At 40.0% G+C, this 60,948-nt stretch overlaps 3 protein-coding genes across 5 annotated transcripts; 1 reads left to right on the forward strand and 2 right to left on the reverse strand.

The window, feature by feature from the left end:
- The first annotated feature begins 6,183 nt into the window (after positions 1 to 6,183).
- Positions 6,184 to 23,618, forward strand: LOC108677645 (protein mothers against dpp). The gene is made up of 8 exons (XM_018165897.2): positions 6,184 to 7,008; positions 17,722 to 17,893; positions 18,270 to 18,440; positions 18,897 to 19,028; positions 19,652 to 19,788; positions 20,259 to 20,457; positions 20,818 to 21,058; positions 21,471 to 23,618. The coding sequence occupies exons 1-8, from the start codon at positions 6,778 to 6,780 to the stop codon at positions 21,628 to 21,630; spliced, it is 1,443 nt and encodes a 480-aa protein (XP_018021386.1). The 5' UTR covers positions 6,184 to 6,777; the 3' UTR covers positions 21,631 to 23,618.
- Positions 23,619 to 27,116: 3,498 nt separating this feature from the next.
- Positions 27,117 to 33,846, reverse strand: LOC108677646 (2-(3-amino-3-carboxypropyl)histidine synthase subunit 1). 3 transcript variants are annotated; one of them, XM_018165899.2, is made up of 4 exons: positions 33,735 to 33,846; positions 29,238 to 30,011; positions 28,700 to 28,865; positions 27,117 to 28,342 (listed from the first exon to the last, which is right to left on the reverse strand). In XM_018165899.2, the coding sequence occupies exons 2-4, from the start codon at positions 29,987 to 29,989 to the stop codon at positions 27,992 to 27,994; spliced, it is 1,269 nt and encodes a 422-aa protein (XP_018021388.1). In that variant the 5' UTR covers positions 29,990 to 30,011; positions 33,735 to 33,846; the 3' UTR covers positions 27,117 to 27,991. The 3 variants fall into 3 exon arrangements, with proteins under 3 accessions (XP_018021388.1, XP_018021387.1, XP_018021390.1); XM_018165898.2 differs by lacking the exon at positions 33,735 to 33,846 and adding an exon at positions 33,582 to 33,607; XM_018165901.2 differs by lacking the exon at positions 33,735 to 33,846 and adding an exon at positions 31,651 to 31,673.
- Positions 33,847 to 37,429: 3,583 nt separating this feature from the next.
- LOC108677640 (integrin alpha-PS1) lies at positions 37,430 to 60,441 on the reverse strand. Its single transcript, XM_018165892.2, has 25 exons — positions 60,370 to 60,441; positions 57,828 to 57,992; positions 56,771 to 56,898; positions 54,676 to 54,776; positions 53,355 to 53,475; positions 52,941 to 53,023; positions 52,335 to 52,380; positions 50,630 to 50,799; positions 49,891 to 50,115; positions 49,128 to 49,230; positions 48,847 to 48,935; positions 48,238 to 48,386; positions 47,572 to 47,756; positions 45,304 to 45,379; positions 45,023 to 45,095; positions 44,539 to 44,729; positions 43,150 to 43,378; positions 41,869 to 42,059; positions 41,229 to 41,400; positions 40,462 to 40,611; positions 39,634 to 39,727; positions 39,343 to 39,382; positions 38,883 to 38,966; positions 38,472 to 38,553; positions 37,430 to 37,552 (listed from the first exon to the last, which is right to left on the reverse strand). The coding sequence occupies exons 1-25, from the start codon at positions 60,414 to 60,416 to the stop codon at positions 37,430 to 37,432; spliced, it is 3,117 nt and encodes a 1,038-aa protein (XP_018021381.2). The 5' UTR covers positions 60,417 to 60,441.
- Positions 60,442 to 60,948: the final 507 nt, after the last annotated feature.

The following is a 60,948-nucleotide window of genomic DNA, read 5'->3' on the forward strand; positions in this document are numbered from 1 at the left end:
GAATCATAGAACTACTTTACTAAGTTTTTTAATAAAAAAATTAAAATTTTAACAGAAGAATATGAAGGGGTCGTTTTTGTATACAGACAGCGAATTGATTTGACGCAAGCGAGTTTTAAATGTTTTAATTTTGAATCGTGTAGAGTTGCTTTTAAAAGGTGAACTTTCCTCTAGATGTGTCTGAATTTTGTCTGAATTTCTTTTGCCTCCTGCTTTGAGTCATTAAGATCTTAGTTCTGGACGAACGTCTTTGTCGAATATTGCTGCAGATGATCCAAAATTTATGGTTTAAAAAGATTTACTCGTCAAATCATAGCGTATAGATCCAATTAAAAGAGCTTGACTCATTAATTTGGATTGAGTTGAATGAATGCTAGCACAATTCAGAATTCAATCGGAGTCAGGAATACCTATTTACTGAGTATTGACTGAACAGAGAGCCTCATATTCACCTTCCTAGCTCCTCAGTTGTGAACACTCAGCCTTTAGTAGTTACGCATAGGCTCTCCTGGAGTGAAAAAGCTTAACGAAACTTCGTTATCCCAAACTCAAGCTGAACAGGTTTCACACTGTAATATTCGATGCAATTGAGAAATACCAATAGAGATAATTGATAATGTCGGTTTAATTATTTAAGGTTATGGCGATGAAATATTGTAGAACTCTGTAAACATGGTTCTCAGTCGTAGCGCACTACAGGGCGTACAGGCTGGCGGTGAAGGGAATTTATTATTATTTTTTTTTATTCAATTTTTAATCCAATTTATATCTGTAGATAAAAGAACCTGGCAGTTACAGAATTTTCATTAGAACTGAATATGATTTTAGGTAGTCATTTTATTTCCCATGGTTAGTACACAGATTCGTTCCTAAGCTTTCATTTGTTGCCTGCAAAGCAATCAATTTATGAAAATTTTTAAGAATTGTGCTGTGCTCAGTTCTAGGAATGTTTACATATTGCACGTAGCACAAGTTCAATGCGGGCGTGACTATGTCTCTGCAATTAGATTAAGCAGGATGTGGTGTTGTTAAAATGATGTGTAATATATGGAGAAATTCAATGCCTACTGATTTAATAGCCCACGCAGCAGGCAATCAATGCTGTTTCTTCAATCATAAGTGAATTCCCAGTGACGCAAACTCAGAGTTATGTTGGGAAATCCAAGTGATCAACTTGTCTTTAGGAGATTTTCGTCTCAGTCTATTATACCATATGCTGGAAAGAACGTAAACGTGCGTGTTCGATCAAGGATGATTATAGGTTCTGAGTACACACCGTTTGAATTATTCTTTATTACTATTGCAATATTAATATATTATTAGCTGCTTTATAATAAGAGCTTCTCATGAGCAGCCGTTCAGGCTGTGACAGCGAGAGCATTTGCCTCAGCTGTGAACGGCTGACTGGCTGAAGTAGAGGCGCGTTGGCTGACCGCTGACGGCTGAAGAGCCATTGTTCAGTCTTCAGTGAGTCATTGGCAGTGTAGCCGTGAGGGTGACGTCCTAGCTTGCGTTTTTGGGCATCAAATCTTCGCGTATATTTATGTGACTTCATGAGACTTGGTACCACGTAGAGTATTTTTTTCAATAATGTCACAACATTAAAAGCAAGATTTTTTACGGACAAATATCTGGGTTAAGTTCTAAGTGTCAGAAGACCAAATATAGTGGATGCCCTTTACTTTAGAGTTTAGACGGTAGACCTGAATGATGCTTGACAATTCATCATGTGAGCATTGTGTGCTGTAATTTTTTCCTGCAAACAAAAAAAAAACAGAATCGATTTCTATGTCCTCCTGAGTCCTGACCTAGCCAAAACATTATAACCGTTCGCATTCTTTCCATTCTTCTCGAATCTCGATCTTTGTGGCACGGCGCTTGCAACACAACTGATGTACCACATTGAGTCCTCGAACGTGATCTAAAAAATCTCTGCAAGCTCTTTTAATGCTGATAATTTCCCCCTATATTTCTTGAACTGTATTTTTGTATGAAGTATGTTGAATAAAGAGCCTAGAAACTATGTAGGCTCTCGCAAACCGAGTGCGATAGGACTGTACGTTATAAATTAAATTAGTAAGCCGACAACTGACGCTGTAATTTATTTAGTCTTCTTCATACTGTGGACTGTTGTTTATTGATATTTATTTTATTCTAAAGTATCATCATTATTTTACTATCCCTTATTTACGAGACGATATTTTCATCGCTATTTAGTACGATAATGAAAAATTTTGTCCTCATGAGAAGGCTCAACGCTGAAGGTCGTTGATCCGATCTTGTCTGAACATTTCGTAGTTTCCTTTCATCTGCCTGATTCCTTGTTGCAAGTAGGCTGAGCTTCGCGTGGGTTGCTTGCGTTGTACCAGTATATTAATATATGCAGTAGCTGTTTAAACCTCATTTGCAAATATTCCTTCAATAATATGGTGATGAAACCCATTCTACCTAATGTGTAGGGCCAAGTTAATTCTCACCAATCTTATTGTGTCACGCATGCGCAACACAAGACTCGACTTTTCACTAAGCTTTTTGTTAGCTGGCTTAATGTAAGCTGCATTTTTGACAGCTTGTCGAATTTTCCATTCTTTTGTAGTCTCGTAATCATCAAAAAGTTATTTTGTAGCCGGAACTTGAAATTGGTCACAATATTAATTCACGATAAGTCCACAAGCTTGCCAGGTTTTAAACATTTTAGCATTCAGCCCCAGGCCTCGTTAAGACGCCACAACACTGCGGTATGAATCAGACCTTCTCATTCCCAGTGCCATGTACTAAAAGGCATTCATCAGACCTCCAGGCAAGGTTGGTGCCTTCACAGCCTAGCTAGCCTGCTAGGTAGGGTACAGCGTATAGTTCGCTGCTGCTTGCTGCTGTTAAATCTCGCTTTGCTAGTCGTCAATGTGCTTCATATTGACTACGTCTTAGAAACTGTGCGGGACATTTTTTATCTTAATATAAATAAAAGTTCTGAGCCTAAAAATGTCTTTTCTGGTAAATTGTGTAGTATTTTATTGTCTTCATTTTAGAGAATAATGAATAGTGTGATAAGATAAAGATGATCGACCAGAGTTCGATCCCCGATAAGGAGACGATTTGTATGCAGCGAATGTCAAGCAGCCGCTCAAGCAGTGACAGCAATGAGAGCGAGCTCTGCCGTGAGGGTGGATGGTCTCACTGCAGAGTGACATTCAGCCTCGGTGACTGTGAGCTGCGCTTGCCGCTTGTGAGATATCGAAAGTAAATTGTTGTGTGTATGAAAAATAGTTCATTTGTAACACAGTTGATATAACGGAACGGAAAGAAAGTTACTGCCACCAAGCATTTATATCGCTTACTCTTCTCAACGAAGAAATTGAATGCATTGTTGCGTTTCCAGACATTTTTATTGTAACTTTTATTAAAACGGACTAATCAAATTGGAAAAATTTATGATAGTTCCTTGATGATAGCTGATGCTCTTTACTAGGAAAGTGCTTATAAATGCAGTACCGTATGTGCTATGGTACATGTGCTATTACGTCTAGTTCATTTAGAAGAAAAGGACGCCTCTAGAGCTTCATAATCAGCGCAGGTCGATAAAAATTTAAAGATATAAATAGAATTTGCCGATGTTTAAAATTTTCATTTTTGAAAATTTCTCTTATCGTAAATATAAGAATTAGATACTCATGAACTACGATGCGTTGTAATTTTAGTGACAAAGGCTGGTGATATGTGCGCTGTAATGCATGAGACTCGGCGAGTACTGCGTCGGTGTATTGCATTTGGCAGTGCTTTGACTGCTGCGCGGTACAGAGCGCAGTATTAGTGCATGTAGGCACACTAGGCAGTCAGCCGCTGTGCGTATGTTCGTACGCTTACTGCCGTGCTGCTGCTGCTGCTGCTGCTGCTCATACCATTCACAAGTTGAGCTTGGCAGGTGATGCTCATGCAGGCACTCTCGATGTCATCTTACTGCTGTTGCTCTTCAATTTCACGTTGCTCTCTTTGCTTGTGCCATTCATGAGTTTTGCAGAGCAGCAGGTGAGTTTCTTCCTGCCTCTATTCATGCCCTGATCCAGCTGCTGCTCTTCACTCCCATGATTTCGTTCATTGTTGTATTAATTCTTTTACTTTTGGCCGCTCGTTATTTTACACGCTAGCCATTGATGTTATACTCGCTGCAAATGCGGTAGCGGCTTCTTGTTAATCCAGTTCCTATTGGTACTTTTGTCTTGTACTCGCGTGATAGTTGTGCTCTGAAGAAGGCAATGGAGTGCAATAACAACAGGCCATGGGCCTATTTCTTCAGTGCCGACATTTCTATTCTATTCTATTTCATTCTAATTGTGAATGAGGCAAGGTTCTATGGCCACCGCTTTGTTTGATACTCCGGTACGTGGACGATATGATGATAGCATATGGTTTTGCATAATTACTACTTCTCACGAAATGTTTGTGACAGTGAGATTTAAAATACTTCTACTATACAATTATAAATTCTCAGGGTCTCTGCACACAAGTACTAAAATATTCTGCACTTTTGTTGAGGTTGATAAGAGTCTTGGTTAAGAGGTCGCACCAGATATTATTTTTTGGCTGGTTGGCGATCATCGGACAACCTACGCTTGACGATCATCAAAGTGCTATAATCTTGAATAATAATAAGCGTGGTAGTGCTTGATATCATTTACTGAAATTACCTGCCAACAAAACCTCACTATGCGGTGTGCCGCAAGCAATTTTGAATGGTTTTGTTTTAAAGCGATTTTTTAGATTTACCTCCCACTACCGGCGCTTTCGATTTAGTTAGTTAAGTAATTCTTGTAAATATTTAAAATGATTCCTTACCTGAATTTCGGTAACATTTCATATCCGCTTGAAAGTGTTAACCGATTAATCGTTTTCGTCGCTATGCCGTTGATCATAAGAATGTGGAATATGGAAGGAATGTAAAGTTGCTCTACCTTAGATCTTTCATTAAAAGCTTTTAGTATAAGCCATGCGCAAGTGATGGCTCCGAGACTCTCGGCTAATTCCACTGCCATTTTTGTCGAGCATGGCTTATGTATTTAACTCTCATTTGTTGATAATTTGTCAATATAAATGCATTGTATGTGAATTAAATGCTTATATTTTCTCTACAAGTTTCACTATCGCATTGCGTTCTGTGTGTGACGCGGTGTGTGGTCTGTCTACTGCTCTACTTCATCTACAACCCTGTCGCAAATGTGAGTATTTTTCAAAACCATTTTCTACAGAAGAGAGAATGTTCCAAGAGTGAGTAAGTTTGTGCGGATGAACTCGCCCGGAGCTCAAGAGATCTGAGTTCAAATGAGTAGCACTTCGCTAAGATTAAAGTGCTTGGCTGAGATATTACCCTCTTATCGAATGAGCGGCGTCTTTGGCTTAGATATAGAGCTTTGTGCTGATACCGAGACTGATAACTAGTGCCTTGCGATGGTGCTGGCGGTGTAGTTGCTTTTGCCACTCTCAGTTTAGCGGGTGATATCACCTAAGAATTACGGATACTCGTATTATTAGAACATTCATCTTCATATCTTAACTGTCTCCTGGCCTGACCTGTGTTTTAAGCGTTCCTGTCCTGATCATGGACGCGGTGTTTTGTTTTTTGTTTCTTTGTCGCATGACAATAAATCATAAAACATGATTTATTCTCGCCCTAGATTTGAGTGCAATTTTTGAATTGTACTGCTGCTTTTGCGGTAGATTTATTTAACTAGTAATTGCGCCAGAACGTAGCAAATGACGATTCTTGTGATTGTTGTTGAACGGGTACATTGAGGTTAATCGAAATGGCCACTCCTTAATTTTCTGTCTTGACGAGCAGCTGTTGCGGCGACCTGATGGTCTATACTTTGCTTTTTATCTGGTGATGTCACAGCTGACCTGAACACTGATATGTTGATAGAAAAATTTTCGAAGCAATTGATTAGCTGATTGGAAAAAACGTTGAACTCTAGTTTCAGTGATGGTCTATAATGCCGTCATTCATGTCGCTTGTTTTCACAATTTATTCACGAGATAAGCTGCATCGACTGGACAACCAAGACTCCTGGTTGTGACTCATGTTCTGCATGCTATAGGTTCGGAATCAATTTCATATCTGCATCATGATCGTAATTCGTATGGGCGTCGACAAGAACGTTATATTTATTTCTTAATCTCGACATTTTTTCCAGGTGACTCGTAACTGCTACTCTCAATTCATGCCTACTTTTTGAATGAATTAAATTTAAGCTTTTCGTGGTGCTTCTCATTATCTCGTTAATGCAACGATTCCCAAACCCCCTCGTAATGGTTATTATTTATTAATATAAGTTCTGAATACTTTTGATCAAAGTTCTCACATGAAAATTATTTTGGTCTATTAGAAACGTTGCTGAATAATAAGAAAAGTAAGCAAGATAAAGTAGAAAACCACAGCATTCAAGTTGAATCAAAGAAAGCGATGAATTATTAGTGTCAAAGATTGAAGTAAAGTGAAGATAGGAGAAAAGTGAAGATTGAAGTACAGTGAAGACTGAAGTAAAGTGAAGGTTGAAGTAAAGTGAAGATTGAAGTAAAGTGAAGATTGAAGTAAAGTGAAGATTGAAGTAACGTGAAAATTGAAGTAAAGTTAAAATTGAAGTAAGGTGAAGATTGAAGTAAAGTGAAGATTGAAGTAAGGTGAAGATTGAAGTAAAGTGAAGATTGAAGTAACGTGAAGGTTGAAGTAAAGTAAAGTTCCAAGTGTTTCTTGAGCAAGTAATGCGCTGAAGCTGCAGTCGCACGATGGCCACGCTGAACTCTCTGTTCTCGTTCACGTCGCCGGCGGTGAAGAAACTCTTGGGCTGGAAACAAGGCGACGAGGAGGAGAAGTGGGCCGAGAAGGCTGTCGAGAGTCTCGTCAAGAAGTTGAAGAAGTCCAAGGGCGCCGTTGAGGAGCTGGAAAGGGCTTTATCCAACCCGGGCCAGCCTTCCAAATGCGTCACTATCCCCAGGAGCCTGGATGGGCGTCTGCAGGTGAGTCGTGTGATTATTTTATTTGCGATGTCGAGGATGCAAACTTGTGGTCAAGTTATCACGGAAGAAAGCTTAATAAAGTATCAGTACTATTTTGGGCTCAATTCGTAAAAAAATTTGTTGTGAATAATTGGTGCTTTCACTTAAATTTATACTTGATCATTTGGGTCGTCTTGATTGCGCTGATGGATTCTGAGAGTCGCCGTGAACAAGCGTGATAGCGAATTTTGTTTGAATTTTGAATTAATGAACTGATTGGCTATTTAGATGTCGTGCAAGTGTTGTGTATCTTCACTTGAGTGTTGACTTACCAAACTTGGTCTTACTGCGTTCAATGTTCAAAATTCACAAGGCAACCATCATCCGTTTTACATGAAATTTCCAGAACTTAACAACCGAGTTACTGATGGTAGCAGTGCGACATTAGGTGACGTACGCAGTAACCACACATATAGTCAGATGGGGTAAGACAGGACCGAAATCACTAACAAGCCCGTAGCATCTATACCATGAATAATTAAAAAATCCTAAACATATCACAAGGTAATTTTGACCAAAATACTCCATGTACTGACTACACAATAATATATTCATTTAAAAACTATTTTTGATAAACTGTAGGGTAATAGAGGACCATTTGTGGGGTAAGACAGGACCATTTGTGGGGTAAGACAGGACCATTTGTGGGGTAAGACAGGACCATTTGTGGGGTAAGACAGGACCATTTGTGGGGTAAGATAGGACCACTTGTGGAGTAAAACAGGATCATTTAGTGGTCCTGTCTTACCCCATGTCCGGTCCTTTTTTACCCCATTTTATAATGCATGTCAGGCAGTGATGGTAGCAGGTAGGAATGTCTAGTATGTCTCAAAAGTTGCTTATTACTTGAGGTTACCACTTACCACTTACTAGACTTCTCTTTCAGTGGACTGTCTCTTCTAATAATTTGTCTTATAATTTAAACGCGATTATATACTGGGGATATTTTTGTGCACAGCGTTGGGTGGCGGGGGTGATGCGCAGTATAATTTTAATTGCTGAAGTGCGAATGCTATCGTATTATGCACGTCCTAATTGAAGCTTATGCTAGCTTGGCTTATTGAAGCTTATACTTGTAAGCTTATGCTTGGCAACAGTTGAAGTCGTAAGCGCACAAGTGATGGACCGCAACAAGTGGCAATTCGTACCGTGGAAGCGCTTGATGATCCGACTGCCTGGTTCAAGACATCCTACGATGAATGCCACAATTAAGTTAGAATCGATTAACAAGACGATTATCAGGGTAATTATTTGATGGGGGAAAGGCAGTGAAGATGACGTAACGTCATAAAAATGTCAGTTCAAGCTATCTTGCAAATAATCTGACGAGTTAGGTAAGTATTCTGGTGAATTTTTTTTTAAATGTGGCAGAAATAAGTTAATTAATTAAATTACTAACATATGCTCGTTCTATATGCAACTATCTTTTTTTGACATTTCAGAGAATAGGCGTATATTTCGTTGATGTGTTGCTGTGCTGCCATATCTTTTATGTGAACATGAGCTCCCATGAATCTTGTTACACTCAAGCAGTTGGAACATCAGGCAAGTGGGGCTGCTCACACTCTTTTTTTTTCTGCGTGTGGACGTTGGAATTTATCTTTCAATTTGCACTAACTTGTATTTCTGTGCGACTTGAATGGTTCTGTGTAGTGGACCGGATATGCTCTAAAGGTGAGATAAGCTCGCCGCAGTGAAGCCTTAACCTCGTATCGAGTCATGCCATACTTGGCATCAATGGCGCCGTGTGGCGTCTCATGTCCGTTGTGGCGCAACATATCTCTGAAGGTAATGTTTTCCGAGGGGGAATGTTATTGAGTTTGCTCTTGACAAGCAGAGGATGCGTGACATTTGATGCGTGTCACGGATGCATGGCGATAACTGCGCCGACGCTAGCAGACTACTAACTTTTAGCCGTGGCCAGCTGTTTTCCTGCTTGCATGTAACTCTTTAAGACGCAGTCACTTCATCTCAAGAATGCTATTCGAATTATTTTCACATTTCGAGACTTATTCGGCATATTAAATTGCATTCTGAATATTTTCTGTACGGAGAAAACCATTTTTCCCTGTTTCAGTTATAATTAACGATCCGTTTCAATGTTGAAATCGAAAAAAAACAGTATTAATTAAGAACACTGGCATGCATTCTGAAGTTTCGCGGCTATGTGTATACACATTTGGGATCTTTATCAACATTGAAATATTTGATCAATTTACCTATGATCGACTCAATTTTTGAGGGGATCTGATTTTACACAAATGAAATCACTACGCCAGGTTTGGGCCAGGTTAGTAATAATTGAGTTCCTGCCTTAATTTGAGTTGAAGTAAACCCCATTGACGTGTCGGATCGAGAAGAATATTGCCTTGTCAACCCGAGCATATTGACTTGTCAACCCGAGCATATTGCCTTGAGCAACCCAAGCATATTGCCTTGAGCAACTCGAGCATTTTGCCTTGTCAACCCGAGCATATTGCCTTGTGCAACCCGAGCATATTGCCTTGTGCAACCCTAGCATATTGCCTTGTGCAACCCGAGCATATTGCCTTGTCAACCCACGAGCATATTGCCTTGAGCAACCCGAGCATATTGCCTTGAGCAACCCGAGCATATTGCCTTGTGCAACCCGAGCATATTGCCTTGAGCAACCCTCACACCGCTACTCATGAATGACTGGCATGCATGACTGGGGGCTACACAAGTTCTAACGTGTCTCGCTGCTCTGTGTGGTGTCCACTTCTTCGTTCACGCGTACCCTGTGTGATAAGACACACGAGTGGCTCGCATAGTCTGCAATATGGCTCGCATAGTCTGCAATATGTTTATTCCTCAATTTTATTTGCTGCACTGAAACGGGTACTGTTCAACTCACAATGCCTTTAAGTGAAATAGGTACATTTGTATCTGAAAGATTTCACAAAGACACAAGAGCTCGTTGCGGATCTCTACAGTGGTGTTGTGATTACAGTTTTATTTTGACTAAATTTTGAAGTGTTCACCAAAGGAAATAAGACTAGACTCATTATATTTTGCTCCATTGCTTTCAAGTTCACACGTGACAGTCGTCGGCTGTTGATGATTTAGCGACTTTTAGCGTTAGGGCTTTGATCTCAATTTGTTCTTGTTTTTCGGTCACCCAAACAAGGGTCTTTTTTCTCCGAGTTTTTTCTGGGAATGTAGAGCCTGCGTTGCTGTAATTGAGCGCGTGGTCCTGACAGCGCTGCTCGTAGCGCAGCTTTTACTGGCACTAAACAAGGACACGATACTGCATCTCTTCCTCCTCGAGACCCAAATACAAGCAAGCTATTAACGCTCGCTTCCAACTCGTACTTATACCCGTCATTCCTCAGTCCAACCAACATTTTTCTCCGCACGGCATCCGGAATTCCAGAAGCGTCCTGTCATGAATTTTATTCAAAACAAACCGCTGGCATTAATTCCCCCAGCATTTTTATCTAGCAATTCCACTACAGAATATTAATATATTTGAACTCATGATAGCTTATGTAAATAAAAAGCAATTATTGCTTGATTTGTTTACTGATGGGTGTACTTAGTCTCCATCGCAGCTATATGAATTCATGTAGTTATGCGAAATGACGCAATCGGCATCAACTTACGGAAGACCTCATCGCATTGCATCACTCTTTCTCGTTGCTATAAATTACAGCTGGCTTTGGTAGCTGGTTTCTAGTACTGCTAGCATAGTATATAATAATTGACCTGGCGTTTATTGAATGTTCATTTAAAGTTGGAAATGTAGTGTTCATTTTTAATTGTTTTTCCTATTCTCATTTGTTCAGAGTTCTACGTTAGCCACCACATTTTGACATTGCGAAGGTATCCGAGATTGACTTTATAAGTTCGTGAAAATATCCACTTACTAAGCTTTGGACTTACTCTTTTGGTACTTTTGTAATATGGTTGAAGATTTAAATGGCCTAACATCTCGCCTGAAAAAGTGTCATGATTTGAATCTTTTACAAGCGGATTCATTTAAGAGAGTGGCAGGCCTGGTATTGCTTGTTTTCGGCACAAGGCAGAACCGAACGAGTCTTTGAAGTCTATTTCGAGATCCATGTGTGCTCAGCGAGGCGCTATTTTCGCCAAGACTCAGCAGCACAGCGCAATTTTCTGGTGCTTGTGTTGGGAATTTTCCTTGTCACTGAAGCTCGGCAATTGCAGGCTCGCCTGGCTCTCTGGAATGGCTGGAATGTCGCTCTTTTCCTTGCTTTGAGCCTGATGGTCCCTTCCCCACACCCCCTGCTACATAATACCCCCTCCCACTACTTCCTACTGATGACGTCACAACACCCCCATCCCCTCATCCCCCGCAATACGTATACGTTGCCCGCTGCTTGCGATGACGTCACGCCCACGCAACACGACATGGTTGCTGTATCCTGTATACGAGAGTGCTTCAAAAAGTTCGTGGAAAAACATCAGTTGGAAAATAACTATCAAAGTTATAAGGTTTGTTTGCATACATATGCTCTATCATCTCGGATAATACATTTCTGTGAACGGTGATACCTGCCTACAAGTCCATTTGTGTAAAAGTGAGAGTCATGCGACGATTTGAACCATGTTTTGGCAGCTCTTTTTGCTGCGTTAATTGATGGAAACTGGGTACCTTTCATTGATTTTTTCATGTTTGGAAATAGAAAGACGTCTGATTTGGCTTAGTCGGTTCTATGAGGTGGATGCCGCATGATTTCCCATTAAAATTCGCGTAACACAGCACCTGTCTGCCGAGCGCCATGTGCGAGTGCATTGTCGTGGAAGAGTGCGCTCCGGTGCTGCTGCCCAATGCGCTTCTCGGCTATTCTCTTGGAAAAGTTTATCAAAATCTTTACATAATAAACAGCTTGAAAATTTTTCTTGTTCTCTAGGATGTCAAGTAACAAGATTAACTCTGCATCCCCGAAACCCTTCCCTCATGAACGCTCAGATTTTTCTTTGACAAGCCCACTTCCTCCCCTGAACAGCCGCTGTTTCGATTGAGTTTTGTCGTCAGGATTGTACTGGTAGAAACATGTTCCATCCCCGGTTACAATCCGGTCAAAAAGTTTAGGCAAAATTTCTGTAGAGAGATTGGCCCTTGTTTTCTGCTGATCTGGGCGCAACAGCCTGGGAATTCAATGAGTAGAAGGCTTACTCAGTCCCAAACTGTCCACCAGAATTGTGTGTATGGAACTCACAGAGATGTTGAGGTTGTCTGCTACTGATTTGGTTTTTATTCGCCTATATTTTTCAATGAGATCACGGACAGCGTTAATGTTTTCCCCAAAACTGATGTGCACGGCTTGCCTCTGCAGGGATCATCTTAATTGGTCTCATTTCTTTTGCTTCCGGAACGACTAATCCATTTGTAGGTTGCTGATTTTTCCGAGGCATTGTCACCATACTCATTTTAGAGAATCAATGATTTGGCTGTTCTTACAACCAAGCTTCACCATGAATTTGATGTTTGACCGGGCCTAAATTTCGGCAGATGCCATGTTGCATGATCGATTGTTGCTTTCAAAACCCCACGTTTGTAAACTTAATTTAATGATTCATGTGAAAACACGTTATAAAACAGGGTCGTGGTGGTGCATTGAAATTATTTTATTTTATATAATTTTCAGGCATGTCTATTTTCCACGAACTTTCTGAAGCACTCTGGTATACACGCATACTAGAGCCTCAACCTGTGATCTACGGCAGCGTGCATGTCCAAGGCAGCATCTGAAGTCTGTTCAGTGACTTCAGTCAACATATGTATTATCTTTAGAGTAAATAAATTGCCTTCACATGATAGGCCGCTTTAGCAAACATACAAATTAAAAACTGTGAGCATGGACAGCGAAGGCTTTGGCTTTTTAAAAACAGCTGTAAATTTTTCCCGAAAACCCTATGCCTGACTAGAACCTTTAAAAAACGTAACGTTTATTTTATTTTATTCATTTTTTAAAAACTCTGAAACGTAACGAAAGTTGTTAGCACAGTTGCTCTTTTTCTGCTGTCATTGCCAAGGAAATTCAACTTTAAAAAGTTTCTTGATCCATGATCTCGACTTTGGTACTGAAACATTGATCCTTAAGGCTGTACACACATCAATGCGTGTCACGTGTTGATAATGTTGATATCATTTCATAACTGAAGCCTGTCATCACCATTAATCCGGGCTGGTGTTAGTTCAATCTGGTGGCAGACCTCGTATGTCAATGCCTGCACCACATCTCGCTTTCATGTACGCCAACTCAGCTCTTAATCCAACATAGATCATTGCCAGCTCATCAAGAGAACGTGCGCTCGCACCATAAAACCGACAGTCTCTAGAGGAAAACAACATTAAGGACGGCTAGGAAACGCATTAGGGCGCTTGCTTGTTTTGACTCGCAGCTATCGAATGATTAATCTTTGTAGACCTGCTTCTGCTGGTTCCTACTTTCATCTCGCAATAATTCATCATTGGGACATGTCTCACTGCCGAGTTGCCGGCTCATGAGTCAATTTATTTTAGAATTCCCTAGTGGAGAAGTGCCATGGGAAAATATGAGAGATTATTAATGGGATTTTATTACAACTGTGAAACGCTTGCTGAAAGTGTTTATCTTACTGACAAAGGCTGCTTCTAAATGCTTATAAACGCAATTCGGTCCAAAAACGCTGAATGGAAAAAGTGAACTGGATCTTGAGTCGACTTTACAACCGGAATTTTTTTAACAAAGAACAGTATACCCGTGCTGTGTTGTTTCTGAATCGATCGAGTACCTAAATTACGAAATTGTGACATCTTTCTCTCTGTGATGAATATACTAGCCTTATGTCGTGTGATACTGATTAAAACACTAGTGAACATATTTTACAAGCCATCTATGTGGCTCTGGTAATGGTTCGGAACGGAATAACGGAATGCAAAATGATTCGGGTTAAATTTTCATAAATGATTTCTATACATTTTTATGGCTTGTGTGTTTTTTTACAATGATCGAGCCCAGGTGCCGAACTCTACTGTGTCCCTACTCCCTAGATAAGGACTTCGAATGCAGCTAAACGCAATGTACCAGGAGAAGTTATTTGCACTAAATTTTTGATCAAGTTGACAGTTCTTGGCTGAGCTTTTTTTTATTAGCCTGTTGCCGTGTACAGCCGTCGCAACTGGTGGGGCCAGTTGTGAGGCGCTGTTCAGCTGTTCCTAGGTAACAATCAGCTATTCCATCGGTAACAATCAGTAGTAGGTATAGCTCGTGGCAGACGTTGATGCCAGTTGTGGGACGTAGCGATGGTATAAACTATCCATGCAGCGTCAGTGGATAGATGGAATCTCGATGGCATCCAATAAGACCAATGGTATAATATAATGGCAGCAGCAATATGCATGCCGCGTCTGTAGTGGTGCCATCGGTGTGGTGGCAGCGCAGCACGCAGCACCAGCAGTGGTGGCACTTGCATGACGCAGCAGCAGGAGCAGTGGAGGCACTTGCATGACGCAGCAGCAGCAGTGGTGGCACTTGCATGAAGCAGCAGCACCAGCAGTTGTGGCACTTGCATGACGCAGCAGCAGCAGTTGTGGCACTTGCATGAAGCAGCAGCAGCAGTGGAGGCACTTGTATGACGCAGCAGCAGCAGTGGAGGCACTTGTATGACGCAGCACCAGCAGTGGTGGCACTTGCATGACGCAGCACCAGCAGTTGTGGCACTTGCATGACGTAGCACCAGCAGTGGTGGCACTTGTATGACGCAGCAGCAGCAGTGGTGGCACTTGCATGACGCAGCAGCAGCAGCAGTGGTGGCACTTGTATGACGCAGCAGCAGCAGCAGTGGTGGCACTTGCGTCGCGCAGGGGCGCAGCGATGAGTCAGCGCTGCTATCGACCAGCGGCGTAGCGCTGTCGCCGCCCCGCGCTCGCTGCGCGTGTTGTGCGCGCCACGGCTGCAGCCAACTCGACTGCCCTGAGCACGTTATGAAGTCGTGCAATTTCTTCCGTTATTTCCGTGCTGTCATCCATTATATAATGGTGATTCTTGCCTGTATTTATTCTTGTCTTCTCGAAACGTTTGGGATTATTTCATAATGAATCAGTTAATATATATGTATCATTATAATCGTATCATCTGATCGTTTCATTAATACATTATATAAAATTAAGTAAAATTTAAATGCATTAAATTATTCGATTATTTCCAAAATTTTTGTTTATCATTAGTGTGATGATTAATATTCATGTAATATTCATGTATTCATCACTCTGGCCTTGCGAGAACTTGAGAAGGAATTAATTTACGAGCATAGAAGATGGTATACGGCACCGACTGTAGAGCTGTATTTCTATTGGTGTATTTACCTCAATTTGTGTCCCTGAAATATATTGTTCACCTGTTTTGCTTGGTAAGATAGAGGGCCATCGATATAGCAGGAATGCCACACACGTGGCCACAAGAAGTGTCTGCTTCTGTCGTTTTCACGGTTCAAATTAAAGGCATTCATGCCTGGTGCATTGCTTCTTTAAGACCGCTTACCCCTGCCGGGCATTGTTTGCGAACGTTCATACGCCATCGTTCGTTCTAGAGCATGCGACGAATTTTCAGCATAGCACCTTCGTTATCAGAACTTTCTATTTCTACTGTTTTGATATTGATAATATCAGAAATCGACAAACGCGAACCAAGGAGGAACTCAGAATACGGTCATTTTTGTTTTTTTGAAAAAACATAAAATGTGTCTGATGCCATGATCTTCTGTACTCGTAAAGAACTTGTTCGGTTAGCACAACATGTTCTTAGCTTATCTACCTAATGATTAAATTTCATATGCTGCATGCAACCTATGGCTAAACAATGATAAGCATCGCCCAGCTGCTGTCTGAATGGTTCTTTAAATTGTGGTGAATATTATCATGTAAGGCTTGAATAAAATCTGCACAAATGTATGCACTCCTCAACTGGCGCACGTTTTTTTCTCTAGAAGATATAACATTATTGTTAAGTGTTCACATATCAAGTATGATGAGCATTCGTAAGGTCCCAGCATCCGAAATGAATAACGCTCGTGAACAGGGGTTGCAACCCGTGTTTAAATGCGGATGAGTTATAACACCAAGCGTAAGCTTGTTCGCGAACGTTTTGAGGCCGCGTTCGTCGTTCGCAGAGAATGCTCGGCTGGTGTGGACCTTCAGACGGCAATAAGAACACTGGGGCAGCCTTGAGCTCAACTTGAACGGGCTTACCAAGTTTTAACAAACATTCCTGCAAATAATTATTTTTGAGGTCTCATGAACCGCAGAAATTAATTTGAGATCGAATTTAATTGGTTCTTCTCTATTTTTCTTCTCATTAACTAGAGATTTGATGCGTATTGTTGTCCTTTTTTTTTGTTATCAATGATGTTTCCTTATCAGAATTTTATCATTGTAATTCCGCTTGTATTTTTAATCTTATGAGAAATTTATTGCCATACATGAGAAAATTTATAAGAAAGCCACGCGGGCCTCTGAGTCAGCGGCTCGCTCTGATCATGTCGGGTCACGCGGGCCTCTGAGTCAGCGGCTCGCTCTGATCATGTCGGGTCACGCGGGCCTCTGAGTCAGCGGCTCAGTGTGCCGCTCATATGCTCGGCAATTCCTGCTGCTGACGCCGCCCTCATTGGCCTGCCTTAATTTGAGGGATACCTCTGATGGCCATAAAACGGTCAAGTCCGCGCACAAAAAAAAAGACCAAAAATATTTTATAACTCAATATATACTAGTATATTTGTAGGTTCCAGAGTAAAAATCCCATTTTCATTTTTTTCGCATTTTTCAAATTTATAAGGAAGTCCCGTCATCACAAAATTTAGCCGGCTAACGCAATTTAGAAAAAAAACGAAATCGCGGAATTTGTCAGGAAAGAAAGACCATCTGATAATTCTGATTAAGAATATAAAATCGCTCGAAGTCTCGAACCGCAGGGTCGATCTTGCGAAACCGCATCGATAGCTTCGCTCGTCCAAAGCTTTATTGCAACATCTGAACACGAGCGTTCACGGCTCCTGACTGAAGACAAAAACATAACGAAATGGGTGCCCGTTTATTATGGTTGTACGGTGTTTGGCGCAATGCAATTTTTATTGTATTATATTTAGCGAGACGAAATTTTGTCTATAGCTAACCACGCAAAACAAGCCATACGTTTGATGTTTTTGCTGATGTTTATCTACATGATCATAATACGTTTAATGACGAATTATAGCCAATAGCTTGGTAGCCAAGTTAACGCGACACGGTGGTGTTGTTTGGTTGTTCGTATCAGTGTTTAACACTGGTAAGACGTGAAGGAATGTGTGTTCGCAATTTATTCTTAAATAATTTCCTCGTTATTCTTCAGTGTGTAGTGATGATATGTTTAGCTGGTGTATTATATTACTTTCTACTAAAGCACAAACAGCTGACGCGTAACCGGCTTCCTTGTGATGATTTTACTCGTTGAATACGTCCGTAGCTGGAGAAGAATAGTTTTGAATAATTAACTTTTGTTCTAATGTTTGATGAATTAGTGTGCTTAAATATTGCAGCTCATCTGACACGAATAAGCACAAATTTGAATATTATTTTTCCTCTTGAATGGCCGTATTTCGCTCGCCTTAACTTTAATACTAGCATAAATAATTATCATTTGTATGATTGTAGCTTGATGTTCTACCTTGCAGGTGTCGCACCGCAAGGGCTTGCCACACGTCATCTACTGCAGGGTGTGGCGCTGGCCAGACCTGCAGAGCCATCACGAACTCAAGCCGCTCGAGCACTGCCAGTACCCCTTCAGCGCCAAGCAGAAGGAGGTCTGCGTCAACCCCTACCACTACAAGAGGGTTGAGAGTCCTGGTGAGTCCTGCAGTACAGGGATGTAGCGTGAGTCTCTACCTCTACAAGAGGGTTGAGAGTCCTGGTGAGTCCTGCAGCCTTTGCTACGAGTATCAATGCCCAGTACTGTCTTTGTGACGACAGAGGTTACTACTAGCATCTTCAATGGGGTTACAACCGATACATAATAACAGCAGTATCAGAAAAGGGTTCTTTTTGGGAGATTCTTTGCGTTAATAAATGAATTTCTTCAAGGATTGGTTTATTTGATGGTATTTTATGACAAGTTTCTATTCCTTTATTTCAGGTAATTGCTGATGCTCAAATTTAAGAAGCTTGTATCTACCAAGTACCACATTAAGTAAGGCATAGTAATAAATGTGTTGGCTGTTGACAGTGCTGCCGCCTGTGCTGGTGCCCCGACACTCAGAGTATGCCCCCGGGCACTCGATGCTTCCCTTCAACAACCAGCAAGTTAACGACGTGTCCATGCCCGCCAACATGAGCTACTCCCACAACGGCTTCGTCGCTGCCGGGTCCTCGCCCCCACCGCCATCCATGTCACAAGGTGACGCAGTAATGCATTCTTATTAGAGTTACCTATTATAGTCTTGGGTATAGTATACTCATATTATAAGGGTAATATCTTTTTTTATTTGGTAATATTTATGTAGTAGTCTTAAATAATGCAATGAAAAATTTGCAGTATAAAGTAATTTGTAATGTGAAGTGATTTGTAACCACGAAAGTAATTTGAATTATAAAGTATCTCTTACCCTGGAGTTAGTCTGATGCAAGTAAAATCCATGCCAAGCTCCGGAATTTTTCAAGGATTAATCGACTTTTATGAAGACAAAATAGTGATTGGAAAGACAAAGCCGCTCTGCACAAAGTATCGACAAGTCGCCCTCCTTAACACTGGCGTATATAGCCGAAATATTCTAAATATTAACTCTCTATTACATAATACATGTATTTTGTGTATTGTAATAAGATTGTTGGCATTGAGTATTGTGCTCGACAGCTTCGACGTCGAACTCCCTGGCGTCGAATGATAGCCTGGGGCGCCTTGGGGGCTCGTCCCCCGTGGGGAGCGTCAGCCCTGCCTCCTCCTCCTGCTTCTCCCCCGACAGCGCCTACAGCACTTCGCTTACTGGTGGGGATCTTGGTTCATGGTAGGCATCATCTGTTCATGGTGGATTATGTGTGGCCTTTGAATCGTTAGAATTCCTTCAGTTCCTTTTCTTCGACATAATAATAGCGGTTTCAGCGTTTATTTGGCCGTAGGCCTGTCGCCGATTCTTAGCATCGCAGAACATCCACAGCATTTTGCGGTCTCGAACACGCAACTCACTGCTACAATTCTGCTTTGCTTAACTGCCCGGCCTCCTTGCCGATTCTGACCATGCAGAAACTGGCGCACAGAGCTGGGATCGAACCCGCGCCTCTCTGCGCCAATCCTGGTACTCTGAACTTTAACCACTGGGCCACCCTGCCATGAAACTCACTTACGTGTACATGAAACTCATGAAACATGAAACTCACTTACGTTAATATTCATCTGGATTGAATATCCGTGCAAAATTAAATTCGTCACATTGCCGAATTTAACTTTTATTGACACTGAGATTCAAATGAAAATCGTTGCCTCTATATACGATCTTTATGCTCAGGGATGGAATATTCAACTCGGTTTACGGGATAATTTCTGAAGTACCATACGCAATTTACCATCTGAATATGCTGTGTTTTGGCTTGAGTTGAGCGTGTGTATTTCAGACGGCTTGTCCCCGCCCTACACCAACTCTGCTGATGACCTCAAGCAGGACACCGCCATGGAAGTGATACAGTCGCCGCTCACCTCCTCTATACCTCCCTCCATATCATCGCCTAGCTTCATGCCCGTAGAATATCAGGTAACTTATATACTCAGTTGTTACTCAACTGTCCCACGTACTCAAATGACAGGTAATCGTACGGTCAAAATCCTGATGCGTGTAGTATATATACTCGAGTTGTCATTACCATTTGAGCTACTACAATTTGTACTCCAGTTGTTATTACCACATTAGTTGTTATTACCACTCGTATTGCCATTAGTACTTGAGTTGACATTTTTACTCGAGTTGCCAATAGCATTCAAATGTTGGTACTCGATTTGCTGGGGCTGTGCATTGCACGAGTTTGGTTGCAGTAACTGGACGGTGCCATGGTGCCATGGATTTTCAGGCGACAGGCACGTTGCTCCATCAGTATACTGTATACGGCGGTCATGATGCTGCGGGACTGGGTGCAGTGCTCGCAGTCCTGTAATGGGTTCTTCCACCTGAAATCTCAGGTACTTGTGTTATGTTCGCGGTGATTGATTGTAATTTTTATTTTGCAGGAAGCAGAGAGCTGGTCGAGTATCGCGTATTATGAGCTCAACAACAGAGTCGGTGAAGTGTTCCACGCCACCACCTCCTCTGTTATCGTCGACGGCTTCACAAACCCAAGTCACAATTCCGAAAGATTTTGTCTCGGCCTCTTATCCAACGTCAACAGAAACTCCACCATCGAGAATACGAGAAGACACATTGGTAAAGGTGAGATCGGAGAGCACCTTTCTGCTGGAGCGTCGATTATTGCTGCGAAATAGGGGTCCATTTAAAAGTATGTAAAATTTCGCATTGATAGTCTGTTATGTGTGGTAGAAGAGAACGATGCTATTTGCGTCGTGTGATCGCTGGGCTCGAGGGTTTAGACTGAATTCAAAGTTCGATTGACAACACAGGTTTTAGTAATTTTGACGAATAAACTTTGGAGTAAGTTATCAAACTAGCTGTCATTCTTTTACATCATTTAGTTTATCTACTAATTATATCTGGCTCTCTCAATGGCAGCAGAGACGTTGTCTCGAGGCTGAGTGCTGTCACTGACCGCACAATTCTGCTCTTGTGCCGCAGGAGTCCACTTGTACTACGTCGCCGGCGAGGTGTACGCGGAGTGTCTTTCAGACTCGGCAATTTTCGTGCAGTCGCGTAACTGTAACCATCATCACGGCTTCCACCACTCGACCGTGTGCAAAATCCCACCCAACTGCTCTCTCAAAATATTCAATAACCAAGAGTTTGCTCAGCTGCTCTCGCAAAGCGTAAATCATGGCTACAGGGCCGTCTTCGACCTCACCAAGATGTGCACTATTCGGTCAGTGGCGCGTCGAACAATCTTCTTGATGGTCTATGGTTTTTTATCGTATTTACCGCGACCTTTATATACACTATTTCATCTGAAATTGTGCACTTGAATTTATATCATGTTTATTATTAGAATAGGAAAACATTAAACTAATTTTATATGCTGACAACAGGAAAAGATACTGTCAAGAACCCAAAGAAGAATTAAGTCAGCCATGTATAAAATTACGTAGCAATGCTCAGCACGAAGTATATTTAACAATAACCATAGTCAAATGGTTTTTAATGACCATACTAAGAAAATTTAGCATTAACCACAGTTGGTATAATCCATTAGAATCATCAGAACAGTAATTGTGCCATGTAGCACGCTGAATGTTGTCGAACTCTCGTGTATACCTAATAACGGATCGTGTGTGCAGGATGTCGTTTGTGAAGGGCTGGGGCGCTGAGTACCACAGACAAGATGTCACCAGCACGCCATGTTGGATTGAAATCCACTTGTCAGGGCCGCTCAAGTGGCTCGACACCGTCATCACGCAGATGGGCGCTCCCAACGACGTTATTTCTTCTGTTACGTAAAGGCTCGTCAGCTCGCCCTCCCCTTCATGCACGCTTCATTCTCATCTCCCCGATCAGGAAACTTCGGGATATTTCTCAGTGTAATTTAATGCATCGATGTTTTCATGCGTGAAGTTCGTCATCATTGGCCGTTTGTGTGCATCATTGATTTGTTGCATCAAGTGATGGTTGATGAGTTCCTTATCACGGATTAGTTGTGTACAGAGCTTTAGTTCCTGCCACATCGTGCATACGTAATCAATATTCCTCAATATTCTGATCGACTCCAAAATCTGTAGAAGAGCCGCTTCGTAGCCAGAAATATTTGGGCGATGGCACGGCTGTTGCTTTAGAGAACGCCAATAAAATATTGGTGCCAGGCCGATTCTGAGAATTGCTTTGGACCTCATCTCAGCCGCCATAGTCCACAGAATATCTGCAGGTTTATTGGGATTTGGTGCGATTTCCATGACGGAGCTGTCCCAGTTTAACGTGCAATTCGAGTGCAATTTGCTTTAATCTGACATCATGCTGATCTTTGCTTAGAGTAAAGCATTGCTGTCTCGAGAAATTATTTATTTGTTAAAGTCAGCGATGTTCATGTTCGCAGTTCTTAATTAATGTATGAAATTGTGCTCCTTCGTGACAGACTCATGCTTCATGTCTGTTGCATAGCAGCGCCTGACCTTCCCCCCTGAACGCGTAGTCTCGAACAGCTCCGCTGAAGTTTGCTCCTCGGTAGTCTCATTGAAAAGCTCAAGTGGATTCTAGAGCATCACTAAAGACCGAAAAACGAGACTAAATAACTTGAACAAATTGTCATACAAGACAAAAAACAGAATGTATCGCTATAGGTTTTTTTTTTGTTGTGCTATCCTGAAACCAAATATCTGCAAGCTGCATCGACCAAACATGAAGCCTTACGCATCTGCCTGTCTGTTGACCTCATCAGCGCCTTATTATTGCTATCGCGAATATTAGTATTATTTGATAGATGATTCTGCATCTTTATCCCACACATCTCAGTCGTTGATTAAGTTACCTACGTCGTTTGCATAGATTATGTTCGTTCTGGGCTAATGAACCTTTCTCCTACACAAAATATTCTTCGTCGGCACCTAACTTACACTTGTATAGAATTGCATGCCGTATCTTTCTTCTTCATTTCGTCTTTTTAACGATAAGATCATGTGTAATTAGTCACGGTGTGTTCGAGTCTTCTCAGTCCGCAAATTCGTCCCTAGGAACATGCCTAGAAAGATGAAGCTGGTACTAAGGAGACATTAATAGAGTTAATAATAGTTAATAGACACTTAGAAACTCTAGCAGCCGGCGAGAAGTGGCATATGCGGTGGGGTTTTGATGACTTTGTTTATCCGGTGTGTCGCTTGGATCTCCTTCCCAGCTAAAATTTTTGACCAATATAATTATAAGAAATGTTGATAAAATGTAAGTATTCTTAGGAGGAAAAAGTTGTGCCATAAGTTCGTAAGTGAAAGTAACTGAATCTTGCAATAAATGTAGCCATTAATAAGCCTATGGAAGTTTAATTTATAAATTATGACTTTTCGCATGTCTCTGGTCTGTTTTATCAGGTAGAAATATCTTTTTTACATTCATTGAATTAAGGTTTGTAAATCTGCTTGAAAAATTTACTTTTAACTCCAAGCGATGTATTCCGGTAAGGCTGTTCCTGACTTCTTTCATTTTGAGTTTCGGAAAAAAATTCTGGCTGTTCTTATTTTTAGGTGTATTAAAGTATATTTACTGCAATGTGTAAGAGGACCTCAAAATATCGCTCTTAACTTTGGACAAGTTTGAGGCGTAAGTCATGCCTCGCCTTGATAATTATTTGTAGTTCTGCATTGTCTGTTTAATCAAAGAATTCCAAGCACTGGTAAGGGGAAGAAAAATATTTCCTCTTCTTTTTGAGCCCTTCACATAAATTACGAGATGGTTAAATCGTTTGAATCATGAAGCATAAGCCATAAGAAGCGTGCAAAGTAAAATAATATCTGGTAATTACTTTTCCCCACAGCAACATATGTGATTGTTATGTTGCTTGAAACAATGTGTCGGATATTCCGCAACTCTGTTAGGAATATTAACCAACAGTCTAGCTGTGTAGTTTCCCTTAACAACCAGGAAAATATCAAGTAAATGAAGTTCAATATGTCTGGAGAAAAATTCTAAATCAAGAACCTTCACTTAAGGATTTATTAAGTATTTTATATAAATTATAATGAATAGCATTCTTTGTGAGTCGTCCTGTTGACTCTAACCAAATCGCAGGATTGTTAGTGAAGAATTTTGGGACTGCCGTCCTGATTTTTCAATATTTATCTCGTGAATTTCACTTTAATTGAGAAACCCATTTTTTTAGACACACCGTCATCCTGACCTTGGACGACACGACGGATGGAATTTGCATTCTCTACTTAGAATTTCTTGTTGAGTTGTACTACGGGAAACGCTTGCACCTATGGGCTTCATTTGCAGGGAAAGAATAGCTGGCCTAAGACTTCTAGCGAACTACGATAAATTTAAGGCATATGTAGAAATATCGTGCAATTGTTAAGAGGGACAAATTTTAGTCTAAAACTTGTTATTACCATGATGAAAAAATAGTTACATCTGAATTTCATCCGTTAGTTGAATTTATAACTCATAAATTCTAACTAAAATTCGCCCAACATAAAGTCAGCACAACCCATTTTTTTACGAACACATCAAACGTTTTCAATGATATTCTTACCTAAAGGCCAGTCTGGCTTAAGGTTATACCCTGTCCCGGGATCGCATGCTCTGCACAAAAGCAAAATGTCGTTGCCGTTCGCTTGTAATGATCGCTCTTGAAGGAATACTTGAAGCGTCGTACGCTCTCGATTGCTGGGATCGAGACTTTATGGCATTTTCCTTGAATGTCGGATTCCTTCAATCGAGTTCATGACTGAACCCTGATGCAAACATTCTCTCATTTAAATGTTCTGCGTACTATTTCTCAATAACAAGGCCGTGATGTCCAGCGCATTCCGAAACGACCAGCGTGAATGTACTGTCAGTTCGTAACTAGATGTGCGTAAATGATTCCAGTCTGCCGTAAAATCTTTCGGCAGGTTTCATGTCGATTTCATTTCGATCACTAAATAGGTTTCGCCAAGACAGATCGATGTCGATGTTCTCTCACGAGAATAGGTTTCCTAGTGAGGAACGTACGAATTTGATTCTATTAAGGCATGAATTGGTAAGAAAGTTTACCAAGTTGTTTTTGTGAGCTTATGTCTTTAGATCGCTAAGGAGAGATTTGGTCGCGTTACAGGCTAAGCATGTGTTAGTAGCGAGTAGTGTCCAAGTTGCAGCCAATACCTATAGAATCGCAAGAGTACTGAAAAAATTACGCTGTGCTTCTTGAGTAACCGTTCACTTCTCTCGTATGTGTGTTTAAGTAAATTAAGGGATAAATTCTTCAGAGGAAAGTAGGGTGCCTTCCGTAGTGAGCAGAAGCGTGCCTTCATTGCTGCCATCCAAGTTTGCCTGCAGAATCATTCCTCATCCTGTGACTTGATCGCGCTCACTGGTGCAACTCGTGAATCTTCTTAATAACCTGTCTTACTTTCTTTTCGCATTTCAAGTAGAAAATGCTCTTTATTTATCATATTATAGTCGAGACTTTAGTCGATTGCAGAGATTTCGAGATGAAGGTATATTAGATTATTCGCGCAGGTCCTGTTGGTAATTCTAGCTTCATTGAAGAGTAGGTTCAAGTTAGTTCATTTGAAGAGCTTTTTTTTATCTTAATTTGAATTTCACAATCATTATAAAGCTGCTAAGGTTGATATTGTAAATTCGATATATTAGCGCTGTACTCCACAACATGTAATAATTGTATAACTAACTTTGGCATCTTTTCTACGCTAGAGGCGAACGCGTCGTTCGAATTCTTTGAAGTTTGTTCATGCTTACCTTCACAATTTTGAGTGGATGTGCCACTTGCTCTCACAGTCTCTAGATTACTGCAAGATACATTGCAGCCTAAAAACAGATCCCAATGCACACACAAACATATTGCTACTTGTGGAGTGCAACTTACACTTCGTGGTTCATATCTACTGGGATGAGCGGGTCCATAAAACGGTGCAGAATCAAACAGATGTTAGAAGTTAAATATCAGTTCACTTCGTATAGAGTGTTTGAAATGTATGAGCTTGTGGCTCGATAGAAATTAGAATTCGCTCTTGCCATGTGAAGGCATTTAATAGTGTAACCTCTCAGCAGGGACTTCTGACACGTGTCTGTGCTATGGGATTTTGCGCTCCTAGGAGGATTGTTCTTGAGCGCCCCACCACTGAGCTTAAGTTATAATGAAGTTAAAGATTCCTTACTTTTTCTTTCTCTGTCTCTCTCGTGCTGGCGGCCTACGTCTCGTGTAATCGACCTGTTTAGTTTCTGTTGCTTTTCCTCTGTCCCTCCTTGTCACTTCGTCTCTTTGAGATGCTAACGCTGCTTCTTTCAAGCCACCTTCAGCGGGCTGGACAACTGAGACCTTCCTCCCATTGTGTGTGATGGAACATCTCAGAAATTTTCAATAATGATGACCTCACGCCTTACTAGCGATGTTAATTTTTGACTTTCTGTGCGAAATATCTTGATGGCTGAAGCGCTTGCAAACCGTCATACTACTATTATTAATAATGTAATATATCTTCACATCGTCGTCATGAGTTCCACTTGCGCATCACTCGTTTTCACTGATATGAACCTCACCCCGCCCTACTCTTTCTCATCTTATTCGACTAACTTGGTGAGTCGCAGGGTTTAGTTTCGAGACCTTCCACAGGATGAGCCCTCTGGTGTTTTTCTTAGTCCACTCCGGCTTAGTGCAGTGCATCTTATCCTGACCTTGATTTGGATCGTTCGTCTGATGAAATTCCCGTCAGCCCTGTTGATAGGGAGGGGAAATTTTTGCGATGTCGTTCTATGTTCCGCCACTCTTAAGTTAAGCTAATATTTTTATGATGATAGCAGCTTGCGTGTGCAGACGCCGCTTGACTTCATGCCATGAGAGGGGCTCGCACAAGCCGTTAAGTATTTCTTATAAGAGGCTACTGCAGGATTTATTCTCAGGTTAACGCGTCTTGTAGAACCGCCAGTCAATACCTTCGACCGAGTAACACCTATTGCACACGACTGTCTTTTCTATTTTCCATTGCTAACTTGCTTCCAGTCACTAATTTGTATTGACCGCTTCTCCGAGAGTAAAAAAAAATTTGTACAGGAAAAATTTCTTTCTTTAAAGAAAGAAAGGACTTCAAAGGAGCGCAACGGACACATCTCACGCGCGTCTGGCTCACCCATGCAGTCGTTACCTACCCGCTCGCTTGAGTGTCGTAAGCGAAAGCCGAGGTCACTCATCCAGAGCTTGATTTAGCAAGAACGCAACAACCTGATACAATGTTATACTACCTACTATCTATCTAAACAATAAAAATACAACGTGAAGGAAATATATTCATATGTAAATGTCTTACACATACAGAAACTAATTGCAAAATACTTACAAGCCACAAGGAGAACAGAAGGTCTAGGTCTTGAGAACGTACAAGAGCCGAGCCAATTCTAACAATAGTCATTAGTTCTAGAGTGGAGTAACTTACTAGTATAAACTATTGTATGGACTGCTGTGTACATGTGAGCGCGAGATCAGAAATTTCACGCCAGACAGCCGAGAATTTAATTTTATACACGTTTTAATTGCGAACTGTAGACAACTTGGCATGCCACGTGATTCCGTGAGCCAGCCTGCACCACTGAACACTTGCAAGGCTACCTGGCGGCAGAAGCGACTAGCGCAAATGTTCGGTGCAATATTATTAAAACAAGCAATTATTTTGTTTCTAAAACAAAATTATTTGTTAAACATTTTGAAACGCAATTTTATTCCTTGAAAGGAAGGAAAGTTTATTATGTCGGATGGTATCTCTAGAAGACGTTTCACAAACCCATACCAATATACATTCTATTTACGACTCGTGCTTTTGATTCACCTCCCTTAACAGCATGACGACTTTATTGACGCTGTTACCATGTCTAGTCTAGTAATTACTCTTGAGGGCTGTAAACCAAGTAATTATCTTGAAGCTCTCAGGATGAAAATGAGGCGAGACCAAGAACCTGATGTTATGGTAAATTAAAGCGCACCAATGAACAGAATCAAACCCCCAGAACTACTACTCAAGCAGAGTAAATACCGGTACCACACGAAATCCTTTTGATAAAGATTCATGACGGAGATTCAATCCCCCGAGATGCAGACGGGATCTCGAGTTTGTATACTACGTGTTATGAATAGCCAGTGCAGTGAGGTTAGTAAAGAGCATTGAGGCTAGGACAGTTTACTGGTGGTCTGACACCGACGCCCCTTGCAGCCGCTTGCTCGGTCGCGTCCACACGCACAAGGCGGCACGTGATTAGGCGTCCACGCACCCAGGCTTTGGTTCGCGTAGTAATCCATGGGGTAATGCGTGGCGCTCCATTGCGCCAGCTTCAGGGCCACCATCGCCTCGTATGGGGTGAGGAGCGGCTGGTTGAAGTGGTGCCCCCAGTCTATGGACAGTCGTGGACACGCGACCTGCACCCAGGCCTCGACGTGTCGACCCATCGCATTGAAGAGGTCAGGGTACACTTGGTCGTGGTCAACGGATATTACCTTCTTGCCGGCTGCGATGAGTTGACTCTGAGGCGTGTAAGACAAATTGCTACCGAGGCCTTACAAATTTGGGAATGCAATTGTTACGCTTATTTTTATTGACTGAAAGTTTCTCGGAAACTTCATAATGTCATGAAATGGAAGAAAAATCAAGCAGATTAAAGAAAATATTTTCTAGATGACTAAAAATAATGAGACGAAGATGAAGTAGAATTATCAGAAACAAAACTTAGAATCTGCACACATAATTTGGCCAATTACGGTACCGCGTATAGAAGACAAAAAAATGAGCTTATATCTAGAAAAATCATGATATAAGAATATGTTTTCAATTCAAATCACAATATACTTTCGATTTTCGAACTGTCGAGTAATTCCCCCAACCTGGATATGCTTCCTGACGCCATCGTTGCCCTGCCTGCCCAGCGTGGAGAAGATGATGCCCCAGACGTGCGCGTCAGAGGCTGCGTCGATTGCCTTGCGCCGGTTGTGCTTCATGAGAGGCTGGTCGTAGTATTCTCTGGACAGTACTTTGTTGTACGGATTGTATCTGATGAAAACAAACATTCAACAGGTAACTTCTCCGCCAGGTCAGTTGCTTGAGAGTATGTGATTTGAAACGATTAGATTAAGCTCGTAATGATTTGGTAAGTAAATTATGCATGAAATCGCAATAATTTTAGCATATTTTCATCATCAAATTCACACGAGGAAAGAAACCGACGCTCGGTTGAACGGTTGAATTTCATGCGGCAAAATTTTTTTAAATGATGGATAAGCATACCGGTACTGCTCATTGAAGACATACAGCTATGCGATGATGTAATCCAACAATGAGCAAATAATTTACAAGGAAAAGATCAAATTTGCTCAATCATATGCAATTTAGTACATAAATCTTCACACAGAAGACGATACTCACAAATAAGTATCCAGTTCGGGATTTGATATCATGATGGACTCCAAGTGAAACCTTCCATCGCCGAGTGCAACGATTGTGTAGTGAGGGTGAGACGGCAGGGGCGGTGATGTGCAGCCTAGCACCTCGCCAGGAGAGAGAGGGCGACTCTGAGGCACTAAAACGTCGTAGCCTTCATCACGTAACGCAATGGCTAACTTCTGAAGCGACCCTACAAACTGTACAATGGAAACTAGTGCTAACGGAGTTTTAATATCGAACGTCGCTCTGATCATCTTCATGAAGTGTGCAGAATCAAACTGAATATCAACAAAGACGTACATGATAGGAATAACAGTTTTGTCAATAGGAACTAAACATGAATGTCCATAGTGAACTAAAAGATCAGCATTGATACGTGCAGCGCTAATATCATCTACGCAGCAAGCACCATACGTCACATCTGCCATGTTGATGCACACAACGTCACAGTATGACTGCAAAATGTTAGATATTGTTTCTGCAAATATTTGAAGGCCCTCTGGCAGTTGTAAGGCAACAATTTTGGCCTGCAGCTGCTTAATTTTCCAAATGGTTTTAGGGATTTCAAAATTATAATTTTCGGGGAGCTCTTGAAGGGCTTTCATAAGCTTTGGGTCATTTTCTATTTCAGGAGGAACCCCCTTAAGGAGAGCTCGGGATGGCTTGAACACCTTCACTTTCTTGGAAGGTTCAACTGCCCCACTTTTGTGTCCAGTGGATGGAGAGTTTTCCATAATACTTGCTGAGTTAATTTCTCTGTAAAACAATTTGGCTTTATGAGTCACATAATTTCTAGATTGCCATCAGCATAATAAGTAAAAATTGTCAATACTACTTAGGCTATTGTAAAGCAATGAAGTATAGCACCTACCACAAGCACCTCAAGAAAGTGAGATATTGGAGTTCACAGACGAGTTGAATACATACAAGGGTAGCAGCTTCAAATGTCCATTATGTGAGGTAAGTAAAGTATTTATACAGAAAAATTAAAGAAAAATATGACAAGATTAAATTTATTGTGAACTTTCATATTCAACTTCAATATTCAACTATCTGGATGACAGACAGAGCACATGTATAAACTGTTTTTCAATTGGTGTTCACAGAACACCAATACTGGGAATCCTTGGTTTTTCAACTATTTAGAACTGAACCAAATTACCATTTTACTGATAAATTAAAACAAATTTTTGAGGAGTTGAACACCTGATCACTTGAAACACTTTGCAAGTAGAAAGCTCATATGACCAAATAATTTGTAGCATTGCTTCTTGTTCTTAATTATGCCATTGTCCTAATTCTAATATCTCTACAAATCATTCTAGCATTTGCTCATGAAAGTTTTTACAATTAATTTTTTCTTGCACACTTATTTCACCCATTATATACAGGTCCAAAGATAGCTAGCAATTATAGCCTAAACAAAGATAAGAGAAAGCCAGTAGGCCAACCATTGTACTAACAAAAGAATTCATCAACAAATAGAAAAATGGCACACATATTTCTGATCTTAATGCTTATTTCACCTATGGTGACATGCAGCAACAATTGTATTGGCTGTTAAGTGCAATATGTAACATTTCAGATACTTTCTTGCAGTGGGACAAAATCTTTTTAAGATGGAAATTTGCTTCATCAATAGTCACTGACTTAACATGTTTTTTTTTAATGTTTCAACTGTTTAATTCATTAAGAGTTGATATTTTAATGCATTCATGATGTGATAGATACATAAAAGTATCATGCATCATGAAATTCATTGCCAAGTTGAAAATCTGCCATTTGCTTAAAAGAATTTAATAGTGTTAGTATCATGATAACTCAAACACAAGACTCAAAACCAGCACCAACATACTTGAATTTTGGGAATCCACAGACATGTATTTCAGTTTTAGGATAAATGCCATGGCTCTATCCCTCAAAAACACATTGATAAAATAAAACAAAACAAAAAAAAACTTTTAAAACCACGTTTTCTTGACGGACAAAAAAGAAAAACATTTACTCTTACATAACATTTAAGTTATGTAAAATGTTATGTAATGTTATGAGGGAGTAAATATTTTTCTTTTTTGTCCGTTAAGAAAACGTGGTTGTAGAAGTTTTTTTGTTTTATTTCACTATTTTTAGTTTTGTAAAAACCAGAAAAACAGGGTTTTTAAAAAAATATTTTTTATATTTATTTTCTACTTTTTAGTTAGCAATTTTAGCAATTCAAATCAATTTCCAGGGTTGACAAGTGTGGATGTTCGAGAAAAAACTCAATTCCAAACCGTGAATTTTTAGTGTTTTTTTTTATTTCTTTAATTAAAAAAATTTTTTTAAATTATTATTTCTGATGATTAAATCTTGAATTGTTAGGCAGAATAAGCATGCATGCCAAATTTCAACTTACTAGGATGTTTAGAAGTGCTCTAAATTAAGGTTTGAATTTTTGATGACAGACAGACATGAAACGAAGTCAAGAAAAATGTGGTAATAATATATAGGCCATAGGGAATTTCTGCGGTCAAATACATATTTCCTGAATTTGGGTGTTTTGTTAAACACAAACATGGAACTAAGATGGCTGATGCAGATCCACAAAAGACACCAATGTAAGGACAAGGTGGCTGATGCCTGATAAAGATTTTCAAAAGACACCAATATCTCAAGCTAAAAGGACCTACTCTACAGACTGAGCAAATACTATAGTTATATGACCAAATTTCAAACCGCAAGTCAAATCTATGCAGGAATCCTAATTGAATAAATTGATTGATGTGGAGCACAAAATGAAAATATACACTTGACACAGTTCACAGTATATGTAAAGATAAATGCAAATTGGGAAAAAAACAACAACAAAAATTACTGACAAGTTATTTAATGATGTGGCCAGGATTTCAAGAAAAATAATGTAGGTAAGTAAGCCGTAAGGTAACCCTTGCACTGCAGGCCTTGATTAGGCTTGCTATAAACACTTGAGGTATATATAGAAGTATACCTAGTCCAAGATCCAACCCAAGTTAAATATGATTTATAAATGCTTATTTGCCAGTTAATTTTATGCCATCAAGGCCCAAGGGCAATAGACACTAGAGATGTTCACTCAATGAACGCAGCTGACTCTCTTATGCCTGTCGGCTGTCGCCGTATCTCCCTGAGCCTGGGGGCTAGTGCCTAGGGCCCTAGTGGCACATGTCGGAGGCCAGCTTTGTCAAACTTAACACTTAGTTTATATTCCTTTCCATAGGTAAGAATGCTAGAGTGCATTACTGTGCATAGGGTAAAGTCCATAGTGATAGTGGCAAAGCAGAGAGTTTTTTAGACTCTCCCTCAAGTTCATTTTTGAGTCCTATAGGCTATAAGTAGACCAGAAAAGTATATGGATACCAGCATTATCATATTTAATAAATGTGATAAAATCTTGAGTAAATTAGGAAATTAAAAATGAACTGATTCTAAAAAATCTCTGGTTTGTCACTATGGCCGGTAAACACACCATATTCTGACACCTTAAGGACGTAGCAAGAAATAAATGGCTATAAATAGATCACTGTATCAGTGTATGCGCAACTTGAGTTCTGATTCGTTTACGTCACTCTCAAAACACCACACTATGCGCTAGCCTAGTCCTCTGGCTTAACCTCTTCAGGCCTAACCTATACAAGCTGCAACCTTTCTTCACATTTCACCAAAACAATACCTGAGTGGACAACCTAACCTAACCTCATTGACTGCAAGAAGTTTGGGTAACACTTAAAAGCTGAAGACGCCGAAGATGCTGAAGTGGCGAACTCGCCACATGTTCCGCACTTCAAGTTCAGCGTCTTCAGCTACTTCAGCGCCTTCAGCTTTTAAGTGTGACCCAAGAAGTTTGAAAGGCAGCCAAAGACTCCAAGTGTCAAGTTGTCAACTGTCATGTGTGCTAGTCACTGAACACTGACTCATAGTGACAAAGCAGAGAGTTTTTTAGACTCTCTCTCAAGTTCATTTTTGAGTCCTATAAGTAGACCAATAAAGTATCCTGGATACCAGTATTATCATACATAAGAAATAGGTTTAAATCTTCAGTAAATGAGGATATTAAAAATGAACTGATTCTAAAGAAGCTCTGGTTTGCCAGTTTGCACTGACTCACTGCTAGTAGAGGCAGACGCCAGTCATTGGCTGCAAGCCTGCAACAGTGCAACCTGCAAGAAGGTTGTGAACTTGTGAGCCGGGACAGCGTGAATAGGTTAGGCCAGAGTCGGTACAGCCGGATGGGGAACTGCCTAGTGCCTGCTTCTGAGCGAGCATGCTTATTGCTTAAGCATTGGCTGAAGACTACGGCGCTATTATTACCTTTCGGCAGTATGTCGCTTGTCTGGATTACGGAGTTCAAGCGTAGTCTGCGGCTTCTAGTTCTGAGGCTGAGTAAAGTTAATGCATGATGAAGTTAGCTAGGCGTTGGTTCTAGCCTCCAGGGCTTATTTATGAGTAAAATTTGTGGCTTACGCTTACGGCTGCGCCGGGGCACCCCCTCTCCCTGCTGTGGTCCGGCTTGATTTTCATCGTCCGCTGGATTTGGATTTGGGGCGTGGTGACTCTGAGAAAAAGAATTTCAGGGTCAGGCCTTTGCAACGGCCATCAGCCACGCATCACATTTTCATTTGTTAGTAAGAAAGACGTTTCAGAAGATTCTCTATCGATTAGTTTGATCGAGAAATGAACTTTTCTGTGACCCGAATATGTTGGTGTGACGAAATTTTTCTAAGTAAATATCAAAATTTTATATGTGAAATTAAAAGTTTTCTCGACGTTTCAGATGATTTGCAGCCTTTTATTTTTTTGATTCTGGTCCGCCGGACCGGTCCGGGTCCGGGTTTTAGTCACTCGGTCCGGGTCCGGCGGACCGGTCCGGGTCCGGGTTTTAGTCAGTACCGCCACCAGTCGTTTCACAGTTTAATTTCTAGCTCACTCTCACCAGCCGGTGGTTGTTGTGTGAAAGAAGACATGAAAGAATTAGTTACTAGGCATCTTCATAGGGTCATTAGGGTGTAATGATTCCTTAATGACCATCACTTTGCGAATTGTATATTTTTATTTATGATTGGTTGTGAACTTGTGAGTCTTTGACTATGTAGAAAATGCACCTGAAAAGTCCATAAACTAGCGAACTATAAGTCATAAAATACATTCGCAAACGGCAAGCATAGTGTTTCTGCATCATAAAATATAACATCGTTGACATAATTAGACCGCTTAATTACTCCGACATGACTAGCAAACTCATCATTTCGGATCCCATCTTTGCCTCCGAAGCTTTGTCCAACCAAACCTAATTTAGTATTAATCTCCTGCTTTCAATTTCGGTTGGCAAGTTATTTTGTAGGCCTAGAAGTCTATAAAGTATGGTGGTTAAAGTTTTAGCGCCGTATGTCAGGGTAACGCTAAAAGGTTAGACACCGCATCGACACTTTTGCCCCAAATTAGGCCCAATTTTGTTTCTGTTTGCTCACCTGATATGATTCTCAAAGAGCGATCATGATTGAGCAATGACCATGCGCTTGGCTCTTTGGCTTCAAGCCATGCAGAACTAATTCAACGTAAATGTTACATGTATACCGTCTAACCGTAAATTTGTCCGAGACCCGAGTAGAGGCTTGTTAATAATTAAACATGAGCGAAAGAATTAGATAAACGGCCGCAAGTCTGGCTGAGGGCGTATCGTATCAAATAGATCGACTTCATAATTTGCACAATACAGATTAAAACTTGAACGATCGAATGCATTGTAAAGGAACACTCATTTGTTAAGTATTTCAAGCTGATATTTATAAAACTCGTATGAGATTCATTGAGCCTATGTCTTCAATAATAAATTTTCAATATTTTTCTACATAAATTTTCCATTCAATCTTAATTATGAAGAGTAAAAGGAGCTATCGTATTAGTGATTAGTCGGTATTACAGAAAAACAACAGCTTGCGTCTGTTGCTTGTACGAGCTTCGAAATGTAACTTAAAATCAATGTATGCAATAAAAATAATAACAGAACAGGCAGATATTTTAATTTACGTATAAATATATAAAATTTATACAAGTTTGATTGAAGACTACAGAGTGAGTTTTATTTATGACTGTCTGAATGTCTCCAATAAATGAATGAATTATGAATTTCCCCAAATGAATTATGAATGTCTCCAATAAAACTTGTCTAAATGAACAAATATTGCCATCGTATAATAATATAAATAATTATACATACAGAACACACTCAAGTTCCAGAATATCTTAATGAGTCTATCCACTTGATAATTGAAGTTTGTTATCTTATAGAATATTTATAATAAGTCTCCCAAATCCTCACTGTAAACATAATAAATTACCAATCTTAATAATGGTAATACGAAACAAGAACTGGTCTACTGGAATAACTTGACTTATAGCGCTGAAAACACAACTTAGCCTTATTAATGTGTAATATAACGTTCAAGACTTACGCGTTCAAGAACAGACTGGACAATGCCATGCAGGAGCATATGTTTAGTCTTAAAATGCCTCGTATACTACGGAACAACTGAAATCTAGAAGCGATTTTAAATCTACAGTCCGTTGAAAAGATTTGATCAAAAGGCCAGTCTAGCCAAGAAAAGTACAAGAATCGGCGACAGGCCTATCCAGGCCTATTCTTCAATGCCGAAGATACTATACTTAACTATATTTAAAATTGATCTATCTTAGACGGGGATGACGCACGGCGCAGCCTCGCCCTGCGGTCGTCTGAGGGAGAGCTGCTCTGACACGTACAGCTGCTGGCGCTCCTGTTCCTCCGCCTTCGTGAGCTGGCCAGGGTTCTGCTCGGGCTTCACGCGCTGCGATGCACGCAGTTGTTGCATATGCTGCCGCTTCTTGCGTTGGAAGAACCCGCACTGCAAACAACTCAAACTCATAATAATACTAATATATTTAAGTCTTAATGATTGCTAGTGACGATAGTTTCACCGAAAATTATGGCAGGTGAAGTGGACATGTTCTCCATGGATTAGGAATTCATAAACAGTGTTTTATTCCTTAATTTTTGGTTTCACATCAACAATAAGTCCTATTGTAACCTGAATATAGAATTGATGAGATTACATATATAATTTAAATTTGATCCCTAAAAAATTGATTACATCTAATCGAAAAAATCAAATTGTAATTCCATTTCATTGACATGCGAAGTCGTCCCGTTACTTGAATCCGAGTGCGTGTCATGTTAAGGCGATACCTCTTAAATATTGAAACACAGCCTACGATCAGCGCGCTCTGCACAGCTTACTGCCACGCACTCTGCACAGTTTTCTGCCGCGCAATTCTGTCAACTCTTCGTGGGACCTAACATTGGAGAGAGCGTGAGAGAAGATCGAAGCGAATTTAATGCGTCCTGTTTTTTGTTTTGTTTTGAAGCATTTACGAGAAGTAAATGTCGTTATTATTTCTGGCTTTACTGTTACCTAAAGTTTGATCTCCGTTCGTTTTATTAATGGCAGATACTGCTCATTCGGGTGTCACGCTAGTGTGTAGTGCCTTGGTTGAAAGTCACCAGATTCCAACACTCGCTTTCTGCTTCATTAAGTGGAATTTTCGCGACGATTACCTACTGTCCGCCAATTTACTACGCAATTTTTCTCAGCTATAGTCTGGTCTTGCAGAAGCCCAAAAACGCGCTCCACGAAGTGTGATATTATGGAAAAGACGTGTATCGGTGGTGCCCGCTAGCGGCCGTCCGCGGTTTGAGGGTCATAATATGACGATAAAGTTGACTTTGCTTAGCCATTGCTCGTATAGAAACAAGTATAATATTTAGGGCAGGAAAACTGCGTTGGACACTGCAGGCGACTGCTACTTGCATGGCAATCATCGGTTATAAACTAGCATAAATATACTTATGAACAGAGCCATAATCAAAATTACCCAGGAAATGCACTTGTTTTGCACATTTTTAGTTTTTGTTTCGCACAGCCTGCACACCTCGCACCTCACACAGCCTGCACACCTCGCACCTCACACAGCCTGCACACCTCACACCTCACACAGCCTGCACACCTCACACCTCACACAGCCTGCACACCTCACACCTCACACAGCCTGCACACCTTGCACCTCACACANTCGACAGGCCTACGGCCTAATAAATGCTGAAGCCGCTAGTATTATTATTATTATTATGTCCAAGTTGTGCTCGTTCTCACCGGGGGCGGGATGAGCGTGACGGAGGTCTGGATCTCGATAACATCGCCGGTGCTCTGCAGCTCAGCTTGCGATGACATCAGGATGTTGCGGTGCTTCTGATCAGCATAAAACAGCGTCAAATATTTCCGGTAATCATTTATAAATCGAAGTATTGTGGCCATAAAGATTAATAATAATAAAACAATGAAGATTAATTAGTTACCACAGAGAAAATGACCACCTAATGTATTATTTTCCTGCGTTAATCCATAATTGCTCAATAAAACGCCCGCCTAATCTATTATATGTATATATGTTAAAGTTTGTGTGTTTATTAGTGCGTGCAGTGCATGGCACTGCAAATATATAGGGGTTGTTTGGGCACGTAACCACGCTACTCAGCGTGTCGTGATATTACCCTATATAAATAATAATTTTTGTGTTTGAATTATAAGGCATTTCAGTACATGGAGGAAAAGGGTAAATCATAAAATTGAAATGTTATTTCAAATATGAAATTTTCAGAATTTTAATTTTTTCTGAAGACTGAAGAATGAATATATATTTTTTAAATTTCAAATTGGAAGCTGAATTGGAGTAAAATGCTAATTATTGCTTTGGATAACAGGATTATTAAATTTCACATATCATTCCGAGTGACGCCCGGTTAGCCTTTGTCTATTATATATTCATGAATTTGTTTGAGTCTCATTCATAAATCTAATTGGCTGAACTTGCTTAATAATTTGAATTGTTTGATATTCATGTAACAAAATATCGTCAAGGTCTTTTATCTTTTTATTTATTTTCGACTTAATATTTTCGTCTGATCATTATTATTTACTTTCAAAGTGACACTATTTAGTGTTTTGTAGCAGATAAGCATCAAGATTTTTACCAAAACCTCAGTCAGAGGGTTTAATACTTTACCACAGTCAAAGATTAAACGTTCGACAATGCTATTCCTATGTATAACCAAATTATCCTCCAACAGAGCAGTGCTTCCACCTAGACGGGGACCATGCAGCAGCTTACCTTCTGCAGGGCGGCGACCGCGACGCGGCCCTTGACCGAGACCTGCGCCACCTCCCCCGCCAGGAGGCCCGTCAGCGAGCAACTGCTCGCAGGGAAGTCATCAGTTAACACAAGTAAAATAAATTAGTTTGCGTTAATACTGATTATACTTATACGAATAATCGTTAATGTCAGATCAGGCAAGACTGCGAAGTAATTCAACGCGGGGAATATCCTCGACTGTCAAGTAGAACTGCGAGGCAATTGAACAGATGAATATCTGCAGCTCAAGTTCATACATCACTCACTTGATGACGTAACGTCACTCACTTGATGACGTAACACACGTCACTCACTCGATGACGTAACGCGTCACTCACTTGATGACGTAACACACGTCACTCACTTGATGACGTAACACACGTCACTCACTTGATGACGTAACACTCCATCAAGGCGCAGCTGATGCTGGGAACAACAATTCTAGCGCTGCGGCCGCTGGCTGTCGCTTCATCGCTGGTCGATAAAAATAACGCATTGAATGATTCGAAATTGTCATAATCTTGTACTGCTTATTGCTACCCATGTATAAATGGCCAGTGCAGTCCCAAATGTCTATAGTAAATAAAGATTGATGACCATCTTGAGGCGGGCAACACGAAATAAATAGAAGCAACTGGTAAAAGAAGTCATACTAGGAGAGAGAAACTTATTGTTGCAAACGTGACAGTGATGTTATTGAGAATATTTTGAAAAGTTCGCCGATTTTATCATAAAGGTTGGAATACACAATAATACGGATAAATAATAATGCGCGTTTTCACCTCTATAATGTGTTAGTATATATTGCGGAGTCTTATCAGAGGAAATAATGCTTTTAATTATTACTCACTCTTCGTGGGCCATGCTTCTTTTTCTGCGTTGGAATGGACCTATGGAAATATGCATGAGTCAAGACTGAGCCGTGGTTCGAGGCAGCAAAAAAAATGTACCACAGAGTCTGCTTTTCTTGCCAATAAGATTAGAGCATTTTTTGAGATCTGAGGCATCATATTAAGCGTGTAAGATTCGAGAATGCAGGGCAGATTTATCTATCACAATGCGTCAACAAAGACGTATTACAGGGCGCCAGAATATCATAGGGACATACAGACTATACTTATTCAGTAATGTTCGCGCTGACCTTGCGAGGAACCGTTGACAGTTGTCGAGACGTTGGCCTGGATCTCTAAGTCTCCTTCGCCAAAGAAGGAGGCGTCATTCAAAATTTCTTCATCCTGTGGACAAATTTGGTTAAATTCCTTCATTGCAATGTATTTTCGATGCATTCACGTTGGATATGAATGTCCTAAGTAATTCTTAACTCAAGAAAGTATTCGGGAGGAAAATCTTGAATGAGCTCAATGATTAGTTTGCGGTAATTTTTGACGCCTCAGCCTAAACCAAGCCAGCCACTGCTAAATATTGGTACAAATGACGAAGATATGTTATGGAAATAACAACTAATTAATCTCATTCGCATTTATGCCATAATTTTAGGCGTTAAAATTGCGGAAAAGCCAACATTGAACATATTAAGCTTTGTGTCTAAGACAATACACGAGAATTTAGAAGTGAATAGAGTGACAAAAAATTTTAAATTTGGAAATACTCGACGATAAAAAAATTGATGAATATTTTGATCGGATTATAAACATTATTTATGACATTGGAAGTTGATCCCAAATGAAACCAATATCGAAGTTGCATTGCCCTCAACGTGTCTCTCACCAGAATTGTCTCCGCCGAAAAATATTAATTTAAAGCTGGCTTATTATTTGACCCTTTGTCCACTGACTCGCATTTCCAAGCCAGTCGACCCAATTTGCACTTCAAACGGTTAAAGTATCCGGTTAGAGAATGAGAGTAAATGAAGTCACATCACTGGTTCACTTGTGAATAATATGCGACACTGCTAACGTTATCAATGTTAATATCGTAGTTTGTTATATTATCGCAATGTTATACTCACGCTGTGGTGGATGTTGCTGAAGTTGAGCTCATTGGCGTGCACGGGCAGGCAAGTTACAGGGCCTTTGGTGCTGGGCTCCTCGGTGATGTACAGCAGCGGGAGCGTCAGGTTCGGACCAACAGGTATGCTGCGCGGCCACTCCAAGATAATCTGATGCGAGTTAATTGTAGGAATGTTCCTTACTTAGACATGATGTACGAGAGCTCACATATAGATTCTTTGCTTGTCCACAGGAGATCTCAAAACAGATCCTTTGACCGGATCTTTTCCAAACTGACGATAGTGTGAAACAGCTACTAGACTTCCACTGGGTTCGGTATGGTGCAAGGCATTTCATGTCTGAACATTTATTCAGTGGTGGGCACAGTCCGCTAATCTGCTTACCGCTAATTAGCGAAGCTGACGTTTTCCTCAGCCGGTGTGCCACACTAATGGCTGACTACGTCAACATATGTTCGTCAACCAATCACTTCTCGTGTAACACAAGACGTCTAATTAACACAGCTCAACCTCACCAAGCTTACAGAAAGCTACGGAATACCATGCCTAGGCAGGAGGAAGCATTATGCAGAGCAAACGAAAATCATACGACTTGATAATATGTAAAAAAAATAAAAATAATACGACTTGAAATCCGTTGATGAGAAGAGTTTGGCAGGCTTTTTGGGGACCGAGCTCTCGTTCTTGACTTAAATTTGAATCTTGACTACGACCCTCACATGATTAATATTGTGGTAGAGCTCTACGTAGATGAGAGAGGAACCGACCTGGTCATGCAGGATGGGCGCAGGGCCGCGGTTGCTGATGGTGTAGGAGTGCACCACCAGAGGGCCGAGCTTCTCGACGCTCAGAGAGCCGCTGGAGGTCGTGGGGTTCAACAGCTGCTCAGCCCTCAGAGTCTCGTTCACCAACACGCGCACCTGCTCTGGCCGGCTCGAGCTGAGGGTGCATAATACAATACTTATGGATTAATTGATTCAATATATAGAATATGTGATTTCAAAAGCAAAAACTGACATGACAAATATGGAATTCCTCTGAATAACAGAAAAACTCTCATGAAATGTGCACTGTTTAAAATATGAAACAAATAATCATGATGCTGTCTTTAGTCCCAGTTGAGAACGAAAATCTCACACAATCATAATAAAAGCCTATTGAAGATGCACAAACGAAAAAATTCCGGACTATATAGAGATTCTTGACATTGCCTTATCATACTAGAAAGGATCAAATTTCAGTTTTTAAATCTTGTACCACCATCTGAAACGACGTGATACGCCTCAACTGCCTTCCAATGCAGCAGTGGCTAATCTAGACCCATCCCAACGTTGTAGTGATTCACACAGCCACATCCCAATGCTGTAGTGATTCACGTAGTATCCTCCCAAGGCAATCGTGACTCACCCAGTGAGTTTGACCTCGCGCCGCTGCTCATGACTGAGCCTGACGAAGAAGTAGTTGTCGCTGGGCTTGAGGTCCGGCACGTCGCTGGACACGTTCAAGTGGATGGGCAGGTAAGAACCAGAAACGAGCCCTGCATCAATGGCCCCCAGCAGCGCCACCGGCGAGTGGTCGAAGTACAGCGTCGACGCTAACTGATCGTAACAAATCCTTATAAAATTCTCATGTATTCATAATACATTCATTAGTTAACACTATAAAAAGGAAGAAAGCGCTAAGTGAATTGATTATATCTTCACTAAAAACGTTTTGGGAACCAGCTGCATTATCAGTTCAACTACTGAGAGAATACAAGTATTTTCAAGAGAGACAAGCCTTACACATTAGATATTAAGATTTAAGTGCCGAGAAAAACGGGCCCGGAAGTATAACAATCTATCAACACGCGAATTGCAACTGAGAATGTTTGAAAAAGGAACTTATATTTCTAACTAGGTTCCTCGCTATATTTTATCGAAGTAAATTTCTGTTCTCAAATAATTTTCAGGAATAAGAATCATTAGACGTTTTCTATCATGCTGCATGCCATGCGCGACGCTAGAGTCTCAAAATCAATTAAGTGGACGGTAAGTCCTTCCCTGACCGCCACAATTCTGGCCACACGACTGCTATCAATGAATAGATTGAGTAACTGCGTGACGATAGTGTGTGACTAAGTACGCAAACGAGCTACAGATGTGCTGCTGCCATGGAGCTGTCCCATTTATTTATGAGTGCGTTGTCCTGAGCTGGTAAGAGACTGAGGGCGGTTTCTAGAAATACGTAAATATAGAACATTATTTTTCGGTGAAATTGACCCAAGTATCCTTGTTTACTGTCAATATAAGTAGCATGGTATTTATTGTGAAACAAAGTAGCAGGGTGTTCATGTGAAACTAAGCAGCATGCTATTTACTGTGAATCGAAGTGACATGGTATTTATTGTGAATATAAGTAGAATGTTATTTACTATGAATATAAGTAGCATGGTATTTATTGTGAATATAAGTAGTATGGTATTTATTATGAAGCATGGTATTTATTGTGAATATAAGTAGAATGGTATTCACTCTGAATATAAGTAACATAGTATTTGCTGTGAATGTAAGGAAGAAGGCATTAACTGTAACCATAACAGCTCCATATTCGTGTTCCAGCACACGAGCGTCACGGTTTTTCATGAGGCCAACCGACGCGTCCTCGTGTAATGTGACGTTGTGTTTCCTCGTTCAATGTGAAGCTGACCTGCGTGTCCTGGTTGGCAGATGCAGCGAGGCTACACTGCAGCACTGCAAAGTTATCAGCACTGGGTGCAGTATGGATGCAGTGTGGTATGCTGGTGGCACCCACGGCGTGAGTAAAGCTCAGCATGGATGGCACCTTCAGTTCCAGCATAATCTGGTACGCTGTGGCCTCCTTCACGGCCACCGTCACGTTTAGGCCCTGTCGTCCTCCTCCGATGATCAGAGGCTCGCTGCATACATTAAAAAATTAACAAGCGCGATGAAAAGACTATTCTATAAGGATAAAGATTTGACACTTGCGATTATGAGTAAAAGATCATACGAACGTAAGATTAATTTTTGGCAAAAATTTACTAATATAGAACTAATTTACCATTATTTTTCTTACAAGTCCAATAAAAATTTAAGTGGGGGCAGTGAATGACATTCACTTGATATTATATAGGTCGATTATCTCTATAAGGACCTAATATATTCAAGCTGGGATATCTAATCTAATGTCGATTGATTTCGTTACACACTACTGTAGACCTCATTTGCACAACGTGTTCCTAACACCGGGGCTTAATAATTGAGTAAAGTAGAAAATAGCTGAATTTTCTCGCAAAGTCGGAATTTACCCATTTTGGCGGCAGGCATTTTACGAGTATATTATGTCTGCATCCACTTTAGCGACTCAAAAGTCGCGAGTTGGATTTTTCAAGTAGATTTGTTGCATATTTTCTAACCATTAAAAAGTTTGAATTTCCTGTCTTCAGGTACGATGTATTGGGAAACTCTAATATGTAAGCAATTGCATCAAGCTGACACTATCATGAATACCAGCTATATTTTTAGGAAATTGTAGGAAAATTTATTAACAAACAGCTTATTTTTAATCCTTTTGTGACATTATTTGCCGTTGCTAAGAAGTAAGCACTGAACCGAAAGCTACAATGCACATCAACACAAAAACTGCTAGCCAGAAAAACAAAACTCTCTACAAAATTTCATGTCGCAAGATTCACATTCTACACCTTATGACCTTATGATGAGTTTAGGACTTCGTAGTCCAAGGTAAAGCTGATGCTCAGCATCAGCTTGACCTAGCCTAGCGGCATGTCAGGAAACTCACTAGCCATATTGAATTATTATGACCCTAAGTGGCATAGTGACAGAATCTGGCGATATCATCTGCCAAATATAACACACTTACAGTTGATAAAACGTTTGAAGTTTCCACACTCAATAAAGGCCATCCATTTCAAGTTACCACACTCACAGAAGAGAGCCGTTGAAAGTTGCCAGGCTCAAAGGTGACACATGTTTTTAAATTTCTCACACTCTGAAGTGCATGCGTTTCAAGTTATCACACTCACATTTGGCATGCGTTGCAGGTAGCCAGACTCACTGTTCAACGATGAGCTGGAGGTCAGACTTAGAAGAGCAACCCTGCTGGTCTTTGCAGTCAAGCCGAGCAGTGGCCTCCAGTCGGGCGTCCTCCAGCAAGGGTGGAACTGTGCGTGTGTCGTGGAATCGAGGCCGAGTCATCGAGATGTTCACGCTCGCCCACACCAGCTCCTTCAGAGACGGCCTGTCAGCCTGTATCAGGACGTCATAGTTGATGTCGTAGTTTTGAATATCAAATGTTGGTCGTAAATTTTAGAAAAAAACATCAACAGCTTTTTCATCGAAAAACTAACATATTCACAACGAAAAAAGAAGAAAATCATTCTACCAACGCCAAACAAGGGAGAATGATTTATTGGTATTAGTATTATTGGTAATTATTGATTTAATTAGTAAAAATACAAATTATACCAATTATTAATTTTTTCAGTATGCTAACGATCAGTTGCAGTACCTCACTTTTACGCTTGGTCGCATCACCTCACCTTAATATATACCAAAATGGTGAAGGACGTGGAAGGCTGGGAGACGTGCACCAGTGATACATTCTTCTGCAACCTGTGAAAAATTCGGTAGTCCATTGTGGCTTTTCTTTCGTAACGCTTAAGAATGATAACGATGACAACTTGTGTATTTCATTTCGCATAAATCTTGTGATAAAGTTTTCGGAACTTCAAACGTCCATAAATGATGTGAAGTTTTGTTGAAATTAAATTACTTAAAAACTTCAATTCAACAGCAAGTGAATGTTGAACAGCAATGATACCTTCTGCCGTTGTTTTCCCAGAACAGCGTTCGTTGGAAGGGGTAGCGTTCATCAACCGCGAAGCTTAGCGACACTTCTGCCAAGCGAACCATGTTTATAACAATCATTCGTAGTTTTACTTTCAAAGTACATGAATATTACACACATCGATAGCAATAAATGATGATTTTAGAGTTGAAATAACTTCTATAAGTTTAAGGCTGTAATAAATCTGTAAACGAACTAAAACTACATTTCCAAGTAAATTTTTCCTATCTGTTCTCCCCCCCCCCCAAAAAAAAACAGAAGCAAGCATTCCTATGTACGATTGATTGTGAGATACATCACGGAAATCTTAACAGGCAAGTTGATATTAGGTGTACATCATATAAATGCATGCATAACGTGTATTCGGGTGTGATCATTTTAAAAATGATGAATAGTTTATTTGAAAAAGATTTGTGGCACAAATACCGCAGCTTGAAGACCACATAAATCAGCTGCATTTTAAATAAAATAAATTCGTTTACGTCACATTTCAACCGAATATTTCCGACGTCAAAATATTATAAGTTTTAACGTGGGAAAATTGAAATTACGCCTTAGAACGCATATGAATAAATTATCATTCATTGCCTGTTTATTAATTTCCAGATTAAGTCCCAGATGTATTGTTTTGAAATACACACGTAACGTAACTTTTGTTAATCTGCACAAGCTGTGTAAAGTCAAACATTTCGCGGTAGTATTAACGTAATAATGAAGCCTTTCAGAGCGCTGCCACAATCAGCGATACAGAGTCTCGCAATGATCCAAATAAATCTATATTAGGAAAGTTGATTCCTTCCACAATGTAATAAATTTTAAAATGACTCCAATGAATAATTTCATAATTGCACTAGCATAATTTTTAACTACGTGATTAGGAGAAAATCAACCATGGTCTTTGTAATATCCTGCACCAAAATAGTTCGTGGATAAGCATGTGCGTAACTCGCCTACTTATGGTAACGAAATTTTCCCATCGAAACAAATAAGTTCGTTGATTCAGTGTCATTTGTTAGGAAAGATAATTACCGGTGTGTATAAATGCTTCGATCGGGCTGTCCGTGTCCATCTGCATTTTCTCATAAATACGTCCATTATAATAAATAAAAAGTTCGAAAATAAAGCAGTCTGACATATGTAATTCAAGTTGTCATTAGCTAAAATGATATTTAGAGTGAGACGATCAAGGGAATATTTAATTATTGTTGTATTATGTAGAAAAGTTGCCTAAATTGAATTTGGTTCGTTTTCTGACGCCGTTAAATTTGTTATATTTTTAACACGTTTTTCTTAGCTTAGCTTCGCGTTTGTTTGTTTGTTTGTTTATTTGTTTGTTTGTTTGTTTGTTGTTAACATTGACAACGAAAATTAGCCCACTTCTGATTGCCCTGGAGATCTGAAATTCGGCATGCAGGCTATTTTCGCCTAACAATTTCAGATACAATCATAAAAAAAGCACACAACACACGAATTTTGGAAATTTGATGGTGAACGTACAGCCCGCCCCACGTTTTTTGGGGTGAGCCATAATTTATTTTCTACTTTTTAGTACACAAGAAAAACGTGGTTTTTAAAAAAGTTTTTTAAGTATTTTATTATAATTCATAAAAACCTTATTTAGAATAGTATCAAGATCAAAAATATCCTCTTTAAAATAAGAACACCAAGTCTGAGCAATCAGTGTTGTGCGTTACACAACACTGATTAAGGTTCCACATTCTCTTATAAATTGTATACCACCCAAGATTGTCTTGATACTTCTACACACAGAGAGAGATTCAGTATGCAATGATTGATGCCGATTTCATTTTCTCTGGGAAGGTGTAATATGAAAAATAAAATTATACTAAGAACAAAATATTTGAACACATTCCGAAATCATAAGCTCTAATTAAATGGTGAAGAGTTAAAACAAAAAACATACCATGTTATACAGTCTGATAAAACTATTTGATTGATATCTGTTGAAATGACTCGCTGTTATATGCCTTAAACTCAACTTCACCACTCGATACGGCTTGCCGACGCGTTTATACCGCGCCTGGCACTTCTCCATGATAATACCTCAAGCTACGACATCTCTGCATTATGGTGCCTCAAGCTACGACATCTCTGCATGATGGTGCCTCAAGCTACGACATCTCTGCATGATGGTGCCTCAAGCTACGACACCTCTGCATGATGGTGCCTCAAGCTTTGACATCTCTGCCTCAAGCTACCTCATGACACGCAGCGTCTCACCTATGGTCTTGTTGTAGACAGACGAATTATACTGCAGTGCAGCGCTCAGCTCAAAGCAAGTGTAGGACTTCGTTTTGCCGGAAACAGTTTGATTGCAGGTGTTGTTTGCGGTGGCATGGGTGCTGAGCTGCACCACGCTGGGGGAGATCTTCAGGCTGCCAACAATCTTCAGTACCGGCGCACTCCTGCAATGTCGATAATTTATTACCGCCAATTTACAGTTTATGAAGAAATATCATTCAATAAAATACATAAAATGTAATATCAAGTAATAGAGTGTCGCGGTGGCTCAACTAGCCGTTCATTTAAAGCCAATAAGTCAAAAGTCAAGTATTAAAAACTACAATTTGCGATTAAAGAATTGAACTATGGCAATTGAAATGATTCGTAATGAACATTTCGAAGGAACAAACGCAGGTGAAAAGTTTTCACAAATCCACAGCTTACTTGCTGAGGTCTGAAGTGACATATGTCCATGGCATGCCAAGTCGTCCACGGTCGCCATTTTACTTCAAACATTATCGGATTCTTTTATAGTTCCTGATTCAGGACCACTATGGACATGAGAACTTTGAGAGCCGCTACGTTTGATCGTTAGAGCTCTAAAAATTAATAATTTGCCTTAATGAACTCCCTTGTTTCTCGGGTGAAATTTCCTTCACGCACCTAACGTAGAGAGCCGCATCGGCAGCCACGGCCCCCACCAGGAGGTCCGGGCAGCCGTTGCCGTCGAGGTCCTGACGCCCCGACAAGCTGAAGCCAAAGCGCGCGGGCTGGAGAGATCGCGTCGACAGCGCGCTCTCGCCCCTCAAAATCTGCCGGCGAGTTTAAAATACAGGAGCAATTTTAGCGTTGCGGATTTCGCGAAAAATGTCGTCCTCTAATCTTTGCTTCATCGATACAACAGAAATTTGCAGGCAACAACATTGTGACACAATTTAAACGGGATACAAAGATAATTCCACATTATAATTCAGCTACTTCTCCAGTATTAAATGTATTATTTGCTAGATTTCAAGAACATTATTCTAGGATAATTATTATTCACAGCAAGATTACACATACATTTACGTGATGAAACGAAATAATCCTGTAATATACCAACGAATTTTATTGACAATTACACTTTGATGCGTTCGCAGAATCTATCGCAGAAAATATATTCGTGGTGAACGGGTTTCTATTGAGAAGTAGACGGGTTTCCATTGAATAAAAATAAATAAATACATCCGCGCGGGCACTGCTTTGCCAACGCGACCAAAGCCTAGCAATCACTTGTGAGGCTGCTGTCCGCAGGCCGTCGGGGCTGCCGTTGAAGATGAAGACTTTGCCGTGACCATCATCAGGCGCTCCTACCACCAGGTCTGCAATCAGAGGATATAAAAGTTTAACTTTCGTTTTGTTTAATAGCCATTTTTTTACTTTCATGAATAAGTGCGTTTTCATCAAAATTTTTCACAAATTATTTTTCACATTGAAGATGTTTGTTGGTGAGCCTATATGAACGTCTCAGCCAATTATGGTTGCCAGTTACTTGAACACAAAGGAGACCGGACCTTCATGTCCATCGGTGTCGAGGTCCCCGGCGTTGAGGAGGGAAAGGCCAAAGTGTGCGCCCTCCACAGCAGAGCGCAAGACGGCGTCGCTCCTTCCCACCGACTGCATCAACACAGAACATATTCGAGTATATACACGCTTCACACTTCTAAACTTGTGACTCGCCGTACTTTAGGATAACTAATATCGAATGAGTAAGAAAGAGAGAAAAAAATAAAATTCCGTCGAATTCTGTCAGTAGGCTATATCAATAGCAGACTCCAACCATTCGGTGACCTAATGCGGCCCTCATAAATATGCAGTTCTCAATAACGTTACTAAGGAATTTATGATTGCTATCCATTAGTAATTTAATTTTTGATCCATAATTAATTAAATTTCTAATTTTAAGTTAAGACAGGTATGGTTCACTGATTCTCTTGATTTGCTGTTGATGAAACAACTACATTCTGAATCATCAAATCACTTCTCTGGAAAACGGAAGTTAATATAACTTTTAAATGTCCTTAGAAAGTTAAAGTCTTCAAACATGAACTTCATCTGGCCCTAAAATGTCAGACGACGAACTGTACATAACGCCAAAGACTTCTTAATTGTTACCACTGTCGTGAATGACTGCTTTTTGTATGCCTGGTCGTCCAGCGAACATGCAAGGACCTGGAAATAATTTGCGCTAACGTAATTATCTTTAGTGACGTCATATTTAGCATGTGTTTGGTATACGTTCTTATTGATGAGATTTAGTCCCGAGCATTGACTCACATCAGACAAAGGTCCGTACGTGATATGCACGGCCCCGGCATCAGCTGAAGTGTCTCGGCTGGTATACGGGGCACCCACAGCGAGGTCAGCCACACCGTCACCATCCCAGTCCCCGGCGGCGAGAGCGTAGCCATACATGGCGCTGAACTCGGCGCCTGTGAGGGACACGCCGCTGCGTGGGCGACACGGACTCAACTCACGATGAGCCATGGAGTAGATACTCACCTGGGACCGTATGAAAGATTAAAATGTTAAGAAAGTATGCGATTTAATAACCAAATTTTTCAATAAAATTTCTAAGGCCTTAGTTAATTGGAATTAAAACTTTCCTCATGAAAGACTACTGAATGATTAAAAAACTAAGCCTTCATCGTAAGAGCTTTCATAAAGAGCCAATGGGCCAGTTAACATTTTTTACGAATCGTGCCTTATGCAACGATCTTAAATTTAGTCTCAATGGCAATCAGTGTTAGATGGCGTGGGCCTTCTTATGACCAGTTTAATAAACTATACGGGCAACTCTACCGAAAAATTGAATGACAACACACACGGAGGTTGAGCTGCTACACTGATGTATTGTAGGAGCTTTAATGTCTCTTAATGAACGGCAAATAGAATTGTAACTTGACATAGGTTTTAAAGCTTATGAAGGCTCGCATACAAATAATACAGATTCTAACATTGTATTGTCTCAACAAGATCCAAGTGCATCCGCACTTTGATTGTCATTTATCCTCACAGCTCCATTCATGTCGTCTTTGTTGGGTGAAGACGCGACCAAGAACTCTTTGGTGCCGTCCATCTTGGCGACGATCACCGCCCAGAACTCCATCTTGTAGTCTAAATGAGTGCCTTTGCTTTCTTCTGGATAATTCGAGAAGCCTCCTGACGACTCCCAGAAGATTGCACCTACAGATATAAATAGCAAGCTGAGTACTGAAATAGCTAGGAACTCCTGTAAGTTCGAAGAGATTATTCTTTTTAAAAGTTAAACTCCCAGTCTGAACGTTTACATTAATGAACCAATAACAATGTCCGTCTTAATTGATGAAATGTTTAAAAAGGTTTTTGAAGAGGGCGTTATTCAATGAAACAAACCGGGTTCATAGGAAAAAATTTTACGAACTTTCATTCATCCCGTTCATATTCATTCATAAACACGTTCAATCAATGCGATTTATTTTTATCAGAAAAATTTTTTAAACAAATAAATGTATATGATTCCAATAATCCTTAATTGTTTGAAAAGAAGATGCCTCCAAATGAGACAATCCCGAAGCTGGATGCACTTATAGGTGCAAGGGGTGTTTATATCTGAATAGATATAAATTAGATATAAAAGGGGAGTACATCTAAAGTGATAAGGTTGCTCTCATTGCGGTGTGTCGTCTATCAACACGCATGAAGAATTGATTGATAAAGAAAACAAGAAATGAATTGTGAGTAAATTATATGGCTCACTATTGATAAAATAAAATACTTAAAAAACTTTTTTAAAAACCACGTTTTTCTTGTGGACTAAAAAGTAGAAAATAAATTATGGCTCGCCCCAAAAAACGTGTGTCGGGCAGATTTATGATTGAAGCAAAAAGCACACAACACACGAATTTTGGAAATTTGATGGTGAACGTACAGCCCGCCCCACGCTTTTTGGGGTGAGCCATAATTTATTTTCTACTTTTTAGTACACAAGAAAAACGTGTTTTTTTAAAAAGTTTTTTTAAGTATTTTATTTTTTCCTTTTTAGTCCGTTGCTGCACGGACTAAAAAGCATGACTTGACGTACGTATCCATGTTACGCAGCGTCAGCGCCTGTTCGTCTATAACGTCAGCGCCCGCACGTCATACTATATATATACTATTTATATATACTTTACTCAATTAAGCTAATTTAGGTCTCTAATTGCTAGTTTTTATGATTGTATCTGAAATTGTTAGGCGAAAATAGCCTGCATGCCGAATTTCAGATCTCTAGGGCAATCAGAAGTGGGCTAATTTTCGTTGTCAATGTTAACAACAAACAAACAAACAAATAAACAAACAAACAAACAAACGCGAAGCTAAGCTAAGAAAAACGTGCTAATAAAAAGTTTTAATAAAGTCAAAATAACAAATTAGCGTTCGAAATCATAAAAATGCATGAATTTTCATTGCCTTACTGGGAATCATTGCGTGACTGTATATACGAACAGTGAAAAGATGTGCTATTGAATATTTGCTATAGCTAATGTGAAGAGTGGATTTTTTTTAGCTATTTCAAGATATTTATTAACTCAAACTCGAAATAATTTATATTCTTAAATATTTTCGATAAAATATATTGACTGAGTATTCAAATAGTTACTGAATATTGAATTAATTTCAATGAAATCATTGTTGAGTGTCTTGCATGCCTGCGCGCATTCACACGAGATGAGTGAATAAAAGTGAACTGTTGGACTTACCCTGCCCGTTGAACGCCAGCGGTCCTCCGAGGTAAGATTTTCCGCTCTGCAAGCGTGAATAGAGCCATAGAATTACAAAAAAAATCAGGTTACTTGGTAATTCATTTTTTTGCGCTAACGTGATTATAACATGAAAGAATTCGCTAAAAAGACACTGCCACATCAGGCATCTTAAATCAAGGAAATCAACTAGTAAGCGACGTCATTTTAATGCCATTTTCTTGGTCGGTCGCAGGCATAAAAATTACATTAAAGACGAAAAAATTACAATAAAAAAATAAGTATATATTTATATTGCCACGCATATTGCCACTTGATAGAAAACAATCTTTGAATTACCCTAAATATGTCGGCCGAGCAACGTTTGTCGGCTGCTTCAATCCTTGCGAAAATAATTCGTGGCCGCTTTAACTACGTTGCTGTAGCTTATGTAGGCTCCAGTTAAGTTGTGTAATTTTAGCTACCAAAAAAAAATTTCTAACTTGAACTTTAATATAGACTTTGTTCGTCCACAATCATTTCTTGCCCTAACTCTATCCTTTTTATATATAATACTATTCTAAAAAAAAGAAAGAAAATATTTCATAAGTTGAAATAGGGTAGAACCTGAGTTGCAGCAGCGCTGAAGCCTGCAAGGCTGACGGCAGTGCGACCGATGAAATTGATGCGGCGCGCTTCATCCGTTCTCTCTGCGAGGGCAGGACTCGTACACTCCATTAAACTTTCTTGGCATTATATTCGTTAAAGTATACAGCAATTAATAATAATTATTTCATTAATCGTCCATAACGCAGCAGCTGATAGCTCGACCGCAAGCTTCTTGTCATAGCAGTCGACCAGTCCACAATATTTTATACAACATAAATTTTAATTTTCTGACTTTCGAAATTTGAACTCCTTTACATTTTATTTATTTCAACTTTCGGGCTCCTAATTTAATTTTCCGAATTATTTCTTCAATTTTGAATTATTGTAATTGAATTTAAGATAAACTTAGTCAAAGAAGAAGATGCAGCTGACCTGTGACGGGTATGAGGAGATGTGGTCGTTCTTGTCCGAGGCTGACGCAAGCGCCGCGCGCAAAGATCCCCGTAAACCTGTTCTCGATGTGCAGGTAGAATGGGTACCGTGGTGCGCACGCCTGAGAGGATTTGATCATCAGATCAGTTTTGCTGCTGCACGTTGCATTGCTAGAAGTGGAACTATTGGGTATCTACATGAGGTTTAGTGAGATGACGAGTCATGCTTTTGCACTCTAAACTTGCTGCTGGACTGCTGTATGAGGTCTCACTGATTGAATAGAACCTTGTGGGTAGCAGCAACTGGAAAATGCATGTGTATACAATATACAGCAGAGTGGAATCCGCATTTTAAAAAGCGCTGAATTTATTTTTAATTAGCAGTAAAAATTTATTTCAAATTATAAAGACTATATGTCAAGGTGATAACTTCCGAATTGTAGATTAAAAAATGTACCATAGCTTTTTGTGAATCTATAAAATTTTTTGTTAAGAAAAGTTGTGTCCGTGTGAATGAAACAATTTTCTTCAGACGAGTGGTACCGGGATGAGCGCCGCTAAACGGCATGTTCCGGACTTTGGCAAGGTTACGAACTTCGAAATAACTCGAAGGTTGCGAACTGCCTTCGGGTCAATGGGCTATAGACGCATGATCAAAGGTGGTACATGACCGTACAAAAGAAGAATTTACTGGATTTTTTATCTGTTAGGTGGAGGGATTTACAGATCTCTTAAGGTCCGTAATTTAAACTGAAAATTTTGGTTACAACGAGCTATGCTACGGTGATTTACAAGCAGCGACGAACACGAACATCGAAATCAGTCGCACAAACCTGCGTTTTAAAAATACCAGAAACTGGTTTCCAGGGCTTATTTAGAAAATGGGCTTCACGTGGCACACTTTTTCATTGTGTGAAACAACTTTTGCAAGGAAAAATATTAATTGAATATCATTGAATTTTCAAACCAAAAATTTACCATCAACTAAATAACGAGTAAGATATTTACGAACAAAAACTTAAAGAAGTGGACAAAATCGTTGTGGGAACGAAAAAGAACGTGCCTTCCTAACATTTGCTTGCTCACCTTAATTAAATGGTGTTTCATTAAAGTAACTTAGAAAATTCCTCCTCGTCATTGAGGTACAACTGCTGTCCTCCTCGTCATTGAGGTGCAAATGCTGTCCTCCTCGTCATTGAGGTACAAATGCTGTCCTCCTCGCCATTGAGGTACAAATGCTGTCCTCCTCATCAGAAGGCCCAGTAGACATAACACGTGTCAGGAATGGTAAGCAGGTTCCCTACTTCCCATACAAGGCTCACCAGCAGCTGGTCTGATGCCGGCGCCGTCGCGAGTGTCTCGCCGAAGCCGATGTCAGCTCGCAGCGCTCGGTCAACAGTGAAGAGCACATCCATGTCACGACCTGCAGACAAAAATTTATCCGAATTTCATACTTCGCAAGTTCATACTCGCAAAAAGTACTCATTATCTGTCTGTCGCTCAAACTTACCGACTCACCGGCTGATTAAGCATCGATCTGTTCGGAAGTGACCGAAGCTATATTTAATTGAAAAAATATTTTCGAGGGCATATGAAACCGAACTTATGAAAAATTTGTGTTAGTGTGACTGAGTTATGAAATTTTTTATAGTTTTCTCAGTGAAGCGAAATATTTTATACGTGCAGCTGCGCTAGAATGAACACCAGTAAGAGTTTTGTCGCTGCCATCATTACAGATCTCAACATACCATTGAACTCATACTTAAGTGTCACTGCATTCATTGCTGTGCCTCAACATAATGAAGAGTAACTGCAATCATTGCTGTGCCTCAACATAATGAAGCGTCACTGCATTCAATGTAGGATCTCAACATAATGAAGCGTCACTGCATTCATTGCTTTGCCTCAACATAATGAAGCATCACTGCATTCAATGTAGGGTCTCAACATAATGTAAGGTCAGGGCTTGTTCGCTGCGCCTCAACATAATGAAATACCGCATCTTTCATTCCCTATTTTCTTGTAAGTTCAAGAGACTAGTGAAATCACTTACTTACGGCACTTATCTTAGCGAGGGTCACTTCTCCATCGATAAAAATTCTGAAACATTTTTATTCAACGCAAGCTTCACCACAATCGCTCGTGATTGTCAACGCAAGCTTCACCACAATCGCTCGTGATTGTGGAGTGAAATGCAATCTAGATTGATATCCGGCCTTGACGCACTTCAGCCATTATTTTGTTGACTGCTGTTTGCCCAAATCGCAAATTGTTAAAATTTAATCATAGAATCCGCGTTGTGTGTGTGAGCTGCTTTTCCTGGAATGAAGCCAACGGTAATTCACTCGATGGTTCTGAGTTTATGAAACTACAATTTTCACAGCCATTGGACACGTTTTTGTATGGCAAAGGAGTGCGTTGTTCTAGCATTTAATTCCGACTTATGTAATTTTAGCGTCAACATACCTGACATTATTCATCAACAAGAAAATATTGCCATAAATTGTTTCAAGTATCGCTTCCGTTAACAAATTACGGGTTTTTAAATGAAATTCAGAACAAAAAAGCTCAATGACATCTCATTTCCGCAAGGACGTTGCCCATTATTTATAAAACAAACATTTCACTTTATAAGAATTTTTGGTCAGTACAATTCAATTGTAGAACAAAAAGCTCAATGGCATCACACTTCAGCAACAACATGGAATTTTGAGAGGCAACAAATGAAGTTCGAACAAGGAGTGGTTCATGCAAAAGTTAATGAGTGATCTTCTAGGCGAGCTTGATTGTGAACCTAGTTACCACAGTGTAATTGCTTCAAAGAAAGAGAAAACATTTGTCGAAAATTTAAGAAATAGGATCGCAAGGTGAATATTCGATTAAAGCAAAATGATCTATAAAAAATATTTAGTTTAATCGGCAACGTCTCCAAAGTCACAAGATTGAAAAAATATTTCCAAACAGCGGAAATAAAAGGAAATTTTAAAAATTTGGACTATAAAAATTCGAATTCGAAAAAATTTACTGGTGTGGTTTTGATAAGTTAAGAAAGAAGCATCACCATTCGTCTTGCAACTGTGCGTGTTCGAAAATATATGTAGAGACCTCATTATGATAAGCTAAATCGGGGCAGGAAATTTAATGATGCAAAGTCGAAAAAAACTTAAAAAACCTTGAATGTAAAAATGTTTGACGAAAAACTCCGAAGTCGTCGACCATAGACAACGTTGAATGCTCATGAGGAGCGATTAACGTTGAAATTGTTGGTAAGACATGCAGTGCATCGGTCGCGCTAGCAAAGATGCTTAAAGTTCCGCGCTCACTTTGAGAGTTTAATTTTGTAAATTAAACAATGAATAAAATTAGTTTTAAAAATTCGTATACATAACAAGGCATTTTCTGTGCGGTAGATGCCACCTTTGAAGTGTTCAGTAGACGTCAGGTGACTGCTGCAGTTGCCGGTCAGGTGGTGGCAGTAGTGTACGGCGCCCTTGGCCCTGTCATGGCTGCCACTGCTGAAGAGAGGACTCCCCACCACAAGCCGTCTGCAATATGTCATTCATTGTATTGAGTCAGTCAGTGTTGTGTTGCTACTCAAGTTGGGTAGCGCTGGGTAGTATTGGAAATTCATACCTGCATCTTATTATGAAGTAGGCTAAATACCAGGATATTTTGAGGAGAAAGTTTATACCTCAATGAACTCCATCCGCTCGTGGTTGTTTGGCTAGTATAATTATTGCCTTATGACCAATAATACTGAGGCACACAAAGAGATGATTAAAAAAACCAACAGGTAAACTTTGCATCAATGATGGCGAAATCACAAGCGTTCGTTCACCGCAGGACCTCAACGGAATTTTCACGTGAATTCTACATCGTCAATAAATAATGAAATCCTTTCAAGTAGATTTTGAGAAATGAGAAAAGAGTTTTGCACGATTAATTATTTTCAAGTAAAGATGGAATTAGAATGCTGTATTACCGAACTATGATGAAATGTTTAACTACAGAATGGTGCGTCAGGAGTAAAATAATTTTGCTCCTGCTCTTATAATTTTGGTTGAAGACGCATTGAATCACCGCCAAGTAATTTTTGCCGAATATATGACATTCAAGCAAACCAAAAATGAAAGGATATAATATTGCTTGGGAATGGCTTAGCAGCTAACGCAAGCGTGGGATATGGCAGAACAAACAAGGCATCAGTCTTCCTGCGTAGTGGTAAGTCACAAAGAATGTTTTCGAAGGCTTAAGTTCGTAATTTGAGAGTCAGCATAACATGAACATTAAAGACACCACAAACATTTCACGTCAGTTTAAAATTGTGTTAACAATTCTCTACATAGCTGGTCCTCTGCAAAGAAGAAACTAACTTTACCCATATCATACATCCCAATTTTCAGAAGGCAGTGAAATAGACCACAGATGTGTTCGAAGGCCACCATTTGTTTACTGCACAACTCTGACGACTCACTGGTACTTGGCTGGTGCCTGGTGCCACATGGCGACGGAGTAGCCGAAGTTTGTGCCGTTGTCACCGCGCAGGACCAGCGAGTAATCCGTGTCCAGGTTGAAGCCTTTCGCTGGCAACACTTGCCACACCATCACCAGGGATGCCAACCTCACCACGCGCAACATGCTTAACGATGGAGAAAATATTTCTTTAATGTGAGAACTTTAGTATTATTTAATCCCACACCGTCAGTGTAGGAAAGAAAATGACGAGAAACATGCATTGCGTTTTCAATCAGCCATGATCCATTCAGCTTGCTGTATTAATTTGTAATTGTATTGGAAATTAGCGTCATGGTATAAGTAACTAATGATAAATTAGGTCATGTTTCTGAAATTAATAATTCAGATAACATAAAAAATTGCACGAATTATCCACTATCAGCATTCGAATTGCCACACTGCATTTGAAGTTGATACCTGTTCTGGAAAAGTACTGTCAGTGGCGAGAAACCAAATATGCGAAAGAGCCTCGCCTCCAGAGAGTAAGGAGGGTTACTCACATAAATGTTATACTTTACTGCTTTATTTGAGCTCTGAAATATTAAAATGTTAACTATTCGCCCTATATATTCAAATTTTTAAAACTGTTTCTGAGTCTTCGCGGCACCGGCTAGGTGCAAAACTATACCTATACAAAATTACATTACTTTTAGACGCGTTTATTGCAAACGCATTTCTTATGTGTTATCGGATGATTTCTAACGGATATTTAAAGGATAAGTACCATTTTTAAATAAAACAGTACTTGCTATTTGGCGCATGAGCGCCAAGTGGCTAAATCTCTTGGGACAACGTGAACACAGACGCCATTACGGAAACAACCGATCGAATCTATACGTATTTGCTTCTGTGATTTGTAATTGCCTCCACCTGTTCAAAATCCAACCGAATGCAAAGTGCGCGCATTCCTTTGTGTTTAAGGCTCAAAATCTGTTGATATTAATAGCCAAAACAGTGGATGAAAACGTTATGAGTGATAGAATGATACTGAAATGAGTTAGGGCCCTTAAAGGTGCCTGCACAAACATTCGAGTTAAGGAACGAAGTGGAGGACCTTCAGTCTTTACCGATGATCTGATTAAAAAAGTGGAATGAATAGTGAAGGAGAACAGACAATTCACAGTTTCGTCATGAACTAACAAGTTTACTTCTGTCTGAAGAAGTGTTCCGTACGAATTTGTCTAATCAGGCGGCAAGCTTCTTTGACGATAGCATACAAATGCCGGTCCTCTGATACGATAAATGCCTCAATAAACAGGGTGGGGCAGTACTGATTGAGCAGTTTTGTAGCGAAATGAAAGTAATGAAGGTACATAAAGAAGAAATTTTTTTTTCTTCGAGGTTAGCATAACATACCATTTAGAATACTTATGTTTTGAAACAGTATCAGGAAGATGGTGGCCGTTAGCTGCAACACACTGTGGGAGTCGTTCTCGGAGGAGGGAGTAACCGTGACAATGAATTCTGAACGCTATGCTGCTATATTGCAAAATTTCTTGCAGCCCAGGATGAAAAACATTGTTGAAAATGAAGCATTGGGAGACGTGTGGTTCCAGCAGGATGGGGCTACAGCTCACACAGCCTGAATGTCACTCAATGTTTTGAGACACATTTCCCGGACGTCTGGTGTCTCTGAGGGGTGATTTACAGTGGCCTGCAAGGTCACCTGATTTGAGCATATGCGATTTCTTTCTTTGGGGACATCTAAAAAGAGAGGGTGTTCAGAAGTCGCCCTTACACCCTACCACAACTAAGGGAACGGATTATTGCCTAGGTTATGGCCATACCTCGCCATATGTGTGAACGTGCTGTAGGAAACTTCCGAGAACGACTTCAACAGTGTGATGCAGATAACGGCCACCATCTCACTGATATTGTTTTCAAAACACAAGTATTCTAAGTGGTATGTTATACTAACCTCGAGGAAAATAAACTTTCTTCTTTATGTACCTCCATTACTCTTTTATTTTGCCTCAAAACTGTTCAATCGGTTCTGCCCCACCCTGTATTAACAGGAATTATGTAGAAAAATAAAGTAAAGCATAGCCTTTCTGGGTAACAAATTATTTTTAGAAATAAACTATTTTCTTACGGTACTTACTTTAATAACACGCCTCGTAGCGCACTAACCGTCACATCTATTCAAGACTATTTATACTTTACTGTTACATCACGACTAAAAAATCTTCTTTATTATATATTCAAAGTACCTGTATATTCTACTTGGTAAACTTATGGACCAGTATACAAACTGTATCACCTATTCAATACACCCTCACATTTTATTAACTTAACTTGTCACTAAACAACCTAAAATGCCCTCAGTTAACTCATGACCAAAAAAAATTTCCGCACCTCTGTTCAAAATACCTACAAATTTTAATACGAAAACTTAGGACTATGTAAAACACTTTTGATAACATCTCTTTGAAAAACGTGTAGTATTTATTATTAGGTAAACTAATGATTGAAAACACTCTGCGTTACATCTGTTCAAACACCTGCACATTTTGTTCAGTAGAGTGGACGTAGCGGTAGCTCTTGCCATATCGGTACTGACGTGAGGACGCGCACGTAGAAAGTATACCAACCTGCAGAGCAGGTACAGATGTGAGCACAGGACGTGGCTATCATCTTTGGCATCCGCGGGATAATCTATAGGTAACGGAAATCACTCGAGGCAAGCTCATGTCGCTAACAGCTGTCATTTCTTGTCCGTCGTTCTGCGATAAATTCTAAATCGAATATACGAAATTATAAATTAGCGATAGCCCAAGGTTAGAAAAATTTTAGAACAACGCAGAGGTACGGATTTTTGTACGTGAATTTAACCCTGTACCGGGTCTTTATGGATTTAACTGACGGGTCTTTATGTGCGAATAGCATTGACGACGGTAGAGGCATCCGTAGATAAAGGGTTAAACTCCAATCAGCTGTTATAAACGAAAACTATAAACGACGCACATAAATAATATATATTAAAAAAGTTTTGGTTGATGGACCATAAAGATTGAATAAAGAGACATGATTGAAAAGTCTGTAATTTACTATGGTATAACATAGAAGCATTGGCGTTGAAG

Source organism: Hyalella azteca, unplaced genomic scaffold, assembly GCF_000764305.2.
Source record: "Hyalella azteca isolate HAZT.00-mixed unplaced genomic scaffold, Hazt_2.0.2 contig3241, whole genome shotgun sequence".
NCBI lineage: Eukaryota > Metazoa > Arthropoda > Malacostraca > Amphipoda > Hyalellidae > Hyalella > Hyalella azteca.

Coding starts and splice junctions, on each gene's coding strand:
- LOC108677646 (XM_018165899.2), bottom strand. CDS start 29,989: ATGGAAAACTCTCCATCCACTGGACACAAAAGTGGGGCAGTTGAACCT. Junction 28,866..29,237: donor CCCGAACTGGATACTTATTT/GTGAGTATCGTC, acceptor TGTTTTCATCAG/ATACAATCCGTACAACAAAG. Junction 28,343..28,699: donor GCGTCAGGAAGCATATCCAG/GTTGGGGGAATT, acceptor TACACGCCTCAG/AGTCAACTCATCGCAGCCGG.
- LOC108677645 (XM_018165897.2), top strand. CDS start 6,778: ATGGCCACGCTGAACTCTCTGTTCTCGTTCACGTCGCCGGCGGTGAAG. Junction 7,009..17,721: donor GCCTGGATGGGCGTCTGCAG/GTGAGTCGTGTG, acceptor TCTACCTTGCAG/GTGTCGCACCGCAAGGGCTT. Junction 17,894..18,269: donor CAAGAGGGTTGAGAGTCCTG/GTGAGTCCTGCA, acceptor GGCTGTTGACAG/TGCTGCCGCCTGTGCTGGTG.
- LOC108677640 (XM_018165892.2), bottom strand. CDS start 60,416: ATGGCAAGAGCTACCGCTACGTCCACTCTACTGAACAAAATGTGCAG. Junction 40,612..41,228: donor CGCCCATCCTGCATGACCAG/GTCGGTTCCTCT, acceptor AACTCGCATCAG/ATTATCTTGGAGTGGCCGCG. Junction 38,554..38,882: donor ATGGAGTGTTACGTCATCAA/GTGAGTGACGTG, acceptor CCCTGCGAGCAG/TTGCTCGCTGACGGGCCTCC.